The sequence below is a fragment of the Panthera leo genome, chromosome B3 (assembly GCF_018350215.1).
Source record: "Panthera leo isolate Ple1 chromosome B3, P.leo_Ple1_pat1.1, whole genome shotgun sequence".
Taxonomy (NCBI): Eukaryota; Metazoa; Chordata; class Mammalia; order Carnivora; family Felidae; genus Panthera; species Panthera leo.
The window spans coordinates 25,371,583-25,443,671 of NC_056684.1; the positions used below are offsets into that span (position 1 = coordinate 25,371,583).

The following is a 72,089-nucleotide window of genomic DNA, read 5'->3' on the forward strand; positions in this document are numbered from 1 at the left end:
AAAATAATCACCCCTCAGAGTTTTCAAGAGTGATTATCTAATTTACATTATACCAAAGTGCATTTTCTCCCCTTATCTCACTGATAAATATCCCACTCTGTTGGATTTTTTTTATTTGTTTGTTTGTTTTACTTCTTTCCTACACTTGTACTTATTTTGTGTACAGAGAAAGGGCATTTTTTTTCTTCTGGGGATTGTGGAAGGAAGCTAAATCAAATCACTTAACTTATATTTTGAGACTCATGGATTAATTTCTTCACACCCTTTCTGTCCCAAGTTTCAATGACCTCCAGATATATCTCCCATGTGTGTTAGCAGAGGCAGAACTATAAGACAGGTTTCACGTGTTCAGCATTTATGGGTTTATGGATGCTCAAACATGATTTCTACCTGCTCCATCTTCCACCTTCCCTTCCCTTTTGGGGCTTGTCATCCTTGCTTCAAGACTGAGCACGAGTAAACTCTCCTTATATGAATTCTTTTCTCTCAGGTGGTTTGGACACAAGTGGCACGAAGTGTATCTCTTGATTTTCTGTAAAGTATTGCAACAATACCATTTGATCAACCTTTTGCTCATTTATTCCCTTATTTGATCTTTTATGAGACACTGAATACAAACTTTGCATAGGGAACTAATTAACTGTAGGGAAACAGAAATGACAAGACCTAAAATTTATTGAGTGCTTTTTTTGCACTAGATCCATTCTAAATATATATACTGTATCAGTTCTCACTATTTCAAACTTCTATGAATTTCCATTTATTATTATTATCATTATTCCATTTTACAGATGAGAATTTTGGGGTACAGATTTAAGTAAGTTTCCTCCAATCCAGTACACAGTACTAGGTAGAGTCTATATTTGAACAAGTGTAGTCTGGCCAGGAAAAAAGCTTCCACTCAACCCCTTGTGGGTCAAGATCAGCCTTGTTCTGCAGGGATGCGTTTAGCACTTACTACCTGGAAGTTTCAGTTAACATTTTAAACTTATTTGTGTGTTCATGGACATTTTATAAGCATTGAAAGAGTAGAGGCCCTTCAGGCAAGCAGAATAACAAAGTAGGCACTTAGAATTTACAGAGGAATTTAGCCCAAATGCCCTTAGGGTTAGAAATCTCTTAGGCACCTCAATCCACAACAACTCATAGGCTAATCTTAAATGGACCCAAAACAATGTAGTCAGGTTTCCCAGTGCCATATGGTAGAAGAAAGAACACTGGACTAGACTTGGAAGACTTTGTCTTAATTCTGGCTCTTTCCCTTATTCTAGTATGAAATTGGGGAATTGAAAGCCAGTCACTCTTTCTACACCTTGGATTTTACATCTGGAAAACAGTGAACCTAATACCTGATGCCTTACCTTGTACTGTTTGAGTATAAAATTATACAGTGTATGGAAGAGGTATACAAACTTTAGAGCACTAAAAAAGACAATCATTCATTGGGTCAATGTGAAAAAGGTAAGCAGTTGAACTGTAAAAGTAATCACACATTAAGTCTTGTTTCTTTTTCTCCATTGAAAAGATTTTCATCTGTCTTCTAGGAGACCATACTTGCCCAGTTTTCTTCCTACTTTACTGGCTGCACCTTTTCAGACTTTTCTGATAATTCCTCTTCTTCATTCTGACCTTTTCAAACTGGAGATTTCCAAGCTCAGTCCATGGACCACTTCTCTCTCACTCTTGACATGATCTCTTCCATTGTTCTGGTATTAAATGCCATACATATGCTAATGAATCTGAATTATACCTTCAGCTCAGTCCTCTTTCCTGAGCTCCAGATCCAATACCCAGGGTGATGATTAAAAAAAAAAAAAAAAAAAAAAAAAGTTGGGGCGCCTGGGTGGCTCAGTCAGTTAAGCGTCCGACTTTGGCTCAGGTCATGATCTCACGGTTCGTGGGTTGGAGCCCCGCATAAGGCTCTGTACTGACAGCTCAGAGCCCGGACCCTGTTTCAGATTCTGTGTCTCCCTCTCTCTATGCCCCTCCCCAACTCATGTTCTGTCTCCCTCTGTCTCAAACATAAATAAACATTAAAAAAAAAATTAAAAAAAATTAAGGGCACCTAGGTGGCTCAGTCAGTTAAGCGTCTCACTCTTGATTTTGGCTCAGGTCACAATCTCATGGTTTGTAAGATTAAGCCCTGCATCTGGCTCTGCACCGATAGTGTGGAGCCTGCTTGGGATTCTGCCTCTCTCCCTCTCTTTCTGCCCCTCCCCTGCTCTCTCTCTCTCTCTCAAAATAAATAAATAAATAAAAACATTTTTTAAAAAGATCATGTTGACCATACTCAAAACCTTCCAATGCCTCTTGATTCCATTCAGAGTAAAAGCTAAAGTCCTTACAGTGACTGACAAGGTCATATCTGTCTTAGCCCCTTATAGATCTCCAAAATCTCCTGTTTGTCTTTACCTGGCTCCCTGGGTTCCAGCCATTTGAGCCTCCTTAATGTTCCTTAAACACAGTGAGCACTCTTGGTTACAGAGCCTTTGTGCAGCTTGGGCACCCATCCTGCTGATGTTCATATGGACAAATCCCTTGACTTCCTCAAGTCCTTCCTCAATATCCCCTTCCAATGAGACCAACCTGGACCAAAGTATTTTTTTTTTTTGACCAGCCTATTTAAATATGCTTGTCCCCATGTTCTGAGAACCCTGAACACATTACACTGCCTACATTTTTCCTTAGCCCTTGTCTACTAATATACTCTATTTACTATTACTGTCTGCCTATTCTATGCTAAAATATAACCTTCATGAAGGTAGAAATGGTTTTCATTTGTTTTATTCAGTGATGTTTCACAAGTACCCAGAATACTGTCTGGCATATGATGGACACTTAACTGACATCCACTGAATGAATGAGTGAATTGATGAATGAGTTCCAAGACATAAAACAAACTGTTAAAATGTATCAGAAAGAACATCATTTAGAAATCTTGGCATAAAGGGAGGGTAGGATTGGATCTATAAAGCTACTGTCACACACATGGACAGGTCAACTTGTTGGTTCACAAACCTCCCTACTCCATGCAACTCCTGATACTACATACCCAGGAGCCTATCTCTTACTCACCCTCAGTAGGAAAACAGAGGAATTTTTGGAGAAGAAGCTTAAAAAAATCATAATTTTCTATTATGTTTTAAAGATTTATTTTTAGTTCTACTTGGATAATAAGGAAAGAATTTTTGTGCTCTTCAACATATTTGAACATTTGAACATATTATTTTCTTATAAATAATTGACACCCCTTTAACCAGTGATGACAAAATCTTATTCCACAGTTGAGAGAGAAAGAGTGCCCAAATCTAAATGCTTTTTTAACATTTGTACCTAATCTAATCTAGTCTAATCTAATCTAAATTGTAATGAAGTAATCAAGCAATACATATAAATAACTATTATCAGATGCCTTCCTATTTATTTCCATAAAAGGAAGAGCTTAAGTTACTTAGAAGGCTCAATATTCTGAATACTGGGGTCACCCTAATGAGGGAAAGGGGCACACAATTGGAGGTTGAAAATGACAGTGGTAAATGTGTAAATTTAGACAAAAATCATAGCCATGCTTGGTTATCTTTGACAGACAGAGTTTTTACAGACTTTGCCTAGGAACAGAGAACAGGTGGCACTGAATCAGAGATGTGCCCTGTGTCAGTCTTTCAAGGGTGCTCCAGGCCTTCAAGCACAGGAGGATGAGGATCTTGCTATAGACTGAATGCTTGTGTCCAAGCAAAATTTTTTTATGATAAATCCTAATCCTCAGCGTGATGGTATTTGGAAGTGAGGTCTTTGAGCACTGGTAGCTCATGAAAGAGAAACCAGCATAAAGGAGATTTGTGACCTTATAAAGGAGATTCCAGAAATCTAGCTGGCTTCTTCCAACATGTGAGGTCATAATGAAAAGATGGCTGTCTATGAACAAGGAAGCAGGCTCTCAGCAGACGCTGAGTCTTCCAGTGCCTTGATTTTAGAATTCTTTGACTCCAGAACTGTGAGATATTAATGTGTACTATTTATAAGCCATTCAGTTTATGATTTTCTGTTGTAACAGCCTGAATGGATTAAGATAGACCCATGGGTGTTGCTGCCACCACCTTTAGGCATGCTACCTCTGTTTCCCTCTACTATCTACTATGTCTTTTAAAAAAATAGATCATTTTTTATATTGAGAAGAATAATTAACCAAGTATTATTGTCCTTAAAATAAAAATTAATTAATTCTTTGATCAAATGATAAGAGTTTGGTAAACTGCTTCAGCTCAGCCTGACTATAGCACCAGAAGGAACAGCTTGTATAAATACAGTTCTCTCTGCTGAGTGGAGTGAATTTCCTACTTAATTTTCAACCCTTTCTATTGGCTATTTTTCCAGAAATAATTCGATTTTGTGCCTATTTTGACGACTTATGATGATACCTACTTATAAAAATACTCACCATTCATAATTCTTCATATCATCTGTGCCCAAGTACACGTATAGGCACATGAAACAGACTGAATCTAAGGGTCTGAGAAGAAAGTGGGCTTACAGAAAAATTGTTTTACAAAATCTCTTCCTTGGTTTAATAATGTATTTATTTAGGTGCCAGCCAAAATTGCAAAGATCGTGACATATTCTGATTGATATTTTATGGGTTAACACATTGGTCATTTACTTTAAGAATAAATCATAGAAGTCTTCTCCCCTCAGTTAAGATACTAAATTAGACACAAACTTGACTGTAACAAGTCACAGAGGGAAGGGATATCAAGAAATACATACCATTTTCCCCAAAATTTCCTCATGACGTTGAATATAAATGTCTTTCTCATTTACATTGCTGGGGTTAATATTGTTGGTCACATGTCTTACAGTAATTTCAAGTCCATAGAAAAACAAAACAAAACAAAACAAAACAAAAACTTTGCCTAAAATTTCATATGTTAGAAAATTGCATATTTTTTGTTAATTGTCAATTCACTGGACTATTAAATCCACTTTAGTCTGTATTTTGTGGAGTGATCTAAAGAAACTGTGAAATTATCTCATGTTGTTAACAGGAGGGGCAGCTTAAACTTATAAACAACTTGTTAGCACAGGTTTTAAACCTTTAAATATTCTTTTGGTATGAATCATGTTTCAAAGCCTGTCTTCCATATTATTTCTAAATGTACAAAAACAGAATCAATTGGTTACTGGAGCCAGCTTCATAAACTCAGCCCTCAGTATTTTCTTCCCTTAGTTTATCAATTTCTTCAGGCTGGGTGACAAGAATATCCCCATCCCCTGTTCTTGTCCAAAAGGAAATGGAGTACTACAGATGCATTCCAAGGTATTTGGAAACCTCATTCTAACATAAGGATCATTCCTCCTATTGGAGAGAACACTGCGGAACCACAGATGGTTCAGGAACAAGCAACTGGGCCAAGTTTTAACATTTTAGTGTTGCCACATTGGGTTTTGTTTCCTACTAATAATGCAGCCAAGTATCTTGAAGCTCTTGCCCCTAACAGGAGGCTGCTTCTCAGTGGTCCTTACTCAGGGATTAGGATCCTATTTTTTTCCTTCATTAGATGGATATTAAGTCAATGCACTGCCTAATAATATTTGGCCCAAACATATCATTCCTTATTTTTAAGTTGGACAACTTATAGCTCCAGGAAACATAAATAATTGAAACACACTTTATATTTTATCAGTTTCTCACAACACTTTTATGAAGTGGGGTAATGTTACTGAGATATCATTGCAAATGAAATGATGGGTGATATGTTTCCTTTTCACATAATGAACTGCAAAATAAGGTCACCAAGGGAAAATCTGGAATCCATTAGAATTTTTCTTTTAAAACTAATCATTATCATTTACAAGGAAATAATAAATCACCTTAAATTGAATGTAGCCTGCATTTATGTCTATAGAGTAGTAAGTGCAGAAGAGAGTTGGTCCCCCAGTGACCCAGGAGAGGGAAGGTCAAATCTTCTGCCTGTACCCATATTGTAAGAAGCTGAAAGAAATCCTGGAATCTTATGGGATTCTAGCTCATACTTTCTAAGGTATGTATTTTTTTTTACATCATGAATTGCAAAGGGAGATCTGTGGAAAGTCTCAGATCCTAGTCAGGTGAGCCACAGCAGTAGAGGCCATGACTCACTGGCTAAGGTGATGTTTATTTGCTTTGTGCTGTGCCACTTTCTCAGCTCCTCTGGGTCCTTTTCTTCCAAATTGAAAGCAGTCCCTAAAAATGAGAAATAAAGTAATAGGAAAAGTCATTTCTTTAAGGACTAGGTTACTAAAAGAGCCTGAGTTTCTGTTCCTGGCATTTTCCTCTTGCCTAGCCTAGCCTACTGCCATTGGTGTGCCACTTTGTTTACTGGAGTGGACAAAATGCATCTTCCTTTACAGTTGAGCTGTTGAATGCCAGCTATGTTGTGTGCTAAGGCTCTGTCCAGCCTCATTTGTCTAATATTGGAGCTGCTAAATCTGTAAGGACACAGCATGAAGCAGAAAGTGCACATTCAAATAAGAATTTCCTGAGTGCACACTCTGATGGTCCGGCATGGCAGGTTCCCAGGGGAGAGGAGAGAAGCACAAGGATGGGCTCTGACTTCCCCTTTAACCCCTTTCTCCTAAGTCAGAATGAGTAGCAGTGGGATAGTGAAGAAGTACAAATAAGTAATCTGAATTACTTCTGAACTTGTGCCAGCATGTTTATACAATCCTTTAATCAACACCAGTTTCCTAGTCATTTAAGTAGCTTCATTTATTGCTTCATTCTAGAAGTACATCTGGGAACTTTCCAAACATACAGACTCTAAGCATTCTAACAGCTAAGTCAAGATAAGTCCCAGTAAGTGGCTCTTCAGTTGTGGGTTTATGTGATGGTGAACTTTGTCTTTTCTTTGGTGACAAGTTTACTAAGAACAGACCACTACAACTCCTCTGGTTCTATCTTTGTGGTTCAGATAGAGAAGCATTAAAATAACTGAAGATATGTCACAGCCTTTCTGTCTAAAATATCTTTAGATGGCATGTCCTCAGTTGTAAATCTATTTCTTGCAAAAGGAACTCCTGGGTTGGAAATTTTCCCATACTTTTACATTAAGGCTTTCTTTGAAATATTAGAAATTATCTCCAATTCTAACTCTGTCTATTTTATTGACAGAGACATGGAAAAGTGAGGGATATGGAGAAAAAATAATTGCATGCTAAATTCCCAGTCTTCTAGGAAAAGCATAATGAAATGTGTTGCTATTAGATAAATTAATAGATTATTATAATATTTTTTTCTAAGGAAGTTGGTCATACCTGAATCTTGTTCCAGATAAACCACTTGTATCTTCCTGATCTCCAGTAAAAGTGAATATACAGAATATATTCAGCAGAGCAAGGCAAATAACATGTGAATCTTTGACCCCAATTGAGGCTGGCTCTTGAGGACATCATTGTACCCTAGTGTTGGTGGGCTCAAGAGGTTATTATTGACCTGATCCCACAGCTGATCTTTATGATGAGTTATTTGTTCCAAAGTCATAGGCCCTGGGAGCTGTTTGCCAGGTGGTGTGTATGACATTATTGCCACTACAGGCAAAACAAAACAAACAAACAAAAAAACAAACAAAAAAAAACTTGGTGAAGAGGAATACTATACTGATACCTTAAAATCTTGATGTCTTTCATTCACTGGGGCTGATTCAGTAATAGCTTAAATTCTTCGGATTGTACAGGTGGTGAAGACAGAATGTAGCCTGTCAAAAAGCAGATTTATTGACTGTGGATGCAGAAAATGCAGGGTTTTAGTTGATGGGTAACTGAAAGCAGGGGCTCCATACCTCTTGCCTGGCTCATCTCCTTCTACATTTTCTTTGAAAGTGAGGCATGGTGCTTACACATTTGTGTTAACTTCCTTACAAGTCACTGCCAAAGAGGAAAGGATGTACATGTTTCCTGGCTTCCATTTAGAAATCCTAGGGGCACTTTTAATAGGGCCAACTTGAGTCCTTCCAGCAATTATTGTGGCCAGGGAGATGAAAGACAGTGATGGATCTGTCAGATTTTGATACTGTCATTTCCAAGGGTTAAGGTCAGCTGTCAGTGTACATATGGACTCAGGGGTTAGATGCTGTACTGAGAGCAATTGCTGATGTTGGTCTGGCACCTTAACCTCTGTTTACAGCCATTGTCCAGGATGTAATGAATTAGATCACTATTTTTTGCCTTGGGTGAACTAAGTGTAGTGAGAGAGGAATGGAGGACTCAAAATAAAGCTTTTCTTTTTCCTCCTTCCTTCCTTCTTTCCTTTTTTTTTCTTTAATAGGGAAAATTCACATATTTCTAATTCTCTTTGGCAGAGATTTTAAGAGCATATTTGAGGTGTGAAGAGTTTGGAAATAAGGCAGCATTGAGGTTCCCTTGTACTTCTCTGCCTTACTGGTTCTGATAGTGCGTCCTGAGGTTTCACTAGTATGCTTTTATCAGTACACAATGCTACATGTACTTTTATTTTCCCCAGTGACAATTGGGAAATTTGCAATTTGGTATTTACAAACAAAAGTTGCTTCACAGAGCTAGAACAAACAATCCTAAAATTTGTTTGGAACCGCAAAAGATCCTGAATAGCCAAAGCAATTCTGAAAAAGAAAAACAAAACTGGAAGCATCATGATTCCAGATTCCAAGCTATATTACAATGCTGTAGTCATCAAGACAGTATGGTACTGGCACAAAAATAGATAGATACATAGATCAATGGAACAGAATAGAAAACCCAGAAATGGACCCACAACAATATGGTCAACTTATCTTCAATAAAGAAGGAAAGAATATCTAATGAAAAAAAGGTACTCTCTTCAACAAATGATGCTGAGAAAGCTAGGCAATGAATGCAGAAGAATGAAACACATCAAAGAAGGCAAAGGGAACAAAAGCAAACATGAACTATTGGGGCTTCATCAAGAAAAAAAGCTTCTGCACAGCAAAGAAAACAATCCACAAAACTAAAAGGCAGCCTACAGAATGTGAGAAGATATTTGCAAATGATATATCTGATAAAAAATTAGTATCCAAAATTTATAAAGAACTTACCAAACTCAACACCCAAAAAACAAATAATCCAGTGAAGAAATGGGTAGAAAACATGAATAGACACATTTCCAAAGGAGACATCCAGACTCCTGGTGAACTGGTGAAGCCACTTTGGAAAACTGTGGTGGAGGTTCCTCCAAAAGTTAAAAATAGAACTACCCTATGATCCCACAATTGCACTACTAGGTATTTACCCAAAGGATGCAAAAATAATGATTCTAAGGGTTAAATGCTCCTCAGTGTTTAGAGCACCATTATTAACAATAGCCAAACTATGGACACAGCCCAAATGTCCATCGACTGATGAATGGACAAAAAAGATGTGGTATGTATGTACAATGGAATATTGCTCACCCATCCAAAAGAAAGAAATCTTGCCACTTGCAATGACATGGATGGAGCTAGAATGTATTATGCTAAGCAAAATATGTCAATCAGAGAAAGAAAATACCGCATGATTTCACTAATAGGTAGAATTTAAGAAACAGATGAATATATGGGAAGGAAGAGAAAAAGAGAAGAGGGGGAAACAAACCACAAGGGACTTTTAACCATAGAGAACAAACTGAGGGTTGATGGAGGGAGGTGGGTGGGAAATGGACTAGATGGGTGATGGGTACTAAGGAGGGTACCTATAATGAACACTCGGTGGTGTATCTAATTGATAAATCACTGAATTCTACTCCTGAAACCAATACTGCTGTATATGTTAACTAAAATTCAATTTAAAAAAAGATTTCTTTGATACTAATTTTTTTTTTTTAATGAAAACAAAAGTTTTTATTTGATTACCTCTTGGTATGAACCACAAGCAACAAAGCTGAGGGCTCTTTTTGTTTCTGCTTTTTTTTTCTTTTTCACTCTCTACTCAGAATGAATTAAAAATTTAATTTTAGTTAAGAACTGTTAAAACTAGAAGGCTCAGAAATGTCACAGGTCACACTTAAGTGACAGTGACAGCACTAGAATCAGGATCTTCTGGCTCTCAATTCAGTATCATGTACAGCTTTGCTGTATCATCAAGCCTTGTGACTTATCCATGCAAAGTTTAGCATTATAATTAAAAAAAAAAACAAAATAAGGTCTATATACTAAATATTTAATGATTTGTATGATAGTTTCAGTGTGTGGCAAATGGACACAATGAATAAGCAATTTATATAGATTCTTATTATTCATAATATTGCTATGTACCCAAACCAAACATTTCTTTTTTTCTTTAATATATGAAATTTATTGTCAAATTGGTTTCCATACAACACCCAGTGCTCATCCCAAAAGGTGCCCTCCTCAATACCCATCACCCACCCTCCCCTCCCTCCCAACCCCCATCAACCCTCAGTTTGTTCTCAGTTTTTAACAGTCTCTTATGCTTTGACTCTCTCCCACTCTAACCTCTTTTTTTTTTTCTTCCCCTCCCCCATGGGTTTCTGTTAAGTTTCTCAGGATCCACATAAGAGTGAAACCATATGGTATCTGTCTTTCTCTGTATGGCTTATTTCACTTAGCATCACACTCTCCAGTTCCATCCACATTGCTACAAAAGGCCATATTTCATTCTTTCTCATTGCCACATAGTATTCCATTGTGTATATAAACCACAATTTCTTTATCCATTCATCAGTTGATGGACATTTAGGCTCTTTCCATAATTTGGCTATTGTTGAGAGTGCTGCTATAAACATTGGGGTACAAGTGCCCCTATGCATCAGTACTCCTGTATCCCTTGGATAAATTCTTAGCAGTGCTTATTGCTGGGTCATAGGGTAGGTCTCTTTTTAATTTTCTGAGGAACCTCCACACTGTTTTCCAGAGTGGCTGCACCAATTTGCATTCCCACCAACAGTGCAAGAGGGTTCCCGTTTCTCCACATCCTCTCCAGCATCTATAGTCTCCTGATTTCTTCATTTTGGCCACTCTGACTGGCGCGAGGTGATATCTGAGTGTGGTTTTGATTTGTATTTCCCTGATAAGGAGCGACGTTGAACATCTTTTCATGTGCCTGTTGGCCATCCGGATGTCTTCTTTAGAGAAGTGTCTATTCATGTTTTCTGCCCAATTCTTCACTGGGTTATTTGTTTTTCGGGTGTGGAGTTTGGTGAGCTCTTTATAGATTTTGGATACTAGCCCTTTGTCCGATATGTCATTTGCAAATATCTTTTCCCATTCCGTTGGTTGCCTTTTAGTTTCTAACATCATATTGGCTTCCTATTCCTGCTGTAACAAATTGCCACACAAATAGTGGCTTAAAAGAAGATGAATCTATTCATTCTGGAGGTCAGAAGCCCTAAAATGAAGGCATTGTTGGGCCTGCCTTCCTTCTGGAGGCTCTAGGAAAGAATACATTCTTTGTCTTTTCCAGGGTCTAAAGGTTACTCACATTCCTAGGTTTATGGTCCCAAATCACTCCAAATCATGTTTTGATCACATCTCCTCCTTGATCTGGACTCCCCCACTTCTTTCTGTAATTTATAAGGACTTTTGTGATTAGATTGGGCTCCCTAGATAATCCAGAATAATTATCCCAAGATCCTTAACCATATCTATAAAATTCCTTTCCATGTAAGTTAAAATAGTCATGGATTCCAGGCATTAGTACTTAGACATCTTTGGGGACTGTTATTTTGCATACCACAAGGATCATTTAGGAATAAACAGAGAAATCTGAAAAAAGAAGCTCCAATGTCCCTCAGAATTTCTGGGTGTGTAACCCATATTTTAACAGGAAGGTCCCATGCAGAACACCCAGGTAGTGAGAATCCTCCCCTTCCCTGACTCACTCAAGCCAATTAGTCTATGGGGTGGGGTTTTCAGTGGGGGTTTTCAAGAGAGACAAGGATGTGTGGAAAGGGAGTTCTTTTAAGTGTGCAGACAAGCTGAAGATCTGCTGCCTGGGGCTCTGTATAAACTAAGGAGAATGAGAACACATTCCTCATGAGGGACAGGAGGACAGAATTGTTGGAAGAAGGATGGACTTGCTGTGAGGTTATTATCTCAAAGATAAAGGAAGACTTTGCTATTGCTTCCTTTTCATTATTGAGCACTTTTTTTTCTCTTTTTTTATGTCTCATTATTTTATTATTATGGCAGAACATTTATTATCAGATGGCCACAGTTAAAATAGGCTATGTTCCTCAGGTTGTTCATGCAAGCAGAAATATATGCCCCCACTACTGGCCAGGTGGGCTGGGAGAACTGCTAAGGATACCCAGAGGGTTAGCCTGAAGCTGAAGCAGGGGGCAGGCTCTGCACCCCTCACATTTCTTATGCTTCCCTGATTGGTATACAATCAAAACACAATGACAGGAATAAAATCTCTGTCTTTAGGGACGGCTAATGTCTTTAATGGTTACTCACATTAAATAAGCATTTGTAAGTAGGACTATGTCCAAAGTATTGCTGAATAACTCCAGGTGTATCAATTCATTTCTCCAGTGGAATCAGAAAGCAGGCATCAATCTGTCCCCAAATGGATAGCAAGTCAGGGAGTTCCCTAGAGACTGGATCAAGAGTCTTTCCCATGGTGAGGGCCGCATAGGTGGCTCAGTTGGTTAAGCGTCTGACTCTGGATTTCAGCTGAGATGATGATCTCATGGTTTGTGAGATTGATTCCCATGTTGGGCTCTGCACTGACAGCACTGAGCTTGCTTAGGATTCTCTCTCTCTTTCTGCCCCCTTCTCTAAATAAATAAATAAATATTGAAAAAAATATTAAAAGCAAAAGAGTCTTTCCCATGGTGAACAGGAAGTCAAGTAAATGAAGTGAAACATGAATATTCTCTTAAGAGATGAACAAACAGGGGCTCTCTGGGTCCTAGGGCATTATGACAGGTGTCTATGCAATAGGTTCAAAGTCAGACTATATCTCTTAAATAATAAAGACCTGCGGATTATCAGATCAAGACTCCAGTATGTATTTGAGCCCTGTAATAAACTAGTCATATCCTGAATCCACACTCAGCTAAGAAGCCTCCAACTTCACCTCCCTTGAGATTGTTTCTGAAGTAGTCCTGTGCACATGAGGGCTTTGACTTTATTGGACATCATGAAATCAGCTTTCTTGAAAGCCTGGGTAAAGTCCTAGGTTTGGGATGCTATTCTGGGAGAGTGAGGGTATCATTTGGTCAGTGCTGTTGTGTGCTCACCTCTGAGCAATGCATATTTGTTTCCTGTCTTTACATATATTTTAAAAGAATCTCCATTTTTATCCATACATCCAGAAAGACTTGTATGGAACATAGGACAGGGAGATGCCACCTAACTGACCACCTGCTTCTCAGTAATGCATTGTGTGTCAGAGTTCCAGGGTATTCCAGAGGCTGAACTGGATGCCTCAGGGTCTTGCAGCAATGAAGCAGCTGCAGAGCCAGTACCTGTATTTCAGATAGACTATTGTAACCTGATGGTTTCTCCACTTGTCGTACTGAACATCACCCTCAGATCCATCCATCCACACACCACTTTATTGTGTTGCTCACTGTAGAGGAAAGCCCAGTGTAGAAGCTTGCTGACAAGCCTGATGTCTGCTGCTGCCTTGGCCCTGTGGGAAGTTTGCCTTGGTGGCTTTTCATGGCCCTTTAGAAACCACTTTGCCATTAATCCCTCCCTCTCTTATCTCATATGCTCATGTTACATTCTGGCAGTTCAAAATCCCCACCTTTTCTGATCCAGGTTTGTGTTTCAATTGCAAAATGTCCACAGCCTCATCCAGTCCTGTGTCCTCAACATACTATAGTACCTGCGGCCTGATCAAGGTAGGTCATTTCTGAAAATGAGCTGAAACTTACTAAGTTGGTGTTTTAATTTCCTGAAAAAGATACTGGCTGAGTTGAAGAAGCATCCAGTATAATTCAAAGATTCGACATTTCAACAACGTGGCACAGTTTGTCTCCCATACCTTTTTAGGGAAAGCAGACCAGGTGCGTGGTGTAGGTAGAGGGGAGAGAGTGACTGTCTGGGTGAGTGGAGTATGGGAATGGTGCAGAAGCACATTTCCCTCACTTAGTTGTGTTCAGCAAATGAGCAGGTGCAAAGTTATTTTTAATTGAGTTCTACCCCAGGGGCCTACAGTGAACTGAAGCTGTCTGTTGTGACCAGCTTTCTGCACATTCAGAGCTACTCATGGACCCCACAAGGAAACTTTTCAGTTCATCAACTGTGTCATCTATAAAGATAGAAAGCATTATAGAAAAAAAAATACTAATCACTCTAAAACAGTCCTCAAAAGAGCACAGAGATAAAACCCAATATTTCTGGTTGACAACTGGTTAATGCAATAATTGCACTCTGCAATAGAACTTTCCATGGTGATGGAATGTTCTATATCTGCTCTGTTATTGAGCACTTGAATTGTGGATTGTGTGATTAGGGAACTAAATTTTTTATTTAATTTAATTTTAGTTTAAGTAGCCAGATGTGGCTGGTGGCTATTATACTGTAGAGTGCCAGGGTAGTGTGGTTTGGATTATGCCAATAAAATCTATGCTAATAGCTACAAAATTGAATGTAATTACTTAAGAATAATTACATTATTCTTACTACTCTTACTTACTCTTACTTACTTACTACTACATACTCTTGCTAATCTGCTGTATATTTGGGATGTCCTATTATTTCTAATAAAAAAATGAGTGTAATAGGACTTGATATTTTTTACCACTTTAATAAAATGCTTTTCATTTTGTGCTTATATTTGGATAAGTAAAGAAGATTATAGCTGTAAACTATATTTTAAGCTAGTATAACTTCCAATGGAGAAAAAATAACTGTCTTTTTCCATACATGAGGTTAATGAAACACTATTATGCCTTTTACACTTATTTGAGGAGATTTTGATTGCTAAAATAAAGAGAAAGAAAAGGATTTTAAAAATGTTGTGTTTGTATATCATTTCAAAAATAGAAACTTTGGGAGGAGAAAAAATTATCAATTACAATTACTTCTAGTAGCATGGAAGTTAAGAATACCCACTGGAAGTGTTTTATTCTATCAGGCTGTTGCTGAAATTTGTATTTCCCTAGCAACAAAGCAGTAGATAGGTTTTTCCTTCCAAGATAATTAGGCATGTACTGACACACAACCACATTTTATGCTATTCTACACAGTGAAATAACAACAACTAACATTTATTTAGTACTTGCTAAGAGTCAGGCACTATTCTTTGCAATTTACATGTATTAACTCTTTTTAACCTTATTACTGTTATTATTCACATTTTATGGTTGGATAAAGAGAGAAGTTGGGTAAGTTTCCCAAGGTTACAAAGTAGTAAACAAAGAGGTCTCTAATTTTGTGATATTATTCACAGGTTAACATAGATATTTAGTTTCTATGACTTGATTATAATTGTACTAAGCCATGACGATGTAAAACCGAAGAAAACATTTTTTTTTCCATACTCCTGGTCTATTCACAGATATAGTTAAGTAAACCAAAAGATAAAATATATTGTAAAAGAAGTGGTTAACAATGTTACATTTTTGCAGTTACATCTCCTACTCCCATGCACCTTTGTTTTTTCCTTTTGTTGCAATCTGGTTCCTTCCGCTTATAGATCTGTCTGTGGGGACTGTTGACTAGTAAAGTCTGGGGCAGATGCATACTTGAACAGAGCTATTCACATGTGGCCTAAAATCAGAAGGATCATCATCACCTGAAAACTGGCTAGAAAATTCAAGTTCCCAGACCCCCTCCCAGTGATACTCATTCAAATAGATGATGGGGGTGAGGTGCCTTTTGGGTCTGGCTTCTTTCACTTAGCAAAATGCATTTAAAGTTCATTTCTTAAAATGTTTATTTATTTTGAGAGAGAGAAAAATATAGAGAGTGAACCAGGAGGGGCAGAGAGAGAGAAGGAGACAGAGAATCTCAAGAAGGCTCTGCAGCTGTGAGCACAGAGCGCCGCAACATGGGGCTCAAACTCGTGAACCATGAGATCATGACCTGAGCCAAAACCAAGAGTCTGACGCTTAACTGATTGAGCCACCCAGGCACCCCAAGATTCATCCATGTTCTTAAGTGAATCAGTAGCCCATTACTATTTATTGCTGAGCATTATTACATTTTATGACTATTTGGCAGTTTGTTTATCCATTACAAGTGAAAGGGTATCTTGCCTATTTATAGTTCCAGCTATTATGAAAAAAAAAAGCTGTCATAAACATTTGCATACAGGATTTTGTTGAGCAAAGTCTTTCAATTCACTTGGATAAACACCCAGGAGTAGGATTGCTTGATTTTTTAATAAGTGTATGGTTTTATTTTATAACAAGCAGTTTTCCAAATTGGCGGTCTCATTTTGCATTTCCACCAGTGATGAATGAGATTTCCTGGTGTCCTGCATCATTGCAAATATTTGGTATTGTCCTTGTTTGTTTGTTTTGCCCTTCTAATAGGTATTTAGTGGTATGTCTGAGCCAAACAGGGGCCTCATGCATAATTAATGTCTTAAAAAAATGGAATATTGTAATCCATAAACATGATATGCCTCTTCATTTAGAACTAAAAAAAAAACCCACAAACAAAAACCTTTATTTTCTTTTATCAGTGTTTTGCAGTTTTCAGCATACAGCTCCTGCACTTTTTCTGTTAGATTTGTACCTGTGTGTTTTTTTCTGTATGTGTGCTTATGTGCATGCAGTGGAAATGACTACTAGAAATGCCTGTTTTTTTATTTTGTTTTATATTTATTTTTTTATCATTTCAAGTCCCGATTGTCATTGTTGCCACAGATTTACTTAGGAATACAGACAGCTTTTGTATTTTGATCATGTATAAAGATGAACTTGCTAAACTATTAGTTATAAACTGATTTTGTAGATTCTTTTGAATTTTCTATGTAAATCATGTTGCCTGGGAATTGAGATTTTTTTTTTTTTCTTCTTCTTCTCCTCCCACTCCCCTGATTCATTGGTTGTGACTATCAGGACAAGGTTGTTCCTGATGCTGAAGAGTGGGTGGAGATATTGCCTCCTTTACCATTAAGCATGATTAAGCTGTAGGGTTTCTTCTGTGAATACTATTTATCAGGTTAAGAAGATTTGGTTTAATTGCATTTGCTTAGAGTTTTTATCAATAAATGGATATTGAATTTTAATGCTTTTTCTGTATCAATTGAGAAGATCATATGGTTTTTCTAGTTAGTCTGTTAATCTAGTGAATTATATTGATTGATTTTCAAATATTGAGCCAGTCTTGCATTCTGGCATGAGCCCTACATGGCAGTGATATGTTATCCTTTTTATATATTCTGTATTCAATTTCCTAATAACACTTTATTGAAGATTTTTACATCTATGATCATGCGGGATTTTGGTCTTTTGTTTTTCTTCTTGTTATTTTTGTGTCCAGTTTTGGGATTAGGGTAATATTAGCCTTATAAAATAGGTTGGGAGGTGTTTTCTATATTCTAGAAAAGATTATGTAGAATATATATTGTCTCTTTCTTGAATGCTTGGAAGAATTTGTTAGTGAACTCATACGGACCTGAAGTTTTCGTTTTGTTTTGTTTTTTTCCCTTTAGGAAGAGAAGCACATATTTAACTGAAAATTCAATTAGAAAATAGATATAGAGCTATTCATATTATTTTTTTAGTAAGTTTTGATGAATTTTTGTCTTTGAAGAATTAGTACATTTTGTCTTATTTATTGAATTTAGGGCCATAGAATTTATTAAGTTTATTGAACTTAAGGCCTGTTTATCCTGTTAATATCTATGAAGTCAGTATATATGTCTAGTTTTTCATTTCTAATATTGGAAGTGTGTTTTTCTTTTTCCCCTGTCAGACTGGCTAGAGTTTCATCAATTTTTAAAATTTTTTAAAGAAGCAGCTTTTAGTTTCATTGCTTTTCTACATTTATGTTTCACTTTTACTGATTTCTGCTCACATATTTTTATAATTTGTTTCATTTTGCAAGCTTTTGAATTATTTTTTTTTTTTTTGCCCAGTAGTTTCTTAAGGTATGTATTTAGATAATTGACTTGAGAACTTTCTTAATTTCTATCATGTTTATTTAATACTATAAATTTCCATCTAAGTAGTGCTTAAAGGATACCCCACAAATTTTGACATGTTGTGTTTTCATTTTTCTTTATTTAAAAAAATATTCCCTTAAGACTTCATCTTTTTTTCTTGAGTTATTTTAAATATTTGAAAGTTTTTAAGATACTTTCACTGATTTCTAGCTTAATTTTATTATGATATGACACTTTATATAATTTCTATTCTTTTAATTTTTGTTTTGTATCCCAAAATATGGTCCATCTTGGTGAAATGAATTGTGTACATTTGAGAAGAGTGTTTTCTGCCATTGGCATGTGGACTAATATATAGTAGGTTAATGGTATTTGTATAACCACCTGGAAGAGTCAACCCTCCAGTTCTCTTGCCCACCCATTCTTAAGGAAATTACTCCTGCCTCTAGGGGTTTACGAGTCTTGCTTATACCATCAACTCTGGTGGAGTGTGTGGGTTTTCCTGGTCTCCTAGTGTTCTGCTTGGCTTCTTACCAGAAGAGCTTTCTTTCTTCCTCACCCAGCAAAGTCTAACCTTTTCCACTGAGAAATGTAGCTTCCTATTATGATCCTGTGTACATATTATTTACATTTTAGTCATTTAGTCATTCAATAAATATTTATTGACTACTGTATGCCAGGTCATGAATATGGTGATGAAAAAAAGAGAAGGAAAAACTCCTGGCCTCAAAGAATGTTTGTGTTTTGTGGTTCAATTTCATCATCCTAAGCTTCTAAGGTAGTCAGATGAAATATCCACAATTGGCCCATCTTCCTGCTCCATTTCCTAGAGTTATGATGACAGTGATTAGAGGAATCTGGTTGTTATTTTCAAGCACTCTTTATTGTTATATGCAAATAATCTTGTTTTAGGGAATGACTGGGGGATGAAGGTTTTTGACTACTGTCTCTATGCTGAGCTCTGTGAGATAGCTGGTTCAGAACCATTTCTTTGTTTGATACAGTCTTGTGGCACCTGTGAACCAAAGTTCTGCTGGCCACCAGAGTCAGGGGCTTAAGAGATGTAGGCTGCCAAAACTAGGCACTAGACATGCTCACAAGCTCTCTTTGAGGAGACTTCAGTGATCTGGAGCTGAGCAGAGGGAAAACACAAAAATGATACATGTTAGCCTCATCAGTCTCTGGAAAGAATTGCAACAGGCCCCTTAATATGTATTAAATTAGAACAGTGAGTCCTCTCAACATCACTCATCATCAGGGAAATACAAATCAAAACCACAATGAGATACCACCTCACACCTGTCAGAATGGCTAACATTAACAACTCGGGCAACAACAGATGTTGGTGAGGATGCGGAGAAAGAGGATCTCTTTTGCATTCTTGGTGGGAATGCAAGCTGGTGCAGCCACTCTGGAAAACAGTGTGGAGGTTTCTCAAAAAACTAAAAATAGAACTACCCTACGACCCAGCAATTGTACTACTAGACATTTACCCATGGGATATAGGTGTGCTGTTTTGAAGGTACACATGCACCCCATGTTTATAGCAGCGCTACCAACAATAGGCAAAGTATGGAAAGAGCCCATATGTCCATCGATGGATGAATGGATAAAGAAGATGTGGTATATATATATATATATATATATATATATATACACACATATATATATATATATATATATATATATATACACACACACACAATGGAGTATTACTCAGCAGTCATAAAGAATGAAATCTTGCCAACTACGTGGATGGAACTGGAGGGTATTATGCTAAGTGAAATAAGTCAGTCATAGAAAGACAAAAATCATATGATTTCACTCATATGCGGACTTTAAGAGACAAAACAGATGAACATAAGGGAAGGGAAATAAAAATAATATAAAAACAGGGAGAGGGACAAAACAGAAGAGACTCGTAAATATGGAGAACAAACTGAGCTTTACTGGAGGGGTTGTTGGAGGGGGGATGGGCTAAATGGGTAAAGAGCATTAAGGAATCTACTCCTGAAATCATTTTTACACTATATGCCTACTAACTTGGATGTAAATTTAAAATAAAATAAAATTAAAATTAAAATGCCAACACTAATTAAAAAAAAATCAGAACAGTGAGTCCTCAATAACCCATAAGAACTATTTCTATGTTGTAGTCAATGGGTCTCATGGACACAAGCTCCATTGGCTTTCAGACCCAGATATTTTGGGGTTTTATCCTTCAGGTGGAAGTCTTAAAAGTTGGAGTGCTGGATTTGGGGTCTAAATCCTTTGCTATTTGGGGAGAAGATGGGAATTGAGATTTCCCTTCCTATCATATTTCCATCCCCAGGGTGGGGCTGTGGTGAGATTGTGTCTACCTCTCCTATCCAGTTCGATGTGTTTTTTTTTCTTGTTCACCAGATGTGTAGGGGTCACTCAGCTAGTTTCTAGATTTCTTTCAGAGGGTATTCTTCTGTGTGTAGTTGTAGTTTCAATGGTCAGAGGGAGGAAATGAGTGCAGGAGCCTCCTACATCTCCATCTTGAACCAAAACTTCATTAAATTTCTATTGAATCAAAGCACTCTTTATTAGGTAGACTGCATACTTAGTTATGTAGTTTTATTGTGGCTGTCAAAATATGGAATATGAATATGGCTGTGCTTCAGCCACACTGTTGTTGTGAAAACACTATTCCTTTCTGTGATTTATAGTCTCCATCATCGACAGCCCAAATATCACCACCTACCCTACTCTGCTACTTTAGATTCTCTCAGTCCCTCTGCCTCTAGCTTCCTTCTGCATTATTCCAGCTTCACTGGAACAATGAGGCAGCCAGCTCCATGTAGGCATAACCCAATAGCACCTTGCCTCCTGCCTTACTCGTCACTTTTCATCACCCGCCATAGGTTTGCTTATTGGTATTGAGGCATAAGATTCCATAGGATATGCTTTGTACCCACGTCTATGCAACTGGAAATGCAGGAATACCAAAATACTATAAGGATGATCTTCCAACCAGTAGGAGGTGAAGATCAGTCAATATATTCTTCTTCTTTACTTTCCCTGTTTCAGCTGCCCTGAGAGGTAGGCAATCACATTGCCTTTCAGGAGATGAACCGACAAGGTTGCATGGACCAGGTGGCTGGTTTTCTCTCCTTCCTTGTCTTGCTGCTTTTGTGCTCACTCATACTTCCCTGGAATTCTACTATCTAAGTAGTAATGCCTAACTTTTGTCTCAGGCTTTGCTTTGATGTCATTCTTCTCTTAACAAATATAAACTTGTAAAGGTGAGATGACACCAAAGGTAAAGCTTGTAAGGAAAGATTAAACAAAATGTCTCAGTCAGAAGCATCCGATATATGATCTCTACTCTTCTAGCACTTGTCACTCAGAAAGCACTATTTCATTCTTAAATAGTCCTTGTAGGAAGAATCTCAAGGAAACCAAGATGTGAAATGTACCTTATGGGAATGGAGCCCAAGTATTTTAGCTTTTATCACTGACAGAGCAGTGGAAGGCAATGTTTTAAAATAAAATGTATTCAATAAAGGAACTAGTTATGCCAAGATGAGTAAGTTCTACAGATCTGCTGTACAATGTGCCTGTAGTTGACAATCCTGTGTTGCACACTTACAAATTGGTTATGAAGGTAATCTCACGTTAAGTGCTCTTATAACTCCCCACACACATAAACAAACACAAAGGAGCACAAAGATAATTTTTGGAGGTGATGGATATGTTTATTACCTTGATTGTGATGATGGTTCCATGCATATGCATATGTCCAAATTCATTATATTCTATACATTAAATATATACATCTTTCGGTATATCAATTATACCTCAATAAATCTGTTAAAAAATAATAGTAGGGGAACTGAATTCTGGAAGAGGGGATAAATGGTAACTCTGTGCAGTATCTGCTCAGTTTTTCTATGAACCTAAAACTGCCTAATGAAATAAGTCCACTGATTAAAAAAATAAAACCCAATTGCCTAAGTAGATGTAAGTGAAAAGTTAAGTCAGAAGCAGACAGTCAAAAGGTGAGAACACATAGCCTAGATTAGAAATGAAAATGCGAGAATCTGAGCTTCCTAGGGACCAGTTCCAAACACAGAAGAGTGATAATAACTTTCAGTCAAAAAAGCGTGAAGGCTGGGAGAAAAAAACTGCAGGGCTGAATACTAGAAAAATAGCACCAAAATAGCACAGAAAATGGAAAGAAAAGCCTCTTGCAAGCCTGTTGCTTTTTAATCTCAGAGGAAAAGTTCATAGTAGAAATATGGAAGGTGGGGGGTGGGGGGGGGGCTCCAAACACCTGTTCTTTAAAAAGTCCTTCCATCTCAGAGCCACTTTTGAAATGCAATCTAGATCTCATTTTGTCATACACCTGGCTTTCATGTTATCCTCTGATACCTGGTTCTGTGTATGGCAAACAAGGTCTACTGAGTCCTGCCTGGAAGAAATCAGAGGCAAATGTAAGTTTGCTGTTTTTCTGTAGACAAAAACATGTGCAATATTTTTCCTGTTGCACATGAAATGTCAGCAGGGTCAGAAAGGGTTTTGAAACTCCCAGCACAACCTCTGATATCATGGAATGCCTTCTAACTTTTGGCCTATTTCGAGCATTGAATTGAACACAAATTATTCAGAGAATGATATGGGTCAACTGAAAGAGATTGTTCTCAATATAACACTATTGCACATAATAGAAAATGTAGAGGAAAGTAGCAATTATTTACTGAGTACTAATTATTTTCCAGGACTCACTCTGCCAAATGCATTTTGCATCAACCCTGAGAAGTATACACTACCGTTAATCCTTTCTATTTTTTTTAATATATGAAATTTATTGTCAAATTGGTTTCCATACAACACCCACTGCTCATCCCAAAAGGTGCCCTCCTCAATACCCATCACCCACCCGGCCCTCCCTCCCACCCCCCATCAACCCTCAGTTTGTTCTCAGTTTTTAACAGTCTCTTATGTTTTGGCTCTCTCCCACTCTAACCTCTTTTTTTTTTTTTTCCTTCCCTTCCCCCATGGGTTTCTGTTAAGTTTCTTAGGATCCACATAAGAGTGAAACCATATGGTATCTGTCTTTCTCTGTATGGCTTATTTCACTTAGCATCACACTCTCCAGTTCCATCCACATTGCTACAAAAGGCCATATTTCATTCTTTCTCATTGCCACATAGTATTCCATTGTGTATATAAACCACAATTTCTTTATCCATTCATCAGTTGATGGACATTTAGGCTCTTTCCATAATTTGGCTATTGTTGAGAGTGCTGCTATAAACATTGGGGTACAAGTGCCCCTATGCATCAGTACTCCTGTACCCCTTGGATAAATTCCTAGCAGTGCTATTGCTGGGCCATATGGTAGGTCTATTTTTAATTTTCTGAGGAACCTCCACACTGTTTTCCAGAGCGGCTGCACCAATTTGCATTCCCACCAACAGTGCAAGAGGGTTCCCGTTTCTCCACATCCTCTCCAGCATCTATAGTCTCCTGATTTCTTCATTTTGGCCACTCTGACTGGCATGAGGTGATATCTGAGTGTGGTTTTGATTTGTATTTCCCTGATAAGGAGCGACGTTGAACATCTTTTCATGTGCCTGATGGCTATCTGGATGTCTTCTTTAGAGAAGTGCCTATCCATGTTTTCTGCCCATTTCTTCACTGGGTTATTTGTTTTTCGGGTGTGGAGTTTGGTGAGCTCTTTATAGATTTTGGATACTAGCCCTTTGTCCGATATATCATTTGCAAATATCTTTTCCCATTCCGTTGGTTGCCTTTTAGTTTTGTTGGTTGTTTCCTTTGCAGTGCAGAAGCTTTTAATCTTCATAAGCTCCCAGTAATTCACTTTTGCTTTTAATTCCCTTGCCTTTGGGGATGTGTCCAGTAAGAGATTGCTACGGCTGAGGTCAGAGAGGTCTTTTCCTGCTTTCTCCTCTAAGGTTTTGATGGTTTCCTGTCTCACATTCAGGTCCTTTATCCATTTTGAGTTTATTTTTGTGAATGGTGTGAGAAAGTGGTCTAGTTTCAACCTTCTGCATGTTGCTGTCCAGTTCTCCCAGCACCATTTGTTAAAGAGACTGTCTTTCTTCCACTGGATGTTCTTTCCTGCTTTGTCAAAGATGAGTTGGCCATACGTTTGTGGGTCTAGTTCTGGGGCTTCTATTCTATTCCATTGGTCTATGTGTCTGTTTTTGTGCCAATACCATGCTGTCTTGATGATTACAGCTTTGTAGTAGAGGCTAAAGTCTGGGATTGTGATGCCTCCTGCTTTGGTCTTCTTCTTCAAAATTACTTTGGCTATTCGGGGCCTTTTGTGGTTCCATATGAACTTTAGGATTGCTTGTTCTAGTTTCAAGAAGAATGCTGGTGCAATTTTGATTGGGATTGCATTGAATGTGTAGATAGCTTTGGGTAGTATTGACATTTTGACAATATTTATTCTTCCAATCCATGAGCAGGGAATGTCTTTCCATTTCTTTATATCTTCTTCAATTACCTTCATAAGCTTTCTAGAGTTTTAAGCATACAGATCTTTTACATCTTTGGTTAGATTTATTCCTAGGTATTTTATGCTTCTTGGTGCAATTGGGAATGGGATCAGTTTCTTTATTTGTCTTTCTGTTGCTTCATTGTTAGTGTATAAGAATGCAACTGATTTCTGTACATTGATTTTGTATCCTGCAACTTTGCTGAATTCATGTATCAGTTCTAGCAGACTTTTGGTGGAGTCTATCTGGTTTTCCATGTATAATATCATGTCATTGCAAAAAGCGAAAGCTTGACTTCATCTTTGCCAATTTTGATGCCTTTGATTTCCTTTTGTTGTCTGATTGTTGATGCTAGAACTTCCGGCACTATGTTAAACAACAGCGGTGAAAGTGGGCATCCCTGTCGTGTTCCTGATCTCAGGGAAAAAGCTCTCTGTTTCTCCCCATTGAGGATGATGTTAGCTGTGGGATTTTCATAAATGGCTTTTATGGTCTTTAAGTATGTTCCTTCTATCCCGACTTTCTCAAGGGTTTTTATTAAGAAAGAGTGCTGGATTTTGTCAAAGGCCTTTTCTGCATTGATTGACAGGATCATATGGTTCTTCTCTTTTTTTTTTTTGTTAATGTGATGTATCACGTTGATTGATTTGCGAATGTTGAACCAGACCTGCATCCCAGGAATGAATCCCAGTTGATCATGGTGAATAATTCTTTTTATATGCTGTTGAATTCAATTTGCTAGTATCTTATTGAGAATTTTTATATCCATATTCATCAGGGATATTGGCCTGTAGTTCTCTTTTTTTACTGGGTCTCTGTCTGGCTTAGGAATCAAAGTAATACTGGCTTCATAGAATGAGTCTGGAAGTTTTCCTTCCCTTTCTATTTCTTGGAATAGCTTGAGAAGGATAGGTATTATCCCTGCTTTAAACGTCTGGTAGAACTCCCCTGGGAAGCCATCTTGTCCTGGACTCTTATTTGTTGGGAGATTTTTGATAACCGATTCAATTTCTTCGCTGGTTATGGGTCTGTTCAATCTCAATCTTCCTGGAACTCAATCTTCCTGATTGAGTTTTGGAAGAGTGTGGGTGTTTAGGAATTTGTCCATTTCTTCCAGGTTGTCCAATTTGTTGGCATATAATTTTTCATAGTATTCCCTGATAATTGTTTGTATCTCTGAGGGATTGGTTGTAATAATTCCATTTTCATTCATGATTTGATCTATTTGGGTCATCTCCCTTTTCTTTTTGAGAAGCCTGGCTAGAGGTTTGTCAATTTTGTTTATTTTTTCAAAAAACCAACTCTTGGTTTCGTTGATCTGCTCTACAGTTTTTTTAGATTCTATATTGTTTATTTCTGCTCTGATCTTTATTATTTCTCTTCTTCTGCTGGGTTTAGGCTGCCTTTGCTGGTCTGCTTCTAATCCTTTACGTGTGCTGTTAGATTTTGTATTTGGGATTTTTCTTGTTTCTTGAGATAGGCCTGGATTGCAATGTATTTTCCTCTCAGGACTGCCTTCGCTGCGTCCCAAAGCGTTTGGATTGTTGTATTTTCATTTTCGTTTGTTTCCATATATTTTTTAATTTCTTCTCTAACTGCCTGGTTGACCCACTCATTCGTTGGTAGGGTGTTCTTTAACCTCCATGCTTTTGGAGGTTTTCCAGACTTTTTCCTGTGGTTGATTTCAAGCTTCATAGCATTGTGGTCTGAAAGTATGCATGGTATGATTTCAATTCTTGTAAACTTTTGAAGGGCTATTTTGTGACCCAGTATATGATCTATCTTGGAGAATGTTCCATGTGCACTCGAGAAGAAAGTATATTCTGTTGCTTTGGGATACAGAGTTCTAAATATATCTGTCAAGTCCATCTGATCCAATGTATCATTCAGGGCCCTTGTTTCTTTATTGACCATGTGTCTAGATGATCTATCCATTTCTGTAAGTGGGGTGTTAAAGTCCCCTGCAATGACCACATTCTTATCAATAAGGTTGCTTATGTTTATGAGTAATTGTTTTATGTATTTGGGGGCTCCGGTATTTGGCGCATAGACATTTATAATTGTTAGCTCTTCCTGATGGATAGACCCTGTAATTATTATATAATGCCTTTCTTCATCTTTTGTTACAGCCTTTAATTTAAAGTCTGGTTTGTCTGATATAAGTATGGCTACTCCAGCTTTCTTTTGACTTCCAGTAGCATGATAAATAGTTCTCCATCCCCTCACTCTCAATAAAGGTGTCTTCAGATCTAAAATGAGTCTCTTGTAGACAGCAAATAGATGGGTCTTGTTTTTTTATCCATTCTGATACCCTATGTCTTTTGGTTGGCGCATTTAATCCATTTACATTCAGTGTTATTATAGAAAGATACGGGTTTAGAGTCATTGTGATGTCTGTATGTTTTATGCTTGTAGTGATGTCTCTGGTACTTTGTCTCACAGGATCCCCCTTAGGATCTCTTGTAGGGCTGGTTTAGTGGTGACAAATTCCTTCAGTTTTTGTTTGTTTGGGAAGACCTTTATCTCTCCTTCTATTCTAAATGACAGACTTGCTGGATAAAGGATTCTCGGCTGCATATTTTTCCTGTTTAGCACACTGAAAATATCGTGCCATTCCTTCTGGCCTGCCAAGTTTCAAAAGAGAGATCAGTCACGAGTCTTATAGGTCTCCCTTTTTATGTGAGGGCACGTTTATCCCTTGCTGCTTTCAGAATTTTCTCTTTATCCTTGTATTTTGCCAGTTTCACTATGATATGTCGTGCAGAAGATCGATTCAAGTTACGTCTGAAGGGAGTTCTCTGTGCCTCTTGGATTTCAATGCCTTTTTCCTTCCCCAGTTCAGGGAAGTTCTCAGCTATAATTTCTTCAAGTACCCCTTCAGCACCTTTCCCTCTCTCTTCCTCCTCTGGGATACCAATTATGCGTATATTATTTCTTTTTAGTGTATCACTTTGTTCTCTAATTTTCCCCTCATACTCCTGGATTTTTTTATCTCTCTTTCTCTCAGCTTCCTCTTTTTCCATAACTTTATCTTCTAGTTCACCTATTCTCTCCTCTGCCTCTTCAATCCGAGCTGTCGTCGTTTCCATTTTGTTTTGCATTTCATTTAAAGCGCTTTTCAGCTCCTGGTGACTGTTCCTTAGTCACTTGATCTCTGTAGCAAGAGATTCTCTGCTGTCCTGTATACTGTTTTCAAGCCCAGCGATTAATTTTATGACTATTATTCTAAATTCACTTTCTGTTATATTATTTAAATCCTTTTTGATCAGTTCATTAGCTGTTGTTATTTCCTGAAGATTCTTCTGAGGGGAATTCTTCCGTTTGGTCATTTTGGATAGTCCCTGGAGTGGTGAGGACCTGCAGGGCACTTCCCCTGTACTGTGGTGTATAACTGGAGTTGGTGGGTGGGGCTGCAGTCAGACCTGATGTCTGCCCCCAGCTCACCACTGGGGCCACAGTCAGACAGGTGTGTACCTTCTCTTCCCCTCTCCTAGGGGCGGGATTCACTGTGGGGTGGCCTGGCAGTCTGGACTACTTGCACACTGCCAGGCTTGTGGTGCTGGGGATCTGGTGTATTAGCTGGGGTGGGTAGGCAAGCTGCATGGGGCAGGAGGGGCAGGCTTAGCTCCCTTCTCCTTAGGTGATCCACTTCAGGAGGGGCCCTGTGGCAACAGGCGGGAGTCAGATCCGCTGCCGGAGGTTTGGCTCCGCAGAAGCACAGAGTTGGGTGTTTGTGCTGAGTGAGCAAGTTCCTTGGCAGGAACTGGTTCCCTTTGGGATTTTGGCTGGGGGATGGGCGGGGGAGATGGCGCTGGCGAGCGCCTTTGTTCCCCACCAAACTGAGCTCTGTTGTCCGGGGGCTCAGCAGCTCTCCCTCCTTTTGTCCTCCAGCTTTCCCGCTTTCCGAGCAGAGCTGTTAACTTATGACCTCCCAGAGGCTAAGTCTCGCTTGCTGTCAGAACACAGTCCCTCCGGCCCCTCCGCTTTTGCCAGCCAGACTCGGGGGCTCTGCTTGGCTGGCGAGCCGTCCCTCCGCCCGGCTCCCTCCCGCCAGTCCGTGGAGTGCGCACCGCCTCGTGCCCTTCCTACCCTCTTCCGTGGGCCTCTCGTCTGCGCTTGGCTCCGGAGACTCCGTTCTGCTAATCCTCTGACCGTTTTCTGGGTTATTTAGGCAGGTGTAGGTGGAATCTAAGTGATCAGCAGGATGCACAGTGAGCCCAGCGTCCTCCTATGCCACCGTCTTCCAGGTCCTCCCCCCGTTAATCCTTTTTAAACATGAGGAAACAGACTTTGAGAAACTCATCCCTTGCTTTCACAAAAAGAGTACAGAAAGCAGAGATGTGACATATGGCATCTATATTCCATGTGTCAGTCAGTAATCGTACCAATAGCCACTCCTGAAGGAAACCCATTGTGTGCTTTGGTTTACAGGTACTATTTTTTTCAAGTTTATTAATTTGTTTTTAGAGAGGGGGGAGAGAAAGCATGAGCAAGCATGGGGTAGGGGCAGAGAGAGAGAGAGGGAGAGAGAATCCAAAGCAGGCTCCACTGTCAACACAGAACCAGACAAAGGATTTAAATCCATAAACTGTGAGATCATGACCTGAGCTGAAATCAAGTGTTGGACACTTAACCAACTGAACCACCCAGGTGCCCCTACAGATAATATTTTTAATTCACACAGAATTTTGAAAAAATGGTGGTTATTATTACTTTACTGATAAAAAATCTGAGTCTCACCAGGCTGAATAGCTTAATCAAGGTGACACAGTAAGTAAGGAGAAAAGTCAGAATCTGAACACAAGTTAACTAGACTTAAGAATGTATGATGTCAACCTTAAAAATAAAACTGCCACTGGGACGCCTGAGTGGCTCAGTGGGTTAGGCATCTGACTTCAGCTCAAGTCATGATCTTGCAGTCCACGAATTCGAGCCCCGCGTTGGGCTCTGTTGCTGACAGCTCAGAGCCTAGAGCCTGCTTCAGATTCTTTCTCTCTCTCTCCCCCTCCCTCACTCACAATCTCTCAAAAATGAACAAATGTTAAAAAAAATAAAACTGCCAATTATTTTACTAGCAAAAGATTGGTTTATTTGAGAAAAGCAGAAAATTACAATCCATGGCTAGCAAGTCACAGCAAAATCATAAGTCAGTCCAACAACAACAAAAAAAGAGAGGAACATTATTTTATAGAGAAGGAGGAAGTTGAGAGGAGTTGTTTTGAGTGAAAGTCCTTTGGAGAAAAGCAAGAGTTCGGGGTGGTGAAGGTTTCTCATTGGCTAAGTTGCAGGGGTAAATTCTTGTAGAAGATGCAATGTACTTTCCCTGGGTGGCCTATAATTGATCATTCTTTCTTGTTAAGGAATCTTCTGTTGGGTCTGTAGTTGACAATTCTTCTTGTGATTAGCATTGAATGGTATGGCTCCCCCTAGTAGCCTTCCTGTCTAGCATCCTGAATCTACTTTTTTGGTTTCTCTTTATTAATTTTCACAGCTGGAGTCTTATTTATTTGTTTTGCTTTATTTTTAATACACTGATATCACTATAAAATAAATATATATTAATGATATATGAAGCTTTCCATGTAACACTGGGTCCATTGTGGATGCTCAAAACATATTGGTGTTTTTTTCTGCATGGTCTCAGACAAGGTGGTTGAAATCTAGTACTCTGTCTAGAGTTAGCCAAAACAACAATAACAGCAGCCAGGGTCATTAAACAGTAAGCACAGTGAATCTACCATTCCTTGTCAGTTTGTCTTTCAGAGTTCTAACAAGGTAAACCTAATCAGTATAAGTCACTCCATTTTTTTTTTTTTTCATACCAGAAAGCAAATGTCTGCAGAAGAGTATTTGGGAATCAGTAAAGCAACTATGATTTCCTGAGAGACAGATCCCAGAAAGAAACAGCTCCAGGAAACCAGGAATCCATCATTGGTGAGTCACCATCCAGTTACTCTGCACCTACTGACTACTTGTGTTATGTATATTAACAGCAGATTAGAACCCCAGAGTCATTATTTGTCTGTGTGTACCCCCAGAAGGAATCTCAAAGGTCATCTATCTTACCCACCCCCCCAATTGTCCAGATAAGAAGATTAAGACTCTGAAAGGTAAAATGTCTCACTAAGTTCACGTGTTTTGAATTCCTCTTGTCCTATGTTATGCCAGATTTTCAGCCTCAAGTCCAGGGACTGACCTACACTGAAGGTTCAGCAGGCTGGATGGAGGACTGCCCTGAGGTCTGTGGTGACTGAAATCAAGCTACAGTGTGTAGAGTAATGTTGGTTTGAGAAGGGTCTGCTTCCCTGCCAGAACACTTTCCTCCTTGTTAAGTGGAGCAAGTATTCCTCTACTTTTTCTTGGGGAATACTCCTGCACTCACTTTGTAGCAAATGAGAGGGAGTAAGTTACTTCATGTTAGTATAAACAATCTTCCCATACATAATCAGAGACAGAATCTCAGGAACTAATATTAAGAGAACATGCCTTTTTAAAATTATTATTATTTGAAGTATAGTTTGCACACAATGTTACATAGTTTCAGATATCCAATATAGTGATCCAACAACTCTATACTGATGCTATCTATACTCACCACAAGTATAGCTACCATCTATCACCATATAATGCAACCACAATACCATTGATTAAATTTCCAGGGAACATATCTTGTTTTGAAGACAGTAGCCTAGTACTTAACTTACCTAATTTTATTTTATCTTCCTAATGACATTGTGTAAGGTAGTAATTATCTCTGTACTACAGGGGTAGAAACAGAGGCTCACAGAAGTCCAGATATTTTTTCCCTGTTAGAAAGTGGATGAACAATGGTATGTGTGATTCCAAATCCCAGACATCCTGAGAAGTGTTTAGTTAGAATAATAGCCTCATGTTGAAGCAACCCAAAGAATAAGTAAAATTATTTTTCCAAGTATGTGATTTACAGCCACAGCAGTTGAAGATTTTCTTTCTTTCTATTTTCCTTTAATTAGAGGACTGATATTAGTAAAATTGCAAAATGAAAACCCAAGCTGGTAAATCTGTGGAAAAATCGACACTAAGGCCACATTTATATATAGAATCAACATTTAGAGGGGGTAGATTAATAGAGCAAACAGAGTGATGGCGATTACCCTGGTAACATAATCTCCATTGAGCCTTGCTTGAGGAGAAAATGAAAAGCTCCAACATCTGTCAGGTTCAACCAGAGTTCATTGAAGATAGAAAGTGTTACATGCTTTGCTTTCTCTTTTTTTTTTCCTTAAAAATCAAAGGTGGCAGAATTAACACAGATGATCTAGCGTCTGGAGGACAGTGGTTCAAATCTTTCATTAGAGTCCTGGTTACCGAGTAGAATGAACCAGTGGCACCAACACAGTGTTTGGGGCTCAACTCAAGATTCTTTCCATGAAAAAAATAAAAAAACAAACCATTACCAGAAATTATAACATTTCTCTAAATGAAATTTAGACACCAATTTCAGGCTCACTTTGAAAGGAAATATTATCATAGGAGTTGGCTTTAGTATTGGACCATTTTTTGTTTAAGTTGCTCTTCTTGTCTAAGTAGAGGAAGAGGTATTTGCCATAAAAGTCAGTTTTTCTTATCCTCTTGGGCATAAAAGTTTAAGCAAACCCCCTCACATGAAAAGAATAGCAGGTGTATCCTGGTGTATCCTCCCACCCCACACTCACTCACTTTTTACCCTGCCAACATCTATCCATTTGGTAACATCTTGTCATACTTTTTTTTTTTTAAGTTTATTTTCAAGTTAATTAACATACAGTGTAGTCTTGGTTTCAGGAGTAGAATCAAGTGATTCATCTCTTACATATGACACTCAGTATTCATCCCCAAAAATGCCCTCTTTAATACCCCTTTCCCATTTAACCCACCCCTTTACTTTTGTTTTTAGTTGAAATATATTTGACACATAACATTGTGTAAATTTAAGGTGCACAACATCTTAATTTGATACATTTATATGTTGTAATGTGATTGAGACTAGCCATAATTAACACCTACCATATTAATTATCATTTTTTTAATGGTTGGAAGAATTAAATTCTAGTCTCTCAGCAAGTTTGATGATTATAATACAATACTGTGCATTAAGTCTCTAGGGCTTATTTAGTACTTGTTGCAAGTTTGCACCCTTCAACGTCTGTCCTACCCTCCCCTCATATCTTAATAACCACCATTTTCCTTTGTCTGTTTTTACATATTTAGCTTTTTAAAATTCCACATACAAGTGATATTATTCAGTACTTATCTTTTTCTTTCTGACTTACCTCACTTAACATAATGTCCTCATGTTCTATACATGTTATCACAAACAGCACGATGTCCTTTCTTTTCATGGCTGAATAATATTTCATTTGGTCAACAGGTACATGAAAAGATGTTCAACATCAGTAATCATCAGGAAAATGCAGATCAAAACCACAATGATGTATTACTTCATCCTGTTATAATGGCTATCATCAAGAAGATAAGGGATAATAAGTGCTGGCCAGGATGTGGAGAAAAGAGAACACTTTTGCACTGTTGATGGGAATGTAAATTGGTTCAGCTACTATGGAAAACAGTATGAAAGTGCTTCAAAAAGTTAAAAATAGGTCTATCATATTGCCATACTTCTTAAAGGCATGTAGACACATGAATGTACCAAATAAAAATAGTATTTTGTGCTGTTTGCTATTTTATATATCATTTTGCAGGGGTTTATTTTCACTAGTATGTTTTGGGGGGTTGTTCATTCTATAAAAATCTTCCTTATCATGCACAACTGCTATAGTATATTCTCTAGTATGCCTTATCCATTCAATCATTGATAGTATTTTACAACTTTTTTTTTTTTATTTTTCACAAACAAGATGCTAAAAACACCCTGGGACAAGCCTACTTGTTTGTCTGGGTTTCCCTACGATTGTGTTCTACTGATTCACACTGCATCATATCTATCCTGCTCTTGTCATGTCTCCAAGCAAGCAAAGCACATTCCCTGTCCCATTATTGGCTTTGGACCTGTGAGCACCACATCAGAAGGGACACTCTGCTTCGGATGGTGTAGTTCAGCTCCACCTGTTGCTCTTTCTCCCTTTGCCTCAGGAACAGCATATCTGAGATAAGGTCTGCTTTCCTCCATCTATGACTCCATAATGGGAGCACATGCAGAGAAGACCAGAGCTGACCCACATTCCCAAGTGGTGGTAACAGAGAAAGAGAGATTTCTTATTATACTACTCTGGGATATTAGGGACATTCAATACCATTGCAAAAGCTGAATAGTGTAACTAAATTCTAACAAGTAGAATGGTTGAGTCATAAGTTTAAGTCCATTCTACAAATATTTTGAAGTAAAAGATTTTGAACCTACTGTTCTAGATTCTGGGGTTCATAGCAGTGTAGAGCAGTGAAGAAAGTCAAGTTCCTACTGGCAGGGTGCTTATGTTCTGCACGTTATAAATTTTTAAAGTTTTAATAAATGCCATCAAATTGCCTTCCCCTAATATATAGTTATATATAGAGAGGAAATTTAGGGTGCTTTGTCTTTCCAGATTGCTTCTCCTCTATTCCCTAACCTGCAAAGAAGTGCTTTCATTCTAAGCATGAGCTCAGCAAAGCTGGCTGTACAACTAACCCTCACCTTATAGACCCTGGCAGCCAGTCTGGCTGTGGATATTCTACCTGGTAATATCATCTTTAACCTTACTTTTTAGTTTTCAGCATGAAGGGATGCTCTATCTTTACTCATACCATAAGGACAAATGAGATTATGGAAACTCATGGCTTACAATGTCTTGAAATCTTAGGCCTTTCTGTGGTTGCATGGCCATGATAGGCCATAGAACTGACAGAACTCAGTGCAGTGGAGTGAATGGAGAAGTCAGAGAGAGAACAGCTAGTGCTGTAGGGCAGGTTTAGCAAACTGGGGTCTAGGGGCCACGTCCCAGGGAAAGGAGCAGGAAGAACAACCTGACTCCAGAGTTCAGCCTGACCAGGCAAAGATGCATCTCAGAGGTCCACAATATCCTTATTGCCATTTTCCTGATGCCCTGGAAACTGTGAATGAGCCCTGGCCCCTGCATGTCCTCTAAGTCATATACTTCTTACCAGACTCTTCTCCTCGTTTCAACATCCAGTGTCCTACTAAAGTCTTGGCCCTTTTCTGAAGTACTTAAGCAGGCTCCTGATATCCTGTTGGACAACTCTTGTCAAAATCCGTTTTAGAGAAACTGAGGCCAGCTTATCCTATTAAAGTAGGCATTGGTTCTTCAGAACTTCTATCCTGGCTAGATGCTTTTTAGTCCAGCCTATCTTCTCTTCTCCCTGTGCTGTCTGTCTCTGCTGTGTTGTATCTCTTGGGGCTCTTCAGCCTCTATTCTAGGCAACTCTTTTGAGCTCCTGTCTTCTGCAAACCTGGTTTATCCACATAGTCTGTGTCACTGAGGCTTCGTGTTACCTTCCCAGCCAAGTGCACAGGATTATAGGCAATATACTCCTATGCTCTTGAATTGCCTGGGTATCATTTTTCAGAAAAATTCCTGAAGAAATCTTGATTTTGAATCACATTCTGAATATAGAAAGAACACACTTTCCAGAAGTCATGCATGACCACACAGTAACAGCAGCAAATGTATATTTAAGGCTCAATTTTTGTGTGTACTATTCTAAGAATTTTACATATATTAATCTTCACACAATGCTATGGAGTAGCTCACCTTTTTAAAGGTAAGAAAATTGAAGCACAGAGAAGAAAAGTGTCTCACCCAATATCACACAGAGACATCATTGAAAGGAGACTCTGGGGCACCTGGGTGGTTCAGTCAGTTGAGCCTATGACTTCGGCTCAGGTCATGATTTCCCAGCGCATGAGTTCAAGCCCTGCGTTGGGCTGTGTGCTGACAGCTTAGAGCCCGGAGACTGCTTCAGATTCTGTGTCCCCCTCTCTCTCTCTGCCCCACCCCTTCTTGTGCTCTGTCTCTCTCTCTTTCAAAAATTAATAAACATCAAAAAAATTTTTTTTAATTAAAAAAATAAAAAAAAAGAAAGGAGACTCAGAATATTCCCAGGTGATATAGTTCTGGAGACAGAAGTAATTTCTTCCCACCAATAAAGGAATTTCCTGATCAGCATCATTGGAGATTACTTGAATATTTCAAAGGCTTACGGGCACAAGTTTTTTGCTACATTACCATATGTACCGAGTATATTTTTTTGGATGAGTAGTTTGAATAAAGTTTACTCTCAATTTGAAAAAAGATAATCTCAATCCAAAGTCTGTGCTTAACATTGCCTTTAAACAAAATATTAAAGTGGCAAATACTATAGTGGTGACTATTAAGGGAGAAAAATCAGCAGGATTTGCTAATTCCTTGTTTGTAAGGAGTGAAGGGGAGGGGGCAATAAAAATGACTCCCAAGTTTCTGGTTTACATTGAACCTCTTGGTACTTGCAAGAGAATCAAAAGGCAGAGTCACAGGCTCTTGGGGCAATAGGCTGGGTGCTAAATTTGGGGCTGTCAGATGGACAGTGCCCTCAGGATTGTCAGCTGGACCACATTTATTTGTGTCCCGGAAAGTCAGACTCCAGTTTGCATCTGGGCCCCAGCCCTACTCCTCTGCCTGTAACCTGTGAAAGTTATTTCATATTGGGACCATTATTTTCTCACTGATGATGTGGGGTGATGGTAATTCCTGTTTCATGGAATCATTTGATATAGGCCTTTAAACTGTAGATAATAATATAGGCTTGAACATTCTTGTGTAAACCCCACATGGAAACAGGCATGGTGGCAGCAGCCTCCCAGTCAGCTTTCCCTGTCACCACAGAATCCCCAAAAGCCATTGATGGGTATACCCCTTTCAGAGAGGTGGGAAGTCCACTAAGTAAGAGGTTGGTACCACTCCTTACCTCTGGATCTTTCCTTAGATAAAGGTTTTAGGTTTTACTTGGTTTTGGATAAACTGATTCATCCAATATATATCAGTCTTACAAACTAAGTAACAGCGAAATAACTTAGTGGCAAATGCCAACTCACCTATGGCCTAGAATTTCAGAAATAATTTCTGAAGCTGGAAAAGGGGTTTTGTGTTCCTTGAGAGTGCTGCTGTTACTACCTGAAACACCAATTGCCATGGAGGTGGGGTTGGGGGACAACCTACTGATTCAGAGCACATGCCTGAAATGGGTTGGTGGAGTAGACAAAATAAGTACTGACTTGTTTCAGAACCAAACAGCCACTATCGAGAGAAACTATTTTTTTTAACATTTATTTATTTTTCAGAGAGAGAGAGACTGGGGGACTGAGGATCTGATGTGGGGTTCAGAGCAGAGCCCAATGTCAGCGCAGAGCCCGATGTGGGGCTCAAACTCACGAACCTTGAGATGATATCCTGAGGGGAAATCAAGAGATGGCTGCTTACCAGACTGAGCCACCCAGGCACCCTAGAGAAATTATTTTTATAAACACATCTTAGTTCTGAGATTGGAATATCTAACAGCCCACTTAACTATTTTAAGTGTTTAAAATAGATCAGATTCTAAGTTTGAATTAGTTTATACTTCATCAGGTGGACTATTCACAATAAGAGATGGTTTATTGATTCAACTCCACAGAACATAAAGCAAGATGAAAAATGAGGCCATGATTGAACACCATGTACAATGACAAAGAGAATATCATCTTTTCTGGGCATGCTGTCTCTTTATTTGACAATGTTGGAAAAACTATTAGACAAAAAGAGAAATAAAAATTGTGGTATCCACGACACATTCAACTGGGGTCATTTAAGCCATGTATGTAAAATGATGGCTTGGAAAGGGAATGGCGGAATACCCCATTTAGCTATAGACTTGCTCTGACACCCAGAAAAGTGAAGCACTGCTAACAGTGTAGTGCTGGGGGGTTAGTACCTAGATCTCCTGATTCATGATCTTCTTGATTTCTAGTAACCAGGTTTTATTTTTATTTTTTTAAATTTTTTTAACGTTTATTTATTTTTGAGACAGAGAGAGACAGAGCAGGAATGGGGGAGGGTCAGAGAGAGAAGGAGACACAGAATCTGAAACAGGCTCCAGGCTCTGAGCTGTCAGCACAGAGCCCAACGCGGGGCTCCAACTCACAAACCGTGAGATAATGACCTGAGCCGAAGTCAGAAGCTTACCCGACTGAGCCACCCAGGCGCCCCAACCAGGTTTTATTTTTATTTACTTCTTGTCTTCTGGCTCAATGCCCAACTTCTCTGTGGAGCATCCCTTGGCCTTTCTGGCCTGATGAAGTATTTCCCCACTCTGACTTCCATGCTTCCACTTTCTGACAGCTTCAGGTAATGATACTGCTCTGCCTTCTATCATTTCTCCTCTGCCCAAGGCTGAAAGTGTGCTTCAACCTTTTGTTGCTGTGTCACTTTATGGACTACAAACAATGGCCCTATACACAAAAGTTCACAGAAATCCAAGATTGCTTTCTCTCTTTTCATGCTTTTCCCTCTTGGGTCCAACCTGGTGACCCATGGAGGAAAGTAGAGATTATTTCCTTTATAAGATTGCTACTGTTTCTTAGAGACATTGTGGGAAGGAATAAAAATACTTGATTTACTCTGGAATGTAGGTAGTTGCACTTGTTTTGAGAATTAAAAGATCTTTCCCATTGTTCATGGGAAAAACTGTAGCATACAATGGCTGGATGTCATTCCACATCAATAAAACTGCAGGTGTTTACTCTTTTTGTTAAGAAAGTGAAATTTTCACAGGTACTAATTTTCTTGAGTTATTGTGTTTTATGATAAATCTACATTTAACAAAGTTTCAGACATAAAAGGATTTTGCACAATCCAATATGTGTTTAATTATAAGTATCAAGAATGATGAAAGCAAGGCATTGAGCAGTCAAGTGGCTGTGAAACTTAGTTACTATGGCAACAAGGGTGATTATAAGGTTGTGGAGTTATGTGGCTGTTCTAGGTGGACCGAGAGAGTGTACAAAGGGAAAAGGGGGATTTGAAGGTGTGATGTCCCCAACTCAAAATATGCATAGACAAATCTGCAAATCTGTATGAGTGAGTAACATCTTTACTTTCTTTACTGCAGGGAAGATGTGAAAAACAAGTCCTGGTTCTATTAGTTGTAGAGTTGCAGTTCCATTTAATTAGTTAGTTAGTTACCTATTGTGGGAGGGATTTGTTGGTTGGTGATGACTTTTCCCCTGGTTTATTGAGATATAATTGACATATAACATTGCATTAGGCATGAAGCATAATGAGTGGATATATGTATATATTTCAAAATGATCATTGCTCACATAGTTGCAATTAGCAACTTTCAAATATACAATACAGTATTGTTAACTACAGTCACCATCCCAGAACTCATTTACATTCCAGAACTTATCTATCTTATAACAGGACATTTGTACCTTTGATCACCTTTACCCATTCCCCCTACCTCTCAACCCCACATCTGGCAACCAAACTGTTCTCTGTATCTGTAAGTTTCTTTTATATTTATATTTTGCATATAAGTGACATCATAAGGTATTTGTCTTTCTTTGACTTATTTCACTTAACATAATGTCCTCAAGTTCCATTCATGTTGCTGCAAATGCCAGGATGTCCTTCTTTTCCATGTTTGAATAGTATTCCATTGTATACATATATGACATTTTATTTGGTCATTCATCTCTAGATGGACACTTGGGTTATTTCCACATCTAAGCTGTTAAATATAATGCTGTAATGAACATGAGAGTTTACATATCTCTTTGAGATAATGATTTTGTTTCCTTCAGATACATACCTAGAAGTGAGATTGGTGGGTCATATGGTAGTTTTATTTTTAATTTTTGAGGTATCTCCACACTGTGGCTGCACCAATTTACATCCTTACCCATAATGCACAAGACTTCTACTTCCACCTAAATATACAACCTTGCCAAGTCCCTTATATTAAGATCAGGGTACTGGTGGAGAAGATGAGGGTCTAAGATGAGGGATGGAGATTGTGCTGGACAGTTGCTATAGTGGCTTTCATGATCACTGCCTCCCAGTATTCACACTCTTATATAATCCACTACCTTTGTGTGTGAGTAGTAACTGTGACTTGCTTCAAAACACTGGAAGATGGCAAAGGTGATGGGATCCATGTGATTACATTTCATAGGATGTAATTTGTCTTGCTAGGAGAATCTCTCTCACTCTCTGTGACTTTGCAGAAGTGAGCTGCCATATTGTGAGCTACCACATGGAGAGAACCATGTGGAATAGAGCTGAAGGTGGTCTCTAACATACAACCATAAAGAGACTGAGGCTCTTAGTGTGACAGCTATAAGAAATGCTGTCAACAACCACATGATCTTGGAACCAGATTCTTTCCTATTTGAGCCTCAGATGAGAGAGCAGCCCCTGCTGACATCTTGCTTGCAGCTTGTGAGACCCTGAGGCAGAGATGTTAGCAGATTGATGCCCACACTTCTGACACGAAAAACACATTAGATTTGTGTTGTTTTAAGCCAGTAGTTCTGCAGTAATCTGGTTATACAGCAATAAGTAACTAATGCAGGGGTTAGAATTTGCCCAGAGGTCGAGCTGAGCATTTTGACCCCACATTCCATGTGAACTTTCCTCCTGACCCTCCTCTCCCACCCTCAAGTGAAGGGACCTATTCTCTTCAGGAAAAAGTCTTTTCAATGACTGTATCTAAGGCAATTGCCTCAGAAGGAGATGTTAATTTTTCTCAGCTCTCCCCATGGCATCCAGATCCATAGTGGGCATTAGATCCCAGGAAAGCCAGTCAGAGAACTAGTCATTTTTAGAAAGATAATAAAAATACCAAAAAGCTGCAAAAACTTACCAATTTTTATCTGCAAGAGTAAGAGGAAACATGCATGAGAGTGAATTTTAAGAATATTATAACAAAATGGACAAAATTTGAGATGAGATTGAACTGAAATTATTAACACAGATGTGTTCACATGGATGTAATTTGTTGGCTTACCCATGTGGAATGATATTACCAGTATGCTAAGTTGTGTAATTAAAAGCTGCATTCAACTGTTGCCCACAATTAATGAGACTGAGAAGTCAAAAGTTTCCCCGCAGCCTCTAGAGTTCAGGAAATGGGCATGTTGGAGTGGATCTCTTATGTGCTAACTACTCAGCCATTCTTTAAATAGCTACACAGAGGACCTGGAAGACACTCTTTTCACCAAGATACAAAGAATTAATTGGTGTAGATGGTACTAGTATACCTGAAAAATTCTTTGATGTCTGCCCTCTGTAATCAGAAATTAATAGTAGAAGGCACTATACTGGATACTGGATTCCCTGCTCATAGTTAGAATAATATGATTCTGGAATGGTAGACGCCAGATGATGGAACTAAAAAGTTGGAGGATGGATTGACAATTAGGGTGATTTTAAAAAGAAAAGCCTATTTATTTTGGAGTACTTTTAGATTTACTGAAAATTTGCAAAGATAGTACAGAGAGTTCTCATACATGCTTCACCCAGCTTTCTTTAATATTAGCATCATATATATCTGTGGCAAATTTGCCAAAACTAAGAAATTAACATTACACAGTACTATTAACTAACTACAGACTTCACTGGAATTTAGCTAGTTTTTTTTCTCTCTTGTTTTGCTCTGCTTTCAGATCCAATCCGTGTTGCATTTATTCTCCTTTGTCTCCTCTGATCTATGATAGTGTCTTATTCTTTCCCCACCCCACCCCCCATGATCTTGACTATATTAGAGAGTACTTGGGTATTTAGGCAAGTATTTTGTAATGTGTTCCTCCATTTGGATTTGTCTGATGATTTAATGATTAGACTAGGGTTAAGGACTTTGGGGAAGGATACCACAAAAGTAAAGTGCCCTTCTCATCACATCATGTCAGGGGATACCAGATAGTAACTGACTCATTATTGATGATATTAACCTATATAACTTGGTTAAGGTAGTATTGATGAAGTTTCTCCACTATAATGTTGTCAATTTTTTTTTTTTCCTTTTCATACTTTCTTGTTTGGGAGAGAGTCACTAAGTCTAACCCAAACCCAAGAGGAGAGGAATTAAGTTTCACCTTTTGGAAAGGAAAGTATTTGTATATTATTTGGAATTCTTTTGCAAGAAAGATTTGTACCTTCTCACATTTATTTATTATTCAGCTATTTATTTATATCATTATGGATTCATGGATTTTTTCTTTGGATTATAACTCAATATTTTCATTATTTATAGTATTGTTCAAAATGTGCCAGCTTTGACTATTGGCAGCTGTTTAGGATGGTCTATATATCCTTTTTATATCTAACATTTTTTAAAGTACTTCCAAAATTACTTTCTGGCATTTCAAGATGCACTAAACCTGTTTGAATTTCCCTTCTGCAAGCCTAGAATCAACCATTTCTCTTAGTAAACCTGGTTCTATTTGTTGGAGAATGAAATTGAAAACGAGATCTGGGTGCTGGGTATGTCATTACTGTAGGCTTGTTACTGCTTCTAAACCCTCTCAGTGGGTAGCTAGAAAATATATATATATATATATATATATATATATATATATATATATATATAATCCATTTACACATAATGCATTTCTGTCTACCTACCTACCTACCTACCCTGACCTACCTACCTATAAAAGTGATACATAGATAAAAATTAACATGAGTTCATGGTAATTCCAGCTCAGCATCTAGGGTTTATTCTATCTTTCCCTCTCCTTACATATTATTAACTTTATATCTGACAACAAAAAAACCTAGTTTTCATTTTCTACAATTTAGTTATTTATTTAAATCCATTGTACATGCAACTTTAATTCATGATTCTTTTTTTTTTTCTTAATTCATGATTCTTAACTCAAACCCACTAGTGTAACTTTTTACATACAGGTTTGTTTTGTTGTTTTTCCTTTTGTGTGTGTGTTTTTTTGTTTGTTTGTTTTGTCTTTAACCTTATCATATTTAGTCAAAACAATTTTCCAAAGTTACTTAAGGTCAAGCTATTTTTGCCACATTCAATTTAAATGTTTGTTTGTTTGTTTTTGAGAGAGGGGGAGAGAGAGAGAGAGACAGAGACAGAGACAGAGAGAGACACAGAGAGAGAGAGAGAGAGAGAGAGGAAAAAGAAAGAGAGAATCCCAAGCAGGATTCCTGCTGTCAGTGCACAGCTTCATGGGGGCTCGATCTTAGGAACTGTGAGCCTGAGCCAAAATCAAGAGTTGGACACACCCAACTGAGCCACCCAGGCACACCTTGCCACACTCAATTTAATAAGACTATGCATACATTTATAATACAGTAGATTTCTTTATTATACTGGGCATCCTGCCTTGGGATTTCCCAAATCCTTAATGATTTATTTGATATTAGCATGCAAATAAGTTCACTCTGTAGCATTTCATTCACTTCTATGAGTCTTAACAAATTCATGGATTCATGTATCTACCATCATAGTGCCATATAAAACTGTTCCATTACCCTGAATATCCATGTGTGTTCCCTTTAAAGTCAACCACACCTTCATCAATCATTGGCAACCCCCTGTGATTTTGCTTTTTTTTTTTTTTTTAAATGAGTTATATACATGGAACCGTGTAGCCTATTGGGTCTTGCTTCTTTCACTTTGCACAATTTAATATTGATCCAATACTTATAAATTCATTTATGGTCCAACTTATTTAATACTAATTATGTGATTCAGTAGCTCATTTATTTTATTTATTTATTTTTTAACTCACAGACACTTTAATGGTTGGTTTATCAATCTCTCCTTGTAGCTCTAGCAAATATTCCTAAATATTTTAGGCTTTAATTTTAAAGGAATGCAAGAGTTGAATTGTTACACTTTTCTGGTAAATTTAACTTTTTATCATTAAGTTGTGGTCCTTTTTATTTTTTCTAATTCACAATTCATTTTTATTTATTTTTATTTTTTAAAATGTTTAAAATTTTAAAAATTTGTTTTAAATTTACATCCAAATTCGTTACCATATAGTGCAACAATTATTTCAGGAGTAGATTCCATAATGATATTTACCCATTTAGCCCATTCCCCCTTCCACAATCCCTCCAGTAACCTTCTGTTTGTTCTCCATATGTAAGAGTTTCTTATGTTTTGTCCCCTTTCCTGTTTTTATATTGTTTTTGCTTCCCTTCCCTTATATTCATCTGTTCTGTGTCTTAAAGTCCTCATATGAGTGAAGTCATATGATATTTGTCTTTCTCTGACTAATTTCGCTTAGCATAATACTCTCCAGTTCCATCCACGTAGTTGTAAATGGCAAGATTTCATTTTTTTTGATTGCCAAGTAATACTCCATTGTGTGTGTGTGTGTGTGTGTGTGTGTGTGTGTGTGTATCACATCTTCTTTATCCATTCATCCATTTATGGACACTGGGCTCTTTCCATACTTTGGCTATTGTTGATAGTGCTGCTATAAGCATTGGGGTGCATGTGTCCCTTCAAAACAGCATACCTGTATCACTTGGAAAAATACCTAGTAGTGCAATTACTGGGTCGTAGGGTAGTTCTGTTTTTAGTTTTTTGAGGAACCTCAATACTGTTTTCCGGAGTGGCTGCACCAGCTTGCATCCCCACCAGCAATGCAAAAGAGATCCTTTTTCTCCGCATCCTCACCAACATCTGTTGTTGCCTGAGTTGTTAATGTTAGGTGTGAGGTGGTATCTCATTGTGGTTTTGATTTGTATTTCCCTGATGATGAGTGATGTTGAGCATTGTTTCATGTGTCTGTTAGCCATCTGGATGTCTCCTTTGGAAAAGTTTCCATTCATGTCTTCTGCCCATTTCTTCACTGGATTATTTGTTTTTTGGGTGTTGAGTTTGATAAGTTCTTTATAGATTTTGGATACTAACCCTTTATCTCATACGTAGTTTGCAAGTATCTTATCCCATTCTACTGGTTGCCTTTTAGTTTTGCTGATTGTTTCCTTCACTGTGCAGAAGAATTTTATTTTGATGCAGTCCCAATAGTTCATTTTTCCTTTTGTTTCCCTTGCCTCTGGAGACGTGTTCAGTAAGAAGTTGCTGTGGCCAAGATCAAAGAGGTTTTTGCCAGCTTTCTCCTTGAGGATTTTGATGGCTTCCTGTCTTACATTTAGGTCTTTCATCCATTTTGAGTTTATTTTTGTGTATGGTGTAAGAAAGTGGTCCATGTTCATTTTTCTGCATGTCGCTGTCCAGTTTTCCCAGCACCACTTGCTGAAGAGACTGTCTTTATTCCATTGGATATTCCTTCCTTCTTTGTCAAAGATTAGTTGGCCATATGTTTGTGGGTCCATTTCTGGGTTCTCTATTCTGTTCCATTGATCCGAGTGTCTGTTTTTCTGCCAGCTCATTTGTTTTTATTGCTGAATGATATTCCATTGTATTATATGCCACAATTTTTTTTATCAATTTATTGGTCATCTTGGTCAACTATTTGGACAGAGACTTTTGCTTTTTTATATTTTTGGGCAAAGATTTTATCTACAAATTCAATTTATTTAATAATTATAGAGCTTTTCAGGTTATCTATTTCTTTTTGAGTGAGTTTTGTAATTTGAGGCTCCCAAGGAATTGGTCTATATCACAAAAGTTTTCAAATTTAGGGTCACAATGATGTTTGTGGGATTCTGTTATTTTTTTAATGTTTATTTATTGTTTAGAGAGAGATACAGACAGAGCATGAGCAGGAGAGGAGCAGAGAAAGAGGGAGGCACAGAATCTGAAGCAGGATCCAGACTCTGATCTGTCAGCACAGAGCTCAACGTGAGTCTCTAACTCAGGAATCACAAGATCAAGACCCGAGCAGAAGTTGGATGCTTAACTGTTTGAGCCACCCAGACGCTCCAGGACTCTGTTATTTTTTAATACCTGTAGGATCAGTATTGAGGTTGCCTGTTTATTTCATTACATTGGTAATTTGTGTTTACCTTCCTTTATCTCCGTGATCCTCACTAGAGGTATATTCATTGTATTGATCTCTTTTAGAGCCAACTATAATAATTTTCCTTATTGTTTTTCCATTTTCTGTTATCAAATGTATTGACTTGCTCTATTTTGTCTTATTTCATTCTTTCTGTTTATTTTACCTTTAATTTTCTCCTTCTCTCATTTCTAGTTTGTCTTTGTGGAATATGAAGTTGCTAATTTTTCTAATAGAAGAATTTCATGTTATAAATTTCCTCCTACTGTTGAATAAAGTATGCCAAAGATGGCCAACGGGACTAAAACAAGCTCTGGTCTCTAGCTTAGAGACCCCCTCCTCCGGGTTCTTCCTTTGTTTGTTGCATGCGTGAAAACCCCCCACAGATATGGAAGCTGACAACATAAATTACTACACTGTAAGGGACATCAGAAAGGAGACGACCCCATAACTTGAGGAAATCACCTGGCCCACAAAACAGCCAGAGAGGCCGTCTGTCGTGACCCAGGCAAAGCTCCTACCTACAGTATGACTCTTGTGCCCCAGAGGGAAGCCTCTCCACCCCAGTACACAAAGAAAGAAATTGGGCCTCAACAGAAGGGGGAACACTAAGCGAAGAGGGATGGTGGGTTATGTCAAATGGACACACCTTTGTCCCGTCATCTACGGGGAAACACCTAATGAAAGAATATCACCAACTCACGACGTAGGGAAAACTTCACCAGAGGCCCCCCTCTAAAAGAACTACTATAACAGCCAGCTGCCAGCATTATGCTGAGCTGTGGGTGAACAATGTGTAACGTTTGCCAAAAACAATGCTTGGTCTGCCCCATAGCCCCTGCCTGGCACACAAAAGATAGGGGCCACCCCTTTTGAAGACTTAGAGGTGGACTTTACCGACATACAACCAAATAAAGGGTTCAGGTATCTCCTTGTAATAATCTGTACATATTCAGGATGGGTCGAAGCATTCCTGACCAGAATGGAATGAAGTCACGAGGTGCCAAAGCCCTTCTACGGGAGACTGTGCCTGGGTTTGGTCTACTCTTAACCATACACAGTGATAATGGACCTGCATTTGTGGCAGATATAATACAAACCCTGACAAAGTCCTTCAACATTACCTGGAAACTGCATACTGCTTACCAACCCCAGAGCTCAGGGAAAGTAGAGAAGATGAATCACACCCTCAAGGAAACCCTGGCTAAGTTCCACCAAGAGACTAATCTCCCATGGCCAGATTTACTACCGCTGGCTTTCCTGCATGCCCAATGCATGCCTGGGGCACTGGGATTCTCCCCTTTTGAGTTATTATATGAGAACCCCCCCGTTTAGCCCCCCCCCCCATGTAACTCCAAGGAGACCTACCCCCAGATTGGAGACAAGGGAATAAGAGAATAGCTCCAGACCTTGGGGGCAGTCCTAAAGAAGTTACAGAGAGACACCATAGAGAAGGCCCCAATTTCCTTAGGGATCCCCGTTAACCCCTTTCAGCCAGGAGACTCTGTATGGGTCAAAGATTGGAAGAGGGAACCTCTTAGACCACGGTGGACTGGGCCTCATACTGTTATTCTAGCAACTTCTACAGTGCTTAAAAGTTTCAGGTATCACCCCATGGGTCCATCACTCCAGAGTTAAGAAGGCCAACTCAGAAGAACCCACAACCTGGCAAAGTGATCCAGATCCAGTCAACCCACTTAAACTGACCCTCAAAAGGGAAACTGGCCCTTGATACCTCCAGCCCTGCTCCAGCCACAACCTGGAAGCTGGCTGGCCTGCGAACAGCAGAAGCCTGGGGAATCAATATGTGAACATAGCCCAGGGATTTGGATGCAACTCTGCCAGTCCTTGCCCCTTACTTGTGTCATATCCCTGATCTTACTTCTTACTGTTGGGCTGATAGAGACTGCACCAACAAGCTATACATGGGGCAAAAGATGCATGCTTTGTCTCACACACCTCCTCTGGATGGGAGGATTTTTAAGTGTTGTCTGTATATTATGATAACCTCTCTCACCCTCACAACAGCTGCTTACCCACTTTGCCCCCAGGATTTTTATATGACAATAACGGTGTCAAGAACATTCAGCTCCTTCACCTCCCTCCACAAAGATTGCTACAAGGGAAAAACACACACTCTCTGCCAGTCACCCGGTGCCCCAAGGACTAAGTATTGGACAGTAGAGATGACCCAAAATGTTAGGAACCCATGTCGCAACAAGGGCCTCCAGAGAGGGAAGCACGCTTGCTACACTTACCTTCCTCAATGGGGGATCTCTGACGGGGGAAGGGTGCAAGACAGGGTCCTTCAAAATGTTATAAAGGATACCCAGGATAGGGTAATACAAGCCATACAGGCGACTACTCCCCCAGCAGCCTACCAGGGTTTGAACCTTTCAGCCTTCAATCAGATGCTTACCAATCTCCCACTCTGGCATTGGGCCAACACTACTCTACAAGTCTTCCATAAAATAGATAATCACACCCAAACCTGCTGGATCTGCTTGCCCCTCAGCCACTCCCAACTCTTTGACCTGGAAGCTCCTGAAAAATCTCAAAACCAACACCTCTGTCTTAATTGGACCACTGGCCACTGGAATCTGTCTCATAAATGCCAACAATCTAATCTGTACAGTCCCTGAAGGTATGAATAGCACTTCTCTATGTGGAAGAAATATAACTTTAAGATTAATACAACCCTATGTTCAACCTCTGGGGTGTTCTATCTGTGTTCTAATTCGGTCTACCAATGCTTAGAGGCCAATTGGACTCAGATATGTTATTCCATCTTTCTAACCCCAGAGATATCCGTATACACTGAAGATCGGTTCCTAACAGCCTTTAGCCCCAAGTCCTGGGCTAAAGGGGCAATCCTGCTACCCGTTCTGATAGGAACAGGAATTGCAACAGAAATAGGAACTGGAATAGGGGGCATAGGTTCATTCATAGGACTGTACCATAGGCTATCTCAAGAGCTAAATGAAGATGTGGAACAGGTGGCAGTTTCTCTGGTAACCTTATAAAGCCAAATAAACTCTCTGGCAGCAATGACCGTCCAAAATAGGTGAGCCCTTGACCTCCTCACTTCAGAAAAAGGAGGGACTTGCATCTTTCTGGGGGAGGAATGTTGCTATTTCATAAACCAGACAGGAATACTTACAACTAAGGTTAAGGAACTCAAGGAAACAATTCAATGTAGACAACAAGAAAGTATCAATCAATGGAAAGAATGGGATCTCATGGATTGGGCATCCTGGCTTCCTGCCCTGACAGGGCCCTCCCTCCATAATTTTACTTGTATCCATCTGCCCCTATATACTGAATGTTGTGGTACATTTTATTGAAAACAATGTTGCTCGCCAAACTACTGCACGTATCTTAGCCCTTCAAGAGTACCAACCTGTAAAACTGAAAGGTGATGCCTACTAAAAGTTTTTTTAAAAAGGCATCAAAGTTGGGGGGAATGTTGGAGAAGTAAATAAAGTACACCAAAGATGGCTGATAGGACTAAAACAAGCTCTGGTCTCTAGCTTAGAGACCCATCTTCTGGGTTCTTCTTCCTTGGTGTGCTGCACGTGCAAAAACCCCCACAGATATGGAAGCTGACAACAATAAATTACCCTCCCCACTTATTCGTTGCTCAGATCTTTGGAGAAGTGGTCTCCTCTGAGCCCATGGGTGTTAAATAAATCTCCGATCACCAAGATCTCTGAGTGCCACTTGGTTTTTCTGCCAGCCTGGTTCTGTAACACTACAGAATGTGTATTTACTAAATTATCTGTATTTCCTAAATTTTGATGTTTTCTTTTCATTCTCTTTTTTCTTCTTTTAAATTAATATACTTTAATATTTAGAACAATTTTAGGTTTACAGTAATATTGAGTGATGATTCAGAGAATTCCAGTTTACCTCTCATATCTGTGGTACACATATAGAGTTTACACTACTATTAACATCTGGCATTAGTGTGACACATTTGTTACAATTGACCAATGTTGATATATTCTTAAGGTAAATAATTTGCATAAGGATTAACTCTTTGTGTTATACATTCTGTGGGTTTTGACAGATGTATAATGACAAGAATCCACCATTGCAGAGCCATACAAGATAGTTTTACTGTCATGAAAATCCTCTGTGCTCTGCCTATTCATATATCTCTTCCCCATAACCCATGGCAACTACTAAATTTCACCATCTCTGTAGTTTTGCCCTTTCAGAAAGACATATAATTGGGATCATATGTAGCCTTTTCAGATTGGCTTCTTTTACTTAATAATATATATTTAAGTTCTTTTCATGTCTTTTTGTGGTTTTACACCTCATTTGTTTTTATCCCATTTTATAGATGTACCACAGTTTATCCATTCACTTATTAAAGAATATCTTGATTGCTTGCAATTTGGGCAGTTATGAATGAAACTGCTAAAAATATTCATGTGCATGTTTTTGTGTGAACATAAGTTTTCAACTCATTTGGGTAAATACCTAGGAGTGTAATTGCTGTATCATATGGTAAGCATATGTTTGACTTTGTAAGAAACCTCCAAACTGTCTTCCAAAGTAGCTGTACTATTTTGCATTCCCACCAGCACTGAATGAGAATTCTTGTTACTCCATATTTTTGCCAGCATTTGGTGTTGTCGGTGTTTTCAATTTCATAAATTCCAATATGTGTATAGTGTTATCTCTTTGTTGTTTTAATTTGCAATTATTTAATGACACATGATGTTGAGCATCTTTTCATGTGCTTACTTGCCATCTGTGTATCTTCTTTGGTGAGAGGTCTATTCAGATCTTTTATCCATTTTAAAAAATGGATTGTTTTCTTATTGTTGAGTTTTAAGAGTTTTTGTTATTTTGGAATCCAGCCCTTTATCAGATATGCATTTTGCAAATATTTTCTCTAAATCTGTGGTTTCTTATTTTTTAATAATATTTTTGCAATGCATAATTTTTAAAATTTTGATGAAGTCTAACCCACCAAATTTTTCTTAAAAAAATTTTAATGTTTATTTATTTTTGAGAGAGAGAGAGAGAGAGAGAGAGAGAGAGCAGGGGAGGAGCAGAGAGAGGGAGACACATAATCTGAAGCAGGCTTCAGGCTCTGTCAGCACAGAGCCCAATGTGGGGCTCGAACTCACAAACCACTAAATCATTACCTGAGCCAAAGTCAGATGCTTAACTGACTGAGCCATCCAGGTGCTCCTAACTCATCAAATTTTTCCTCCATGTATCATGTTTTTGGTGTTCTATCTAAAAGTTCATCATCAAATCCAAGGTTACCTAGATTTTCTCCTTTGTTATCTTCTAGTAGTTTAATAGTTTTGTATTTTACATGTAGGCCTATGATCCATTTTAAGTTAATTTTTGTGAAAGGTGTAAGGTCTGTTTTTTTTTTTTTTTTAATGTGGATGTTAATTTGCTGAAAGATGTTTTTTTCTCCATTGAATTGATTTTGTTCCTTTGTCAGGCCATATTTTTGAGAGTCTTTAGGGGAGCTCTCTATTCTGTTTCATTGATGTATTTATCTGTTGTTTCACTAAAACCACATTATCCTGATTACTGTAGCTTTATAGTAAGTCTTGAAGTTGTGTAGAATCAGTAATCCTTAAATATTGTATTGGCTTTTGTGGATCTTTTGCCTCTCTGTATAAACTTTAGAATCATCTTGTTGATACCCACAAAATAACTTGATATGATTTTTATTGTGATTACATTGAACTTACAGATCCTGTTGGAAAAAGCTAACATCTTGACAAGATTGTCTTCTCATTCATACATGTAGAATATCTATTTATTTAACTTTTCTTTATTTCTTTATATTTTTGTTTTTCCTCATGGAGGTCTTGCACATATATTGATATATGTGTCTTATATAAATTTTGTTAGATTTATACCTATTTCTTTTGAGGGAGTACCAATGTAAATTGTATTGCATTTTAAATTTCAAATTCTAATTGTTCATTGCTGATATATAAGAAACAATAGATTTTTGTATATTAACCTCATATCCTACCACCTTGCTACAATCACTTGCTAGTTCTAGTTTTTCTGTTGTTGATTCTGTTGATTATACAATCAATATAGGCAGTTATGTCATATGTAAAAAAGATGGTTTTATTTATTTATTTGTTTGCAATCCTTTTCTTGTCTTATTGCATTGTCTAGGTCTTCCAGTAGTCTATTGAACAGGAGAGTTGAGAAAGGACATCATTGCTTTGTTCCTGCCCTTAGCAAGAAAGCCTCTAGCTTCTGACCATTAAGAATGATATTAGCTGTAGGATTTTTTTAGATAAATTTTTTACCTTTGAGAAAGTTTCCCTCTATTCCTTAGTTTGCTGAGAATTTTCATCATGAATGTGTGTTGGATTTTATCTATGTCTATTCTGCATCTATTCACATAATCATATTATTTTTCATCTTTAACCTGCTGATGTGATGTATGATATTAATTGTTTTTCAAATGACATATCAGCCTTGTATATCTGGAATAAATTCCACTTGGTCATGGTGTGTAATTCTTTTAAACATTGTTGAATCCAGTTTGCTAATATTTTGGTGATATTTTTGTTTTTCACTTTTATTTCAAAATATTACTTCCATTTTCTCTTCAGACTTCCTTTTAGCCTATGGGTTAACTTTAGCATTTTTTAATTTCCAAAATATTGGGATTTGTCAGATATCTTCTTTTACTGATTTCCAGTTTAAATTTTTAGGGGGTTAAAAATGTACTTTGCGTGATTTCTATATTTATAAATTTGTTAACTTTTTTTGTTATGGTCTGGGATGTGCTATGCCTTGGTGTATGTTTCATGTATCATCTGACATTACTAGGTGGATTTTTTTATAATGTCAGTTAGATCAGATTGATGGATAATGTTTCTGGTCATCTATATATAACCTTACTGATATTTTGTCTACTGTAATTGTACATCCCTATACTTTTTTCAAATCTCATAGAATTTCTAGTCAACTGTGATGTCATTTCATATTTCCTCATTCTTTTTTTTTGATAAAAATGTTTATTTTTGAGAGAGAGAAATGGGAGATGGGGGAGGGAGGGGGGCAGAGAATCGGATCCAAAGTGGACTCTGTACTGACAGCAGAGACCTGGTTCAGGGCTGGAACTCATGAAATTTGAGATCATGACATAAGAAATCAGATGCCCGGCTAACTGAGCCAGCCAGTTGCCCCACGTATTTCTTCATTCTTAAAGGATAATACCAAAATATACCAATAGTTCTGGACTGACAGGTACCATAGACCCTGGGTCTCATGTTCTCTCTTGTCCAGCAAGAAAGCGGGATGCAGGATTAAAAATGAGAGGGAGGTTGATGTCAGGGAGGAGACAAGAGCCCTAAGACTCCTTACTCCGTTTTTATTAGGATCATAAGGCTTACAAGCATCATGGGCATGCACAGAGAGACAATGAAACAGTGAACATTAACTCATGGGCCTGGGGAAAAGGAGGTTTTGGAGATACGTGGTGTTAGGGGTTTGGGTCAATACAAAACAAGATTGTAGTGCTGGATGGAAGGTTGCTTACAGCAAACATGAGGCTCCACCTCTGTTTACCTAAACTGACCTAGGAGACAAGAAAGAGCATGCTACCTCAGGGTCAACAAGGCACCTTTCTTTTGTTAATTAGCTCTGCTCTGGGCAACTTTGCCCTGCTGCCTCTATAACCCTATTTACCTGTGTACCTAATTTGGTCCTTCCTTCCTGTGGAAGCAGTTTTGTGCTCTTGTACTGTGTTGGGGGGCATTTCCGCCCCAATACCTAACCTTGTTTGCCTCATCTTGGATGTTTTCATTCTGACATTCCCTATTCCTATACGTTTGTCCTATACTGAGGGCCTTTGCTCCACTTGTCCTATACTGGGGACCTTTGCCCCACTTGTCCTATACTGGGGGCTTTTACCCCGTTTACCTAAGCTTATTTACTTAATCTTGTTTACCCAAACTTGTGCATACATCCTATGGCTTTCTAATTCTTTCTGCCTTGTTAACCCATCTGCTCAGACTCAGGGAATTCCTAAACTTATTCCCCACAGACAGGTTATTTTCCTTTTGGCATTTTACACTTTAAACATATTATTCCATTTATTTTCTTGTTTGTGTGATTTTTTATGAGAAGTTTATTTTCATTTTTATCCTGGTTCCCTTTTAGATTATGTGCAGTGTGTGTGTGTGTGTGTGTGTGTGTGTTTCTCTCCAGTGTTTTGGTATGTATCCTTAATTTTAGAAAATTTTCAATCATTATTTTTCAACTCTTTCACTGACCCAATCTCTCTTTTCTTACTGGAATTTCCAGCTACTCATATGATATCTCGCATATCTCTTGAACTCTCTGTTCTGTTTTTTGTTGGCTAATAGGTTTTAGTTTGTTTATTTTTGGTTGCTCATTATTTGTTGTTTTGTTTTGTTTCTTTTACTCCTTTTTTCTCTTTGCCTTTAGTAATTTTTATCGCACTCTCTCTGTTTACTGATTCTTTGGTCTACTGTGTTGAATGTGATTATAAGCCTATTGAAGATATTTTCCATATCTGTAGCTGTGTTTTTTAAATTCTTTTTCATATCTTTTCATTCTCCTGAAGACCTCTTGGATCTTAAATGTTCTCTATTTTTTTCATTAATAATAATTATTTTAAATTCCCTGATAGTCCCTACATCTGTGTCATATATGGATTTGTTTCTGATTGCTTTGTCTCATCAGACTTTTTTCTTCTCTTTTTATTCTGCAAATTTTTATTGAATGTCAGACATTTTATAGGGTATTAGATATTGAGGTAGTTTTCATGCCTGGAGATGAGCATGCACTTTCTTCTGCTAAGCATTTAGTGTAAGCTCTTTAAAAATGTGGTTAAAAAAAGCATATCATAAATTTTACCATCTTAACCATTTATACTGTACAGTGCAGTAGTGTTAACTATATTTACATTATTTTGAAACAGATCTCCAGAACTTTTTCATTGTGAAGAATTGAAACTCTGTTCCCATTAAACAACAACTCCCCTTTACTCCCTATCCCCAATTTCTGGTAACCTCCATTCTATTTTTTATACCTATGAATATGACTACTTTAGATACCTCATATAATGGAATCATACAGTATTTGTCCTTTTATGACTGGTTATTTCCCTTCACAGTGTCTTCAATGTTCATCTGATATTGTAGCATGTGATCAAGTTTCCTTCTTTTTTATTGTTGTATTGTATTTCATTGAATGAATATACCACATTTTCTTGATCCATTTATCTATTGACAGACATCTATGTTGCTTCCATCTCTTGGCTATAATAAATAATGTTTCTATGAACATAGGTGTCTAAATGTTTCTTCAAGATTCTGCTTTCAATTCTTTTGGATCATACCCAGAAGTATAATTGAAGTGTATGAAATTTTGCATTAATTTAGTCAGAGGTTGGTCTGGGTTTGAAGTTTGTTATTACTACGATTACCCTCAGTGCACAAGAGGCCTCTGGTTCAATTCCTTTAGAGATATGCTGTTTTTGTCTCACCATTTTGTCTCCCTTTGTGCTTCTCCCTAAAGAGAGTCTATCTTTTGTAGTTCTTCAGGTCATGCTCTGCTATAATTTTTATCCCACTGTTGTTAGAATGGTAGTGGGGATTGAAGGACACAACAGTTCTCTGAATAACTGTTTTGACCCACATAACTGTGGTTATGGTTGATTGACCATGGATTTTTTTTTTAATTTAAATTATTTTTTCAACTTACATCCAAGTTAGTTAGCATATAGTGCAATAATGATTTCAGGAGTATATTCCTTAATGTCCCTTACCCATTTAGCTCATCCCTCTTCCCATGACCCCTCCAGTAACCCTCTGCTTGTTCTCCATATTTAAGAGTCTCTTATGTTTTGTCCCCCTTCCTGTTTTTATATTATTTTTGCTTCCCTTCCCTTATGTTCATCAGTTTTGTATCTTAAAGTTCTCATATGAGTGAAATCATATGATATTTGAATTGACCATGGATTTCTTAAAAATAAAACAGACTACCATGTTGATTAAAAATTTTCAAGGCAGAAAAACTCTAAGCCTACTGGGCAGAAACCTGACACCAGTTGCCTTATGGAGACTTATAGACTTTTCTTCTTAGTGATTGGACCTAAGGCCAGTTCACATAATTGAGGTTCTTAGATTGAGGAGTATGCTGGTTCATTTTGAGGATGGACCTGACCACACAGCTCCAGGTATGTACTGTGTACCTTCTTCTAAGCCTTCCCCAGAAGGTCATGCTGAGTTATTTGCCAGTTTACTGGAGTTATTTGCCAGAATCATTGCCAGAATCAAAGGAAAACATTCACATTCTAGCTCTAAGATCCCTGGAAAGCCACTGTGATCCATCACTCGGAGTGTGTACCATATATAATATAAGTGAAATGTACTTGGCTTGAATTCAATTCATATTGGATCTTGTGGTAATGTGGACACACTTTGTAGTAATTTTCTAAGTCTTAGAATATAACTAGGAATACTTATACTTAGTAACATGCAGAGTCTCCACATTGGCTTCCTGATTTATATAATGCTTATTTAGGTAGGAAAATCCAGATAGAGGAAAGCCCCTAGAATGCTTGTTCTCTAAGTCACTTAACAAAGCAAAACCATATTCCTGGGGCAATATCAGAGATTAATGGCACTATACAGCTTCTGAAAGATAAAGGGTTTGTGAGTTTTAGTACATCTCATTTAGATTTCTTGTGCAAAAATTGGAAGGATCTTAGAAAATGACTAAGGTCTATTGAATATTTACTCGGATAATGATATTGCTCAGGATAATATTTTAACTAGAGTAAATCATTGTAGTACCTGGAACCTACTATGTAGCTAATGAATTAATATTCTAAATCTTACCAGCGAAGACAATTATTTCATGCAGTTTGCTTCACATGATAAGGACAACAATGTACCTTTTGGTTTGTTTGTTTTAACCCCTGGCTATATTTGCTTTCTTATTTTCTTTCAACATATTGTTTGGAGAGACCTTGATTATGCTAATGATCCATAGAACATCACACTAGTTCATTATAGTGAGTGATGTTATCATGCTAAATGGATCTTGAAAGTAGAATGTAATAAACAACCCTGGTGAGGTCCAAGAATAACCAAGGCTGAGAAATTAGTTGTCCAAAATTTTAAGAACCTGACAGGTCACTGAGATGTCCAGGGGCATGTGAAAAGAAGAGTGTAATATAAAAGCATTTAGAAAAGCAAATAGAGATTTCCCTGAAGAGTGCAAGAAAGTCAGACTTCAGAAGACTCAGCAAGTCAAATTATAGCAGGCATTCAAATTGGAAAAACTTCTACAAAACTGTCAAGGTTAATGAGTTTACACTTAATCTGTTTATGATGAAGAAAGAGTGATTTTCTCACATGATTACCATATCCATAAAAGCATGGCATATCTTCAGATACATTCAGTTATTAGATATGAAGATTGAATTTATTTTTGTTAGAGAGTCAGCAACTGGTAGGAAATTCCTATGGTTTTATTTATTCTGAGACCAGAACTATACACGTTATTTTTGGTTTATCTTAGGTAGAAAGTATTGCTTTTTTTAAACCTGTCTGTGGGATGTATACCCACAGGAGAATATGTCAGTTTCGCCCCAAATAGCACATATCAGGAGTTGTTGTGTCTATCCCTACTTTCCTAGGCTTGAAAAGTTTAGAGGATCTGGTGATCAAAAGACAGATGCTTCCTAGCAAAGGAAACAACAAAACTAAAAGACAGCCTACAGAATGGGAGAATATATTTGCAAATGACATATCCGATAAAAGGTTAGTATCCAAAATCTATAAGTTACTTATCCATATCAACATCCCCAAAATAAGTAATCCAGTTAAGAAATGGGAAGAAGACATGAACAGGTATTTTTCCAAAGAAGACATACAGATGGCTAACAGATACAGGGAAATACAAATCAAAGCCATGATGAGATATCACCTTACACCTGTCAGAATGGCTAAAATCAACAATACAAGAAACAAGAGATGTTGGTAAGGATGCAGAGAAAGGGGAACCCTCTAACACTGTTGATGTGAATGCAAACTGATGCTGCTACTTTGGAAAACAGTATGGAGGTTGCTCAAAAAATTGAAAATAGAACTACCTTATGATCCAGTAATTGCACCATTAGGTATTTACCCAAAGGATACACACATACAGTTTTGAAGGGATACATGTACCCCAATGTTTATAGCAGCATTATCAACAGTAACCAAATTATGGAAAGAGCCCAAGTGTCCATCGACTAATGAATGCATAAAGAATATGTGATATATATACACACACACAATGAAATATTATTCAGTTATCAAAAAATAATGAAATCTTGCCATTTGCAATGACATGAGTGGAGCTAGAGTGTATTATGCTAAATGAAATAAGTCAAAGAAAGACAAATAGAACATTATTTTACTCATATGTGGAATTTAAGAAACAAAACTGATGAACATATGGGGAGGGGAAAAAAAAGAAAGAAGGAAGCAAACCATAAAGGGGATGGGCTAAATGGGTGCTAGATATTGAGGAAGGCACTTGTGATGAACACTGGGTGTTATATGCAAGCGATGAATCACTAAATTTTACTCCTGAAACCAATATTACACTATATATTATGTAACTAGTATTTAAATAAAATCTAGGGGGAGGCAAACAGAAATAAAAACATGTGTTAAAGAGAGAGAGAGAGAGAGAGAGAGAGAGAGAGAGAGAGAGAGGCTTCCACTAGAGAACCTAGCCCTGGTGGCATAAAACTGAAACTGTTCATCTGGCACTCCATATGCCCTTGAAACTACGTGCAGTTAAGGAAGTTAACTGTACTGCTCAGTGTACTGTAGGCTTGAGCTGTGTGTGACTGAACTGATATCTCCCCATGATGATCCTGTAACTAATGGGACTGTTTTCTTCTGACTGGAATACTTGTTTTTCATACAAACATAGAAATAACTGGATGTTGATACAGAAAAGTGGAGGATGATGCTGGTTTTCTGTTTTTGCTTTTCTAGGTCCACCTTCAACTTTCTGCATCCATCCATGTCCAGGATGTGCTGATTTATGGAGAGCTACTGTGGACACCCTCATCTTCTGGCTTCTTGATGGGCTGAAGAGAGTGGGGAATGGGGAGAGAGTGCCATCATGGCACTAGACTCCTCCATACTGGGCTTCTGGGTTGGCAGTGGCTACTTCACTTTTCTGGGAGTTTATGTGCTGTGGCTTTCTCTTAAAGCTACAGTTACTTTTATAAGATTTAGTGGTCCCTCTCCCCAGTGGCCCCTGCAGGCCTCTGGGAAATTTGGAGTTCTTACTGTTGCTGGACTTGAAGTGTGTCGCCATTCTTTGTCATCTTCTATAACTCTGTTCATGTTGAGTGAATAGATGTTTCATTAAAGTTTCCTTCACTATGCCACTTGTTTCCTATCAGGAGACTGATGGTAACCATCACAATTGCAGGAAATACCAGAGTATGTAAGTGATCAAATAAAAGTCACATCAGAAACATTTTCTTCTTCACTTTTATTCTCCATTGTATTCACTAAAGTTAGTTGAAATGACCTCAAATCACAGCACAGAACTGAATAAATCAATAAAGTTGGGTGATCACTCCTAGAAGCTCTGTAGAACTCAGACATTGGACAATCACTGGACTAAATGACCTTTACTATTCTTTTAATGCTCCCAGCACAGACTCTTACTGGTTCCCGCCTAGCTTGAAGAATCGATTTTATGTTTTCCTACCAAATGTGTTTATGTAATCACATATGAATATGGTTTTGGCTGTAAAGGGCTCTGGTATTTTTCAGAGAGATGGTCTGTCATTCACAAGTCAGAATGAAGAGGATACAGATCTGGAAGCAGACACAAGTCATCTATTATGCCTCTGTTGTAAAGTCAGTTCAGAGATGCTAGTCAACAATGAATAATAATAAAAAAAAACCTTAGAAATGAAGAGTAGAGTCGAGTGGTAATAGCTGTGCAAAGATGAAGGATTGATTAGACTGCTCAATATGGAATGGTGTAACAAGTGAACAGCTTCAAATAAGATAGGGTGGAGGAAGCTAGAAACCTTGACAAGGCCGACAAAGAAAAAACATAATTTATACTTCATGAAACCATGAAGTAAATCTTATGTACTGTTGACCCTTGAACAACATGGATTTGAACTGCGTAGTTTCACTTATACACAATTAAAAGAATTTTTAATGTTCATTCATTTTTGAGAGACAGAGAGAGACAGAGTGTGAGTGTAGAGGAACAGAAAGAGAGGGAGACAGAATCTGAAGCAGGTTCCAGGCTCCAAGCTGGCAGCACAGAGCCCGATGCGGGGCTTGAACTCACTAACCACAAGATCATGACCTGAGCTGTAGTCATACGCTTAAATGACTGAGCTACCCACTTAAACACAATTTTTTAAAGATAAGTACTATATTGTAAATTTATTTTATCATGTTTTTCTTAATAACATTTTCTTTTCTCTAGCTTAGTTTGGTGTAAGAATACAGTATTTAATACATGTAGCATATAGAATATGCATGTGTTAATTGGCTGTTTATGTTATTGGTAAGACTTACAGTCAACAGTAGGTACTATTTAACTTTTTGAGGAGTCAAAATGTATACACAGATTTTTTGACTGTGTGGAGGGTCAGTGCTCCTAAGCCCCGTGTTATTCAAGGGTCAACTGTAATTATAAGGCTTTGTTTTTTTTGATTTTTGGTTTTCTATATGGCAAAATGTTTTTGGTATTTAGAACAGTATGATGTGTATAATAGGCTCTCAATGAATATTTGGTAAGAGGAAGAATATTATTTCTATTTAAAATTGTAGGAGTGGGCTTAAAAACTCCTGTTGCAATTCGTGTAGATATGTCACATTAAAAAGGAGTTAGTGAGTTTACACAAAATAAACTTCTGTTTATTATGGCAGGAAGGCCAAGGTGCAGAAAGAACTAAACCCTCTCACATGTGTGCCCAAACTCTTGCACAGCCATAAAAGCGACTACTAATAAATACCCAGGCACATGAGTGAGGGGAGGAAAGGCAGTGAGGAGAGGTCTTCCTCCCTTGGTAGCTCAAAGATGGATGACAAAGGAAAATGTTTTCCCTAGCTCTTCAAAAGATTATACTCAACTCCATTTCTTCTTCCATTGTGCTTTGGCATTATTATTCTCATCACCCCGGTCAGTATAGTTGTTAAGCAGAGAGCCAAGAAAAGATTATTGCATTGAACAAAGCTATTGTCCTTCACCCCAGAAACCTACAAGGTGACAGAAATTCCCTCATTTTGCATTCTGCCTGTATATGTTTTATTTCATTTATAGTAACTGTCCATGAATTATTTCACGAGTGCTGCATGAGCTGCTCCTGAACTAGAGCCCAGCTGTTGCTCTCCTATTCCAGGGAGACCTAGGTTATTATCCACACTATGGGTTGTGAGATAATGCATAGAGCCCATATCCTCTCAGTGTGGTCACCAAGTGCCTGTCATGCTCCTCTACCTTCTCAGTGGTTAGACTCCTGCAAAGATGATTGAGGACAGAAGAAAGTAGGTAAGCTAAACACATTACTTGTGGGCATAAAATGTATTTTGCATATTATTAGCAAAAATGCATTTAGCTTGAAAAATTCTCTGAAATAGATCTCTAGATTTAAGATATTTCTTGGTAGCCTGGGAGGTGCAGTTCTATCTGAATCTCAGAATATTGCATGCTTACATCTGTTCTCAGAAAACTAGTAAAAACATCATCCTTCATCTCATGTAAAGTGTTTTAAAGGAAAATCATCTTAACTAATTAAACAGATCACTTTATCTCTTATTTTTTAGTATTTGGTAACCATGGAAGTACATCTTGATTTTTGTAGGATATTGTTTCTAAGATAATTCCTTGAGGTTATTTAGATGTAGCACATTCTGGAGACTACAGTTTTGTGCAAAAGCACTTTTAAGGACTCTATATTTAAATATTTTAAATATTTAATAAATGCTCAGATTCAAGAACTATATAAGACCAAAGTCTAGGAATTAGAAAGGCATCATTAAAAACTCTGTTGTACATATGTCTCTTCTGAGCTTACAGAGTTCTCAATGTTGACACTATAGTAGAATCTCCTGGATGAGGTGTTTTAGGTTTTGTTGTTGTTGTTGCTGTTTGTTTTTTTTTGTTTTTAAATTAACTATTGATGTCTGGGCCCTGACTTAGAATGCCTCAAGTGGGGATGTGAATCCATGTATATTTTCTAAAAGCTCCCCAGTTGATTCTAATGTGTACCCATGGGATAGTACTTGACTTTTACTCAATGAAATGAATGAAGAGATTAAATTAAGCTTTAACACCCCAAAGCTCTTGAAAATTTTCACAAGAATTTCGTGGTCATAATCTCTTAAATTAGTGTATAGAGGGAGATCAGGAACTAGGCATTCTCTGACAAATAACTACCTTCCACAGAGAAGATAAGGTTGTCAATAGCTGCAAGGTGATGAAGTGAAGAAGAGGGGTATCATGCCACACCGAATGAGGCCTTATATCTGGGTTCATCTGAATTCCTCTGCTCTAAGCAGAATGTCATTCTGAAAATAGCACAATCAAATGAGATACCTTGAGAGAGAGAGAAAAAAAAAAAGACTGAACTGCTTCCTCAGCACGTCTCCTTTCCTGGTACATGTATTGGTTTCTATTATCTACTATAAATCAAATTTGATTTAAAACTATGTTCTGCTTGTATCAGGATTTTTCAGTTACCCTATGGGAATTCCTTAACATGATTTTATTTAAAAAGTTAAGACTTCAGAAAGTGTATTTCTGGGAATATACAGCAATTATTTTTACTCTTCTTGTCTATATGTTTATATAAAACATTTTTAAATTCAAAAATCCATGAAACTGCCATTAACTATAACAACAGAAATATCAGCAAGTGCAGTGACTTGATGAGACTCAACTAAAACTGTCTTTCTATCTATAAGCTGTCAAGTAACAGGACTGGCAATGTTCATAACAGGAGCATCCACACACATCACCAGGCTTGTGTGCTTGTGCTTTGACTCTCAACCTTGTCAAAAGATACTCTAAAAAGAATGATCAGTCTGATTCACCTCTAAAAGGAAGAGAATTTACAGCATGCATCATATCCAGAAAAAAGTACAAAACAGCCCAACCAGCACCTTATGTGCTCTATCCTACAACATTAATACCAAGGAGGGCTTACACAGAGAGTATCAAGCAGATTTCTTAAGATAGGTAAGAGTCAGCTACAGAAGAAAGATTATACTTTTGAAAAGAATTACTTGCCCTTGAATTAAGAGACTACTAGTGTACCTAAAACTCACTAGAAATTTTCTCACTAAATTTCAAAGCACCCCTTATTCTCTTTCTCTTAAAAAATATATATTTATTTATTCTTTTTAAGTAGGCTCTTTGCCCAACATGGGACTTGAACTCATGATCCTGAGATCAAGAGTCACATGCTCTACTGACTGAACCAGCCCAGCACCCCTTATTCTCTTTCTTAATCAATATGTTCAAAAGAGGAATAGGACCATCTCTCCATGAAGTATAAAACGACAACATATCATTCTTGGCTCTCTCATCTAGCCTTAGACGTGCTATGTAGTAGAGACTTAAGGGTGCTTGGTACAACCTCAACTTCATCACAAATGTCTAAAGTTAATATCCGCCAAAAAGTGTACAAACCAAACATATATTCTTCATAGAAAGTATGGCTGTCAAGAATTGGAGTGCCAGATTTTTCTTTCCATATAATGAATCTTATAAGAAGAAAAATATTTGACAATACCACAGATGATAGGAAATGGACGGCAAGAATAAAATAAGTAATTTTTTTTCTTCTTAAGGCATTAGTATTAATGGAAAATGTATAACTTAGAGTAGGTTACAAAGTGAAACTTGGACATTAGATGTCCTAATATGATGCATTAAATTCGCAATATTCAGCTCCCAATGCAGACCTATAAAAAGGAATGAAACTTATTAGGATGGTTTTTGTTTGAAGACAAATAAATAAAGATGGTGATGTTGATGATGTAAATACTTAAGATTCTAATGTGCATAACATGTACAAGCACTGTTCTAAGAACTTTACAAGGGTTACGTAATTTAGTCTTCATAATAACCATATCAGGTGGGTATTGTTATTATCTCCATTTCACAAGTAGCTGAGGCTCAGGGACATTAAATACCTTGCTCAATGGTAAGGACTGAATTAAGTCCAAATGAGAACCCCAAATCTATGCTTTCAAAGCATATAGCATAACACTGTATATAAATATATTGTAAAATACCTGTATGCTATTCTGCTTCCCTAAAATATAGTAACATTTCCAACACAAAATTTCCATATAGACTCTCAAAATAGTTATGTTTGGGTGCTATCTAAACAGTTTTTTTCTCTTATATTTAGCTGGTACCACTTTCTCAGAACACCTGGTCATTCACCTCACGGCAGCCTGATCTTACCCTCTTCCTCCCTTTGCCTGCCCTCCACAATTTTCTGCATAATTATTATTATTCAGATACAACCAGTGCCTGGATATCAAGTGTTTTTTTTTTTTTTTCTTACAAAAGTTCTCCCTGTAGCATTTAGACAATGACCATTTTTGGTATTATAATCTGGCATTCTGATTAATGTTAATTAACATGACCCCAAGAAGTACTGAGCATGTACCCATCAAAGTATTTCTCCTTTGTCCAAGTTTTAGGTGACCTTCTCCATATGTTTCACATAAAGGGAAATGTCCTGTTATTATCCAGATCAAAAGAATGGCTGTGAAATCTGTTATCACTATCATCCTTCCCAGTTCACAGATGTGGCACAGAGCTAATGAATTCACATGATTATGGCCTCAGAGTTAGGAAATCAGACTAAACTTCATCATTCATCTGTCAATGCATCCCTAGCTATACAGTAAGCTTCAGAGCTGTGATCACATCCAAGGCAACAGACAAGGTGCCCAAGGGAGCAAGTGGTAGACCAAGCTACAAGCACATTGTCATCACTATCTCACTTGAGGGCTGCTTTCCTGGGTCCTTCAGAGGAAGAGATTTCAATGACAGTTTTTTCTTTCATTCATCCTTTTCATTAATTCTGCAAATATTTATTGAGCATGTACTCTGGGGCCCAGCAGACAGGCCCTGCCCTCAGTATGCTCAAAGACTACTGAGGGCATAAATAGGAATATCACTTATGTGATTTGTGAGCACAGAAGAGGGTCTTCTGACACAAGCCACTGAAGACTTTCATAAAGAAGCCACTTGACAGCTGAATCTTGAGGAAATAGTACTAGTAGCCATTACCTTGAGAGAAGGATGCTGACCAGATGAGGGTAAAGCAGGTAAAAAGCTTAAGAAAATACCCTGCTTCAGAAGCTTGATGAGACCAGACCATAAGGGGCATGTGAAGCTGTGTTTGGGAGGAACAGGGCAGTGGAGGCCAGATAATGGAGAACCTCATAAAAGAGATTATCTTGGAAGACAACAGGAAGGCCTGAAGAATATAACTATGGAGAAGAACATAAGCTAAATTGTAGAATTGTGAGATAACTACAGAGCCGAGGCAGGAGGGGTGGAGACTAGTGAGAAAAGCATATCATCGTACTATTGCCTTGGCCTGGAGTAAAATCTACTGAGAAACAGTAGTGGTGATGGATTGGGGTGTGGCCACTGACTTGGTATATGGGCTCAAATGTGAAGATTGACTTGTGTACAATTTTGATAACTGAGTAGGAGATATTTGGTGCAAACTAAGGGAATAAATATAAGAAGAAGTGTTTGGGGGACTGAGGAGTGGGGGTAACATTACAACTTCAGTTTGGAATATGAAGATGCTGAGATGAATCTGAAACAATGTGTCTGGAGTTGAGGAAGGCAGACAGGGTTGAAAATAGGAATTTAGTAGTTTTTTGCAATATGTTGTGGATGAAGTCATGGAGGTGAATATATTGGGCCAAATAGATCTTATCTATAAAGATGAGATCCAGTGCCAGGACCTGGAGGAATAGCAGCTTTCACATGGCTCCAAAAAAGCTAAGGTGAAAAAAAAAGTGATTGTTGGAAAATAATGGCCTGAGTAAGTGGAAGAAAGTCAGCAGAGTAGAGTGTTATAAAAAGCAAAATCTTTCCAATTCAACTTAGACATATAAAGCACTTGGAGGTTTTCCTTACAGTAAGAAAAAGCTGGACAAACAAAAAACTGTTGACTTTTCTTGAACCTATCTGGGAATTAAAATTGCAGACCAAATCATCATCACAAGATCAGGAGAGTCTGATGCATCCATAGATATACAGCTGTCAAGATTTGCTTTCCTGAAGAAGAAATCACTGGATGCCCTAAGCCAGCAGGAACACTCACATAATAATTTTGATGATTTGTTAGAGGCTGAAAAGGGGATTTGTTGGGGACTGCAATCATAATAAGAACTTCCATCCTTTTGTAGAATTTTCCTCTAGAAACTCCACCAGATTCTCATTGAAGTGATCCAGGAAAATTCCCAACACTGCCCTGACAGGAGAAGGGGATGAGCAGATATCTTGAAACCCTTACAAACCCTTCTCCCAAACAACAAGCAATTCTGAAGCCTTATCCTTGTTAGTAGAAGGGACATCTGCCCTACTCCGGGCTGCTCCAACGTTCCTCTCTCTGTCTCTGTCTCTGTTTCTATCTTTGTCTCTCTCTTTCTCTCTCTCTTACACACACACACACACACACACACACTGCATCACCAATAGAGGAAGGTGCTTAAAGGAATAGACCAGGAATGCTGGAATCAGAAAAGAGAACAGTGGTTGGAGGAAGGGCAATGTTTGACATGTCAAAGAGGGACAGTTCTAAAACACTTCTAAAGGCAACATTCCTGAATCACAGGCCCACTAAAAGACTGACATTTAATTAGAATATTAGAGAATGTCCTCCTCCCATTTATCCTAAGATGAAACAAAGGATACATTAATAACAATGGATTACAGTTTAAAGAACTGCAAGACACACACTCTCTAAGGACCGTACAAAGGGAAGCCCAAAAGATAAGAGGGAATTAAAAAAATTTCACTATAGAAATTTGAAGCCTCTGATACCTATAGCTACATCAAATATTAAATACAGCCCAACTGATAAAGTAACATAAATTCTCATATGAAAGGAGTTTAGCTATCACCCTATAAAATATGTCTGGATTTCTACAAATATTAAAAGACATGCGCATAAGCAAATATAAACATAGTGTGATGACACAAAGCAATCATGAAAATCAAACTCAGATATAACACAGATCTTGGAATTATCACATAAGGGATTTAAAATAAGTATGATCAATATGGCAAAGCTATCAATGGAAAGAAGACAGCATGCAACAATCAGAAGGCAATGGTAGCAGAGAGATAAAAACTATAAAAATCAGAAGGAAATGCTCAGAATCAAAAGCACAATGATAGACATGAAGAATACCTTTGACAGATTCATCATTAGACTCAACACAGCTGAAGAAAAAAATCAGTGAACTTGAAGATATGTCAATGGAAACCAGAAATGGTAACACAAATGTAAATAACCAAAAAAACTTACTAGAACTGTGGAAAATATCACTAAGTGTGACATACACATAACTGGAATAGCAGAAAGAACAGAAAGAAAATGGGGCAAAAGGAATATTTGAAAAAATAATGATTTAAAACTTCCCCAAATTAATGACAGATACCAAACTACAGTTTCAAAAAACTCACAGAGGGGCACCTGGGTGGTTCAGGCAGTTAAGCATCTGACTCTTGATTTTGGCTTAGGTTATGATCTCAGGGTCATGAGATCAAGCCCCAGGTCAGGCTATGAACTGGGCATGGAGTCTGCTTGGGATTCTCTCTCTCCCTCTCTCTCTCTCTCTCTCTCTATCTCTCTCTCTCTCCTTTGCCCCTCTTCCTCATTCGCACTCTCTCTCAAAAAAAAAAAAACACACAGAATAACCAGCAGGATATAAATATTAATAAAATAGGCAAATCATATTCAAACTCTGGACATAAAAAGGAAGAGAGAAAATCTTGAAGTAAGAGAGAGAATAAAACACCTTTTTTAGAGAGGAACAAGGATATGGAATACAGGAGTCTTCCCTTCAGATACCATCCAAGCAAGAAAAGACTATAGTAAAATCTTCTAATTATTGAAAGAAAAGACCTAGCCAACCTAGAATTCCACATCTGATTATATCTATATCCAGTTTTTCCTTAAAAGTGAAAGAAAAATATTTGTCAGCAAAGAAAATCTGAGGGGGCTTATTGCCAGTAGACCTACCATATCTATCTGCCAGTAGATATAAAAAATGTCAAAAGATCTTCAGGCAGAAGGAAAACTATATGTGGGTTACTTGGATTCACAAGATGAAATAGGTAAGGAATGAGTCCATGTGGACAGACTTCTCTTGATGGGCTGGTGGTAGAAAAAGTCAGGCCTGTATTGCATTCTTCTGGTGGGTGGGGATGTAAGATGGACTGCCACCCTATTGTTCCTGTAATTTTTAACCAGTTCGCCTTTGTCTTTCTACCTTTCAGAGTTCTCCTTTGGCTGCCTCTTGCATTATCTCCAGGGCTGAATTATACTTAGTGTGGAGATGCAAGGAGTGTTATATATACATTATCTTGTTTACCTGAATGTCTTGACATTCAGTTTTTCATCTTTAAGTTGCTTTTATCCATAGGTTTTTAGATGCCTGGTTTTTATTATGATTAAATTTTTATTTTTTCACAATTTACATTTACATATATTGAATATTATATGCTTTTCTTCTTTTGTTTATTTGCCAGTATAAATTGATTAGTTGGTATTAGGATAGTGCTGCTTTCATTTAATGGCTTTATAAATTTTCTCTCCTATTGTATTTTTAAAGGAGATTGTGTAGACTTTCTATGAATTTTTCCTTAAAAGTTTGAGTTTGCCAGTAAAACATGGAATATTCCTTGTCAGTAATTGTTTAGGTTTTTAATAGAAAATTACACTTCTTTAATGTATATAGGATTATTCAAGTTACCAATTTAATCCTGAGTATTAGTAGTTCATGTCTTTCAGGTGACTATTTCACCTAAATTCTTGAATTCATGGGCATAAAGATGTTTGTAGAATTTGCAGATAATCTTCTGATATTTCTAGGGCCTCCTGTGATGAGTCCTCTTTTATTCCTCATATTGGTGATCTGTATCTCCTCTCTTTTTCTTGGGTGGAGTTTAACAATTTCATTGACCTTTTCAAAATAACAGTTTTCAGTTTTATTTATTTCCCTACTGTTTTCCTATTTTTTTATTTTATTGATTTCTGGTTTTGTTCTTATTTTTTGTTTCTTTTACTTATATTAGGTTTAATTTACTCAAATTTCCCTAGTTATTTAAGGTGGAAGCGTGGACCATCGAGACATTTTTTTTTTTTAATTTTTTTTTTTTAATGTTTATTTATTTTTGAGACAGAGAGAGACACAGCATGAGCAGGGAAGGGGCAGAGAGAGCGAGGGAGACACAGAATGTGAAGCAGGCTCCAGGCTCTGAGCTGTCGGCACAGAGCCCGACGCGGGGCTCGAACTCACGAACCGTGAGATCATGACCTGAGCCAAAGTCGGCCGCTTAACCGACGGAGCCACCCAGGCGCCCCAAGACATTTTTTTTTTAATACAAGCATTAAATGTTATATATTTCCCTATAGGTACCTCATTAACTGCATGCAACAAATTTTGATATTTTCTATTTTCATTTTCATTCAATTCAAAATGCTTTATTACTTCTTATTACTTCTGCTTTTACCTATGTGTTATTTCAGCATGTGTTATCTCATTTCCAAATATTGGGGGGTTTCCACATAATCCTTCTGTTATTGATTTCTAGTTTAATTCCATATCATTTCAATTCTTTAAAAAACATAAGTTTTGTTTTATGGCTCAGAATATGGTCTCTCTCAGTGAAGAGTCCATATACACTTAGAATGTACATTCTGTTGCTTGGGTATGGAGTGTCAATTAGTTCAAGCTGCTTGGTAATGTTCAGGTTTTCTATATCTTTGTGGATATTCTGTCTAGTTGTTCTTTCAAATACTTAAAGAGGTGTATTGGTCTCCAACTAAAACTGATTTGTCTATCTCTTCTTTTGGTTCTAGCAGTTTGTGCTCCAAGCCTTTAGAAGCTGTGTTGTTAAACTGTGTCTTTTTGGTGAATTATCATTAGAATTATTATGAATCAACTTTTAATATTGTGTAATCTACTTCTTTATCTTTGGTAATATTCCTATATTTGAAGTCTACTTTGATATTAGTATAGTCACTCAAGCCTTTGTTTGTACCACCTTTTCCCCCTTTTTTCTGGACATCCAATTACATGAATATTAGACATTTTAATATTGGTTTTGATTCAAGGATCTGTAGATTTGTTTTTCTCTCAATATTTCTATTTATTTTTCATATTAGCTAATTTCTAATAATCTAACATAAAGTACAATGATTCTTTTCTCCATCATCTCTGTTTTCCCTTGAGGCCATACAGTGAATTTGTTATTTCAGACATAGTTTTCATTTCTGAATTTTCTATTTGCTTCTTTTTTTTTTTTAAGTTTCCACTTCACTGGTTAACTAATATACACTGGAGTAGTGTGTGAGTTAATATCTTTTAACAACCTAAAACAATACTTTGTATATAATAACTGTTCAATAAATGTTAAATTAATTAATGGCAAAAAAAGAGAGTACAGTTATTGTGATGAGCACTGAGTAATGTATAAAATTGTTGAATCATTATATTGTACACCTGAAACTAATATAACAATGTATGTTAATCATACTCGAATTTTAAAAAAATGTAAAAAATAACTCAAAATAATGAAGATAAAAATAAAGTTTCTATTTCAAGAATGTCCATTATTCCCTCCTGGAATATAGCGTTCTCCATCTTGGCCAGCACTGAAAATCTCCCCAGCCTTTTGCTTTCAACTTTATTGTGTTTTCATATTTGAGGACAATTCATTATAAGCAGTATATAATATGTCATTCTAAGCAAGTATAATATGTCTAAAATAGATTTTGACAATTCTATTATTTTATTTGGAATATTTATAACATTTTCATGTAATGTAATCATGGACATACTTGAATTTATGTCTGTCAGCTTACTATTTATTTCTACTTAACCCCCATGTTTTTTTTTTTTAATGTTTATTTATTTTTGACAGAGAGAGAGAGACAGAGCATGAGAAACAGAGGGAGATACAGAATCCAAAGCAGGCTCCAGGCTCTGAGCTGTCAGCATAGAGCCCGTGGCAGGGCTCCAATTTGCGAGCTGTGAGATCATGACCTGAGTAAAAGTCGGACACTCAACCAACTGAGCCACCCAGGCGCCCCTTAACCCCCATGTTTTAATCTCATTTCTTCTCTATTACTTTCACTCAAATTAATGAAAAAAGTATTTTATTTTCTTAATTAACATTCCTGTGTTATATTTTTACTATTCTTATTCACTTTTTTAATTCTATATACATAAAAGTGTTCAAAATAAGGATATCCATTTTATTGATTTACCACAGTGAATACCAATGCAAAAATATCCCCAGTCACAAAAGAGGATATTGCCACAAACTTAGAGACTACCATTGTGTCTCTTTTTAATCACCCCCCATCCATTTCTTAATATTAACTGCTATCCTGATTTATGATAATGGCATCCTAATTTTTCTTTATAGATTTAGCACCTAAGCATACATCCCTAAACACTATTATTATTTTGGGCTGTGTGTTTTATCTATTCTTTTTTTTTACTGGAATTTTTGTTCAACATTAAGTATGTAAAATTTATACCCATAGGTATTGTACCATGTATTTTCAGTGGGAGCATAGATGCAGATGTTGAGAGAAAGAAGTGGAAGGATACATATCTTACTGGCAATAGAGATATCTCTGAAGAAGGAACTCGAAGTGCCAGAAACTTTGGAAGAACTTCAAGAGCTATGCTCTAGCAATTTTTCCTTATTAGAAAAACTGATTTACAACTTCCAGAAAGATATCAGAACTAAATTTTAATCTCTTTGAGAATAGGCATTAAGTCTTCAACTTCAGTCAGATAGTAAGTATATCAATGCTTTATAGCCATATGAAAGCTTAGAACATTGATATGAGAGTAGGTTTGTTACTTCCTCTAGAGAAGAAGAAAATTCTTCATTTTAATGATGATTTTTATCATCTGTTAAGTAAACCTTTATTCAATACATGGATTTTTATAATGAGTGGTTTGGAGGTTCCAAAGGACTCACAGAACTCAGAAAAGCTGACTGACTACATTCCTGGTTAGAGTCTCACAGCAAAATTATAGTTTAAAATTAACAAAGGGAAAAGATGCATGAGACAAAATCCATGCTTTTGGGTATCCTTTCCAGTGGAATCTAACTCAATTAACCAATGAAGTTCATTCTCTCAGTAGCGATGTGTGTGACAACAGGTGCAAAGTGGTAGCAACAAGGAAAGTTCAAGTGAGCCTTCATGTCCAGAGTTTTCATTACAAGTCAGTCATATAGGCATGCAGCAACTGCATTACCTACCTCTGCTATTCAGCAAAAACATTTAAATAAATCATAACTAT

The 72,089-nt window shown here is 37.6% G+C and overlaps 1 long non-coding RNA gene across 1 annotated transcript; it reads left to right on the forward strand.

Moving 5' to 3' along the window:
* The first annotated feature begins 3,925 nt into the window (after positions 1–3,925).
* Positions 3,926–33,082, forward strand: LOC122221150. The gene is made up of 4 exons (XR_006203103.1): positions 3,926–4,009; positions 30,359–30,467; positions 30,702–30,772; positions 32,923–33,082. It is a non-coding gene; the product is annotated as an uncharacterized LOC122221150 (long non-coding RNA).
* Positions 33,083–72,089: the final 39,007 nt, after the last annotated feature.